Source organism: Stegostoma tigrinum, chromosome 24 (genome assembly GCF_030684315.1).
Source record: "Stegostoma tigrinum isolate sSteTig4 chromosome 24, sSteTig4.hap1, whole genome shotgun sequence".
NCBI classification, from domain to species: Eukaryota; Metazoa; Chordata; class Chondrichthyes; order Orectolobiformes; family Stegostomatidae; genus Stegostoma; species Stegostoma tigrinum.
In genome coordinates this window covers 28816918-28877865 of record NC_081377.1, presented here as the reverse complement: position 1 = coordinate 28877865, position 60948 = coordinate 28816918, and the positions used below count along the sequence as shown (strand labels likewise).

The window sequence follows — 60948 nt, the reverse complement described above, 5'->3', positions numbered from 1 at the left end:
CCATTTATTGATGGAGATGAGGAAGAATTTCTTCCTCGAGGGCCGTCAGTATTTGGAATTTCTCTCTGAGTGAGCACTGTGGCCAGATCATTGAATATATTTAATGCTGAGTTAGGTTGTTGTTTGTCAAGACAGTCAAAGGATGTGGGAGCAGGTAGGAAAGTTGAGCCAAAGCCACATCAGATCAGTCATGATCTCATTCACTAGCAAAGCAGGGTCATGGGCTGAATGGCCTTGCCCTGCTCCTGTTTCTCCATTTGATTGTTTAACACTGTGCTTCACGACAGGACCATTTGCTGTCCAGCTGGGGATTTGTTGTTCAGCTAAGAACGCCACATAAACACATTTGTGGCCGCTGTCTTCCCGTTATATTCCTAAATTCTGCAATCTTAAAATTATAAGTTCAGGCTTTTTTTGGCACATCGGTTGCGTACATAGCACTGAGGCAGGAGACCCGGGGTTCAAGTCCCACCTGCTCCAGGCATGAAACATCTCTGGACAGGTTAGTTTGGAAAGTATGGAAATTCAGTCTGAATTGAAAACGATCTCGAATGGTGTCTGCCCCCAAACCAGGAAGCAAAAAAACCCAGCAGTTTTTAAAAGAGCTGCTCACTTTACGACCTTGTCCCTGGTTCAGCCCTCAAAGTTATTCTGGGTAAAGCCTGTTATGTTTTACAGCGATGAGACACGCCTCTTTCTATCCGACAGCTCACCATTAGTCCGGGTCACTTCTTTTCTAAAATTGTTTTGTTTTCGATTTTTCGAATGTAGTTATTTAGTGTAACCGTGCGTTTTGCGGATCTATGCAGGGGATAGCACCATGGGAAGAGAGGAGAACCTCACCAGAATTGCAAAGAAGCTGGATAAAATGGTATCGAGGAAGAGTATGGTAAGGTTAATCAGCTCGAAGAGAAGGGCGACAGTGTGCAAATAATTCAGAAGCTGCTCAACTCCAGGCCGGGAGAGTTGGTTTCTCAAGTTTGAAAACAGATTTGCACTTTCATTAAAATCTCCGCCACTTTTCAGTGACCGAGGGCAGTTTTGTCGACGTGCCTAAGCGGGTGGAAGTCTGCACAACTTATATACAGGGGTTAGCTCGATTTGTCAAGCAGGTGATCTGGTTATAACGGCAGTCTCCCATGTTACTGGGATCTTCCTGTGCCTTCTGGCCTGTTAATGCCCCGCGCACCCCATCCCCCCATTTCCCTTTAAAATAAAAACGCCACATGCCACCCTTGGACTTTCTTTTTAAAGAAACGTAAACGAAACTGAGTTTCCACGGTTCGCCAAATGTGCAAACGCCGCCTTGTGACCTAGCCAGGGATATTTTTAAATGTGAATGTCCTTTCCTCACCTTTCTTCCTTCCCCACCCAAATCTCCGTCCTCTCCACCTGCCCTCTTCCTCGCTCCCATTCACCCGACACCCCTCCCCTCCTTTCCAAACCCCCTCAGATTGTTATGATGTGGGCTGTACAAAGTGGAATTAGATGTGCATGTTAAAGAAGCAGTATTAACAGAGTTGGCCATGGGACTGGATAGCCCTTCCTGAAGCCCGTCGTAGACATAATGGGCTGAATAACCCACTTGGGTGCAGTATGACTTTGGAATCCAAGCAGGTTTGCACTGTGGTGGGAGATGTAAGGCTTGTAAAGTAATGGGTTTGAATGTGGAACCCAAAAATACACACTTTTAAGAGTTCAGTGCACCCTTTGGATCTTAGAATCCCTACAGTGTGGAAAGAGGCCTTTCCGCCCATCAAGTCCACACTGAACCTCAGAGCAGCCCACCCAGACCCATCCCCCTGTAACCCGCCTAAGCCACACATCCCTGAACACTATGGCCAGTTTACCTAACCTCCACATCTTTGGACTGGGGAGAAAACTTGAGCAGGAAACCCACACAGATGCAGAGAGAATGTGCAACTCCATACATACAGTCATCTAAGGCTGGAAATGAACCTGGGTCCCTGGCGCTGTGAGGCAGCAGTGCTAACCGCTGAGCCACCGTGCCATGGATAGGGGTAGGGATTTTATTTTACTGGGGTGTGGGAGGTTGAGGGGTGACCTTTACAGAGGTTTATAAAATCTTGAGGGGTATAGATAAAATGATTAGCAGGTGCCTTTTCCCTAGGGTGAGGGATTTCAAGACTAGTGGGTATATTTTTAACCTGAGAGACTCAAAATTAAAAAAAAAGACAGGGGCCATTTTTTTACAGAGTGGTTTGTGTGCAGAATGAACTTCCAGAGGAAGTGGTGGATGTGGGTACGGTTACATTGTTTAAAATACATTTAGACAAGCACATGAATAAGAAAGGATATTAACCAAGCGCAGGCAGGTAGGATTAGTTTAGTTTGCGATTATGGACGACATGGACTGGTTGGACCAAAGGGTCTGTTTCTGTGCTGTAAGACTCTATAACTCTCCATTGTGTGCTTTATAATATTCTGTAGATGTTCAAAATTGACAGCCAATGAACAGTTGTATTCATTAAAAAAAAATCACAGGCTGCCAGAATTTTATAATAAAAAAAACTCTCTGATTTTATTTAAATCTGAATAGGATGGTGCTCTGGATCTGCTCCAGGAACTGCGAGACGTGAAAATGACTCTGAAGTTGTTGCAGGTAACTTAATGATACAAAAAACTGCCAAATGACTGTTCCCTGAGTTTCTATGGGAGGAGCCCTAGGGTGACTGCAGTAATCACCTAAATCCATTCCTGCCTCAACTCCTCTGCGGTTGAAACACTCCTATCGTGCATTGCAACTTCCACAACTATTTCACTCCTTACTTGGCTGACCTCCCGTTGTATCTTCTGTAATCTTGATCTCACTGGTTTTTAAAAAAATCTGTTGTCCAGATGTTGACTTATACCAAGTCCTCCTCACTCACCATCACTCTGCTCACTGACCTATATTGGCAAAATCTCAATTTTAAAATTCTCATACTTGTTTTATAATGCCCCTCGCCCTCTCCTACCACCCCCTGAATGGACTTGCTGCCTCTCTATCTCTGTCACCTGGATTCTCTCTCTGAATCTTGCTGCATCTCTCTTTCTGTTTCCATTTTAATTTGTGCCTTAAAGGTTTTTGTCTGTCTGTTCTAATCATCTTCAGGGATTTGGTGTTCAGTTCTTCTGATAATGCACCTGTAATGTGCCCTGGGGTGTTTTTATTACTTAAAAATGCAAGTTGCTGTTTAAAGATATCACTTCTTTCCTGGATGTAGCTGTGTCTTTCCTTATTGCTCAGTAACTAAAGACTGTTCAGTTGGAATTGAAGTCATGTGGACACCAGGATGTTTCCAAATATTAATCCTGGGATCGCAGTAGGAGGTACTATGTTCATCTTGGTGCCCTGGGCTGTGGCGAGGAAGTAGAAGTACCGATCTTGGTGTTGAATCTGACCCAGTGCTGCGGGATGTGTGGCCTTCAGAGGCAGACAAGATCAGAGCACGTCCTGAGAGTATGATGGATGGCAGAGAGCTTTCCCCTTCTCATTCCCACAATCAGTGCACCAGGGCAAGACATTGCTATGATCCAGTTCTCCAGCTCTTCGCCACCATCACATTCAATCATATAGGCTGACAGAAACAGGCTATTTGGCTCAACTAGTTTCTGTTGTTGCTCAGATTCTGCAGGAGTTTTGCTCTGTTCCATCTATCTCACCTCAGTCTTCCAGCATGTTTTTGCATCCCCACTTTCTCTACTGTACTCGTTGAGTTTACTTTTTGAGGGGAAAATAGATATCAGATAATGTGGAAAAAAAAAGCTTTGACACATTATTGCCAGCCACGTGGATTTGAACTTGGCTTCAAAGTCTGGTAATGTGAAACATAAGGTTGTGGCAAAAGTAGACTCAATGCTGCATTCTGCAGCATCCAGTTGCTTTAATGATGAAGACAAACTGTACATGGCTAAGAGTTGGATTCCTGGCTAAATTTCTAATGGGAAAATATTCAAATTCATTCTTCAAACAGTCGTTTGATATTATAGAACTTGAGTATTGTTTATAAAAAAAGACATATATTTTATCTTGCACTCAATTTTTCTTGTGAATTGTCTTGATGAGTTGCTTTTCCAGCAATGTTCAAATTGTATATAATGCTCTCCATATTGACAGGAGGACCCTCCATGTTGTGTCATGGTTAAGTAGTTGTTTTAAATTCATATAAACATATAATCATAAAAGTTTACAGCAAGGAAGAAGGCGATTCAGCTCGCTGTGTTCACGCCAGCTGACAAGAAACCATCCAGTTTGTAATTACAGTTAATTATACAAAAATCCTGGGTGTACTAAATAAAAACACAACAGGCATTACTATAGCAGACTAAATCCAGTTCTAGCTATACCTGCAACTGACTTTCCCTTCCTGGCTCCCCCTTACAAAAATCTCGTTTATTACACATAAACTGATCTTTTGTTGCTTAGGTTAAATTTATCAATCACACTTGATTTGTTATTGGAATTTTGGTTGAGATCAGTGAATCTTCTTGACTTTGGGAAGTATGGAATGTGTGGGAGACAAATATGGATGTAGAGTATACAATAATGCTAAATAAAATGAAGTGTGTGAAGATGGAAACAGTTAAGCAGTTGATTCTTGGGCAGGCTCCCATTCCATATTGCTAACATGTGTCAACTCCCCACTTGGAAGCTGCAGAACTTTCAATTCTAGCAAAACCTGATCTGATAAACATATTTTTATTTTGCTGACTGTAATATTTCTGAAGAGCAATAAATTTAGATATTAATCCTTAATTAAACACAGAAATTCACAACTTAACATAGTGAGAAATCTCTTCAACAGCCAGCAATAACTGTTGTGGGAATTGGTAACACTCACAAAAGGTGCAGGAGAAGCTGCACTTGTAAGGTTGAGGGTCAAGTTAGTTAATCATGGTGCAGTGCAGTGTAATTTTTAACCAGAGTTACCTTTTGTTGACCTGAGTTCAGGCAGAATGCAAATAAAGTGTAAACTTTTCCAGTCTTGGTTCTTAACAAAGGCATTTCTGACTCTGCCACTTTCCTCCTACCAATACCTATTCTTAAAAAAAAATTAAATTGTAAAGTATGAAGTATTGATACAGGGACTGAAATGAATTGGCAGAGATTTGTATTGAGAACAGAATGCTGCCGGCCAAAAGCTTTATAAACGGCTCAGTAACGCCTAAAACCATAGATGAAAGAAATGCTTCTGCAACTGAATGAAAGTGATTCTCTGTAAAAATCTACATTACATTCTCAGCACCGGAGACATGTACCAGTGATAGGTGAGGTGCACCTGGAATGTGATGACCTAGTGGTGTTATTGTTGAACTGTTAAGCCAGAGACCCAAGTAATGTTCTAGGGAGCCGGTTTCAAATCCCGCCAGTACAGATGAATTTGAATTTAATAAAAATCCGGAATTAAGAGTCTGATGATGATCATCAATCAATTGTCGGACAAACCTGTCTGATGTCCTTCAGGAAAGGAAGCTACCATCCATATCTGGTCTGGCCTACATGTGACTCCATACCCACAGCAATGTGTTTGACTCTTAATTAGGGTTGGGCGATAAATGCTGGCCTGGCCAGTGATGCTCCAAACCCCCCCAAAAAAAACTGAAAGGAAAGCCCCTGGAACTTTGCAGACATCTGAATTCATGTTCTTCTGGGTTGGTAATAGATATGGCTGACAGGTTGATACAACAACAATTCCAAATAATGTCCTTGAGGCTGTTGTCAATGCTCCAGGATGACCCTGGAATCTTCAGGAATTGAAAGATTAATCTTCTTGACACTGCTGAAAGTGAATCCAAGGTTATAAGGTTGTTTATAAGGTTGTTTAATAAAAAAAACTTGTTTTTGATATGTGATTTAATACTTTTTAATTTATTGGATGTATTTTGGTGATAAGGAAGGCTGATGAAGCTGACAGGCTATTGGTGACGAAAGTTGATAACCCTATCTCATACGTGTAATTGCTGTTTGGATAGCAAAGTGCATTTAGTTAGTTTGCTGAATGCAGTTTTACAAACTTTTGTTTTAATTCAACATACCGCCTTTGCACCTTCCACAATGTCAATGAAATTCCTGTGTGTTAGGTGAGGACTGCTCGAGTTCTACCAATTGAGTTAGACTTCCCTCTTTTTATTATTTGCCAGAATACAAGAGTTGGGATGTCTGTAAATGCAATCCGTAAACACAGCACAGATGAACAAGTCATTGCATTAGCTAAAATCCTCATCAAAAACTGGAAAAAGCTTCTTGGTAAGTGCAGAAACTCATCTCCTAAAGATGTATTTTATCTACAAAGAAAACAAATGGGAGTGTCCTTTATCCATTGCCTAGATTCGTACAACTAGTCACAGTAATATGTTACTGACGGAGGATTCAGGTTAGAACACTAAAATCAAGAAGTAATGCACATCAGTCTTGTGTTTAATTGCTAAATGTGTGTGGATTTAATGAGGCCCTGAAAAGGTGGCTTCTGAAGACCATGGCTCACTGCCTTTGAATGAGGACTCCGTGCCACAAGTCTCATTCCAGTGCAGAAAATCTGCACTGACACTGCAGCATGCTGCACAGCTTGGGATCCTTTCTTATGGAGAAGCCAATAAACTAAGACCCTGTTGGCCCCCTCAGTTGATTAAAAAAAAGCTCATGAGAAGGAGGTCAGCGTTTATTGCCTATGCTGAATTGATGCAGAATAGTGCTGAGCTGCCTTCTTGAATTGCTGCAGTTCCTGAGCTGTAGGGAGACCCATATGGCTGTTAGGAAGGGAGTCCCAGGAATTTTGACCCAGCAGCGGTGAACGAACATTGAGATAGTTATAAGTCAGGATGGTGTGGGGAGGTGGTGTTGGTGGTTTCAGGGGGTGGTGGTGGTGATGGAGGAGGAGGAGGAGGGTATGGGGTGTTGGGGGCCAGGGTGTGATAGAATCTTGCAGTTGGTGGTTTTCCCATGTGTTTGCTGTCCATATTTTTCTAGAGATCATGGGTTTGGGGTACACAATGGTATGAGATGGTACACACTACTATCATTGTGCATCTGTGGTGAAGGGAGTGAATGTGATGGGTGTGAATGGGGTGTCAGTCAAGTTGCTTGCTTTGCCATGGATATTGCTGAATTTCTTGGGTATTGTTGGAGCAACACCCATCCAGGCAACTGGAGGGTATTCCAACAGCGATCCATTGCGTTGTATAACATGGACAGGCTTTAGCATGACAGAAGATTGATTACTCGCTGTAGATTTCATAGGCTTTCACCTACTTTCATCGCACAGTGTTAATGTGGCTGTTCCAGTTTAGTTTCTGGTCACCGATCACCCCTGGGATATTGATAATGATGGAATTCTGTAATATTAATACCATTAAATTTACACTGAAATGTTCAGATTCTCTCTTGTTAGTGGTAGTCATGCCTCTCACTTGTGTGGTGTGAATCTTACTTGCCATTTGTCAGCCCCAGCCTGGATATTTGTTTGTATTAAAGATCCTATGGCACCATTTTGAAGAAGAGTGGAGGAATTGCCCTCCCTGTGCTGGCCAAAATTTGTCCCTCAACTTCACTAAAATAATTCATCTGCTCAAATGGTTGCTGTGTTATCCACAGCAGACTTCAGATGGATAATTTCAGGATGTCCCAAAGTTGTTTACGGGCAATGAATTAGTTTTTACTGTTGTATTATGAGGAAGGAGGTTTCCAGTTTTGCATTGGGCTCGGCCCTATAAACTACAGTGTGACAGTGAACAAAGTTTTTTTTTTAACTAGTGCTGATTGAATGCATTCAATGAGGAATGTTCAATTACTTAATGAAAAATTTAGCCAAAGTGTGATATCTTGAGTTCACTTGAACGTTGAAGATTCCATTGCGTTATTCAAAGAAATGTAAACGTTTTTTTCAACTGAGCTGGCCAGTGTTCTTCCTTGTCTCACTATTCATTTCATTGTTCTTTGCGATTACATTACTATGTGAAAAATTGAATGGGTGTAAAAACAATTAATGCAGATCAGAGTCACTCATTGTATACAATCAGGTACTATATAAGTTAAGGTTTGAAGAAGGATCGTTTGACTTGAAATGTTAATTTTGATTTCTCTCCATAGATGCTGCCAGACCTGTGGAGTTTCTCCAGCAATTTCTGTTTTTGTTTCAGATCTCCAGCATCTGCAATTTTTCGTTTCACTTTATTGTGTAAACTTAATGAATTTATTTTCTTGGGACAAGATCCTGCATCCACATTTATCACTGTGAAAGCGTTAAATTATTAAAAAAAGTTGTATAGGCTGAGATTCTGTTCCAGTTGGCTGTGAGCACTGTTGGCAAGGCCAATATTTATTGTCCATCTCTAATTGATATTGAGAAGGTGATAGTGAGTATAGGACATTGAGTGACCTAATTGTCGTGCTGAAATGACTGAAAGAATTTAAATTGTGAAGAGCTATTCCTCTGATTTGGGGAGGCGGTGGTAATTGGAAGAGACTAGATCAATGGGGAGAAACCTTGAAATTAGAGCTAGGCTTCATATCCGAGAGCAAATCTTCAAAGATCAAATAATAAAAGTCTAACAAACAACACTTCTCCAGCTCCCAACACCCTAAGAGGCTGTGGGTGATTAAACAAAAATTTCAAAATTGAGATTAATGGAGTTTCTGGAATTATCGAACTTTGAAAAAAATTGTTAGTGGTATTGGGGTATAAATTAGCCATTGTCTAATTGAAAAAGGACATTCATGTTCATGGATGGCCTGTTCCTGTTAATTTTGCGTGTCCTAAATAATTTTGCATTCATACTCCTCTCTGAAAATAACTTCATAAAATTTATAGCTCTTTAATTGTCCATCTATTTTCCCTAAGTGTTACTCTGACACTGGTTTCGTTCACATTTTATCTAATAACACCGCAGTATTAGCTGTCGCAATGCAGCTGCAGGCTGTGACCGTCAGGTGGCTTTTGAATGCTTTTCTGAAGCCTCTCCTTAAAGATTATGTTGCTATATCTTACGTTTAAAAGAAATTTATATTCACCAGTTGATTACAAGGAACACTTCTGTTATGCCTTAACTTTGTTCCTACAACTGGTCTTAGTGATTACAATAAACCAAAGAGGAATCAAATTGGATCTTGATATATTTTCCCTTTCAGCCTCAGAGATTCCAGCCTCAATCAAGACTGAGAAAGCAGCAGGAAAAGAGGGTGAGAAGAAAGACCAGGCACCAGCAGTGTCCCCAGCACCCCAAAACCATCCCAAAGATAAATACGTGGAGAGGTAATGAAACAGATCATCATTCTGCACTGCATTATGATGATCCCGTTGAAGTAACAGTGACAGATGCATCAGGTAACCAGAGATCATAAATTTAATGTAATTAGCAAAAGATTTAGAATGGAATTGAGAATTATTTTTCACGAAAAGATTGTTATAATCTGCAACATAAAAACTGTAAGTAGCAGATTCTCTAGGAACTTTCAAATAGCAAATGGACATGTACTTGCTATGATATAATTCAAAGAGTTGAATGTTCTAAACATTCTTTTGTATATCTAGGGAAATTGTTTACTTCTGCTGGAGTACTTAAAAGACTTTCCTAATGCTATATCCTTGTGATATACTGTGGGTTGCAGCATATAAGTCAACATTGAAAGCCATCAAAAATCCTTCCAAAAGCAAGGGTCGACATTTTGCAAGGTATAACGTTGAACTGCTGGTGTGGGTTGGAGGGTCGCCATTTTGAAATGTGAAAAAACCCAATGGTCATTCATATTAATGTGGCATGGCTTATTGCATGAATTAGTTCTAAAAAGACACCCTTAACCATAGTCAGAACATTTTCAACCCATCAAATCCATTGCCTTCAGCACCTGACAAAAGAGATCCTCAAAATTTATTCTGAGTCACTTTGTTTAAAAAATGCAGAATAATTAATCTGTGCATTAATTGTCTTTGCCACATTATAACAACGGCTACAATTCAAAGGTACTTCATTGGCTGTAAAGACCATTGCAATATCTTGAAAACATGAATGGATTTGTTAATCCTTTTCTTCTTTAACCACTTGTGCTAGATGATGTAATGACCATTAAAGCTATCCAGTCCTGTCTGCTTTCCCACGCTGTTGTTTGAGTAGGTTCATTGGCTGTTACTTCATAATTTAAATGCTGTCAGATTATCTCGAGTTTCTCTCATAGGAATGAGAGTTTACTTTGATGAAGAACATTGTTGGGGATAAATAGACTGACTTTTTTCTCTGAAATGTTGGATGGATTGGTGCAAATTGATTATAGCATATATCTGGGTGTCCTCCAGCAATGACAAAACATGAGGTAGCCATCACGCACTAACTACAAAGGAAGTATACTAACAGTCTTTCTTCCTGTAGATCAGTTAGCTCATTTGGATGGATGGCTGGTGATTGATGTGCAGTGATGCCAACATTATAGGTTCAGTTCCTGTACCGATGAATGTCACCATGATGGCTTTACCTTATCAACATTGCCTGAGATACAGTGACGCTCAGGCTAAATTCATCACCCACTGTCTGGGTCTTCCACTTTTTCACTTTCCAAGGATGATCTCACGATGGAACACACTGCCAAAGGAAATAGTCACAGTCTATCAATGAAAACCTTCAAGACCCACCTTTAGATTAATTCTATTTCAGAGTTTTCAGGACAGCCATCTCAAGCGGGTTCGTGCCTGCTTTAGCTAGCACTACATCAAAGATGCTGGGAGAATATGAATATTAGTCTTTGATACCAGTGCAGGAGAAAAGGAATGCAACATTTCACACCAATAGGTTTGATTAATTCTAATTTGATTTCTAGGAAAGATTTATTCAGCTCGAAGTCCTCACTGATAACTTCTCCCATGTCCAGGAAGAACTCGACAGATGGACAACAGGACCATCACAGGTGAAATAATGTTTGTTAACCATTTACAGCCCTGCAGGTGAGCTATCCCATTCAGGTACAATTGGAATCCTAGGCCTACTGGTGAGATAGTTAATCTCATTCACTGCCTTTTTGTTTAATGTATCAAACACACAGGAACAGATGGTTCCAATGGTCCCGGGCTGAGCGACAGCTTGCATTTGAAAACAAAGGTTATTTCCTGTGATGTGAGCACTGGTCATAAAGCCAGTACATTGTTACCCATCCTTACTTGCCCCTGAATGAAGTTGTTTGCTAGTCAGAAGCTGCTACTTAGAACAATGAACAAAGAAAATTACAGCACAGAAACAGGCCCTTTGACCCTCCAAGCCTGCGCCAATCCAGATCCTCTATCTAAACCTGTCACCTATTTTCCAAGGATCTGTATCCCTCTCCTCCCTGCCCATTCATGTATCTGTCTAGATACATCTTAAATGACGCTATCGTGCTTGCCTCTACCACCTCCGCTGGCAACGTGTTCCAGGTATCCACCACCCACTGCATAAAGAACTTTCCATGCATATCTCCCTTAAACTTTTCTCCTCTCACCTTGAAATCGTGACCCTGAGTAATTGAGTCCCCCACTCTGGGGAAAAAGCTTCTTGCTATCCACCCTGTCTATACCTCTCCTGATTTTGTAGACCTCAATCGGGTCTCTCCTCAACCTCTGTCTTTCAAAAGTAAATAAACCTAATCTACTCAAACTCTCTTCACAGCTAGCGCCCTCCATACCAGTTAACATCCTGGTGAACCTCTTATGCACCCTCTCCAAAGCATCTACATCCTTTTGGTAATCTGGCGACCAGAATTGTAGGCAGTGTTCCAAATGTGGTCAAACCAAAGTCCTATACAACTGTAACAAGACCTGCCAAATCTTGTACTCAGTGCTCCGTCAGATGAATGAAAGCATGCTGTATGCCTTCTTGACCACTCCATCGACCGGTGTTGCCACCTTCAGGGTACAATTGACCTGAACACCCAGATCTCTCTGTCATTTAACTCTGGTGCCTGGCTGAGGAAGATTTTTTTTTCATAATTGACACAAACTAGTAAGTTGCACTAGAACTGTACAATCAATGTCAGGTATGCATGAAGAAGACACTTTGGCTTCTTTTAGCTTGCTTCTCCAAACACAAATCTTTCCAGCACCTTCCAACAGTATCAGCTATTCCCAAAATGCACGTGGAGCAGTTGGATAGACTGCACAGTTTTCACATTCTAAAGAAAGTCTTTCATTTTGAATATGTTCTAGGCCGCTATGTGCGTGCTCATACCATTAGGAGGCAGTGTGACAAAATGTCATGCTTAATTCCCGAACATAAGGAGTGACTTTTTTTTTGAAGAATGAAGGGTTCTAGGTGGACAATGCAGTTTACAATGTTTGAAAGTTGTTTGCTGCTAAACTATGAGAGTGGAAGTCATCCGTTTCCTGCTAATTAACATGGATTTTCAGAGCATTACTGGAGAAATGAAATTAGTTATACTGCTCAGAGATAATGGGAACTGCAGATGCTGGAGATTCCAAGATAATAAAATGTGAGGCTGGATGAACACAGCAGGCCAAGCAGCATCTCAGGAGCACAAAAGCTGACGTTTCGGGCCTAGACCCTTCATCAGAGAGGGGGATGGGGGGAGGGAACTGGAATAAATAGGGAGAGAGGGGGAGGCGGACCGAAGATGGAGAGTAAAGAAGATTGGTGGAGAGAGTGTAGGTGGGGAGGTAGGGAGGCGATAGGTCAGTCCAGGGAAGACGGACAGGTCAAGGAGGTGGGATGAGGTTAGTAGGTAGCGGGGGGTGCGGCTTGGGGTGGGAGGAAGGGATGGGTGAGAGGAAGAACCGGTTAGGGAGACAGAGACAGGTTGGACTGGTTTTGGGATGCAGTGGGTGGGGGGGAAGAGCTGGGCTGGTTGTGTGGTGCAGTGGGGGGAGGGGATGAACTGGGCTGGTTTAGGGATGCAGTAGGGGAAGGGGAGATTTTGAAACTGGTGAAGTCCACATTGATACCATATGGCTGCAGGGTTCCCAGGCGGAATATGAGTTGCTGTTCCTGCAACCTTCGGGTGGCATCATTGTGGCAGTGCAGGAGGCCCATGATGGACATGTCATCAAGAGAGTGGGAGGGGGAGTGGAAATGGTTTGCGACTGGGAGGTGCAGTTGTTTGTTGCGAACTGAGCGGAGGTGTTCTGCAAAGCGGTCCCCAAGCCTCCGCTTGGTTTTCCCAATGTAGAGGAAGCCGCACCGGGTACAGTGGATGCAGTATACCACATTGGCAGATGTGCAGGTGAACCTCTGCTTGATGTGGAATGTCATCTTGGGGCCTGGGATGGGGGTGAGGGAGGAGGTGTGGGGACAAGTGTAGCATTTCCTGCGGTTGCAGGGGAAGGTGCCGGGTGTGGTGGGGTTGGAGGGCAGTGTGGAGCGAACAAGGGAGTCACGGAGAGAGTGGTCTCTCCGGAAAGCAGACAGGGGAGGGGATGGAAAAATGTCTTGGGTGGTGGGGTCGGATTGTAAATGGCGGAAGTGTCGGAGGATAATGCGTTGTATCCGGAGGTTGGTAGGGTGGTGTGTGAGAACGAGGGGGATCCTCTTGGGGCGGTTGTGGCGGGGGCGGGGTGTGAGGGATGTGTCGCGGGAAATGCGGGAGACGCGGTCAAGGGCGTTCTCGATCACCGTGGGGGGAAAGTTGCGGTCCTTAAAGAACTTGGACATCTGGGATGTGCGGGAGTGGAATGTCTTATCGTGGGAGCAGATGCGGCGGAGGCGGAGGAATTGGGAATAGGGGATGGAATTTTTGCAGGAGGGTGGGTGGGAGGAGGTGTATTCTAGGTAGCTGTGGGAGTCGGTGGGCTTGAAATGGACATCAGCTACAAGCTGGTTGCCTGAGATGGAGACTGAGAGGTCCAGGAAGGTGAGGGATGTGCTGGAGATGGCCCAGGTGAACTGAAGGTTGGGGTGGAAGGTGTTGGTGAAGTGGATGAACTGTTCGAGCTCCTCTGGGGAGCAAGAGGCGGCGCCGATACAGTCATCAATGTAACGGAGGAAGAGGTGGGGTTTGGGGCCTGTGTAGGTGCGGAAGAGGGACTGTTCTACGTAACCTACAAAGAGGCAGGCATAGCTGGGGCCCATGCGGGTGCCCATGGCCACCCCCTTAGTCTGTATGAAGTGGGAGGAGTCAAAAGAGAAGTTGTTGAGTGTGAGGACGAGTTCAGCTAGGCGGATGAGAGTGTCGGTGGAGGGGGACTGGTCGGGCCTGCGGGACAGGAAGAAGCGAAGGGCCTTGAGGCCATCTCCATGCGGAATGCAGGTGTACAGGGACTGGACGTCCATGGTGAATATGAGGTGTTGGGGGCCAGGGAATTGGAAGTCCTGGAGGAGGTGGAGGGCGTGGGTGGTGTCACGGACGTAGGTGGGGAGTTCCTGGACCAAAGGGGAGAAAATGGAGTCCAGATAGGTGGAGATGAGTTCGGTGGGGCAGGAGCAGGCTGAGACGATGGGTCGACCAGGGCAGGCAGGTTTGTGGATTTTGGGAAGGAGATAGAAACGGGCCGTGCGGGGTTGGGGAACAATGAGGTTGGAGGCTGTGGGTGGGAGGTCCCCTGAGGTGATGAGGTCGTGAATGGTGTTGGAGATGATGGTTTGGTGCTCGGGTGTGGGGTCATGATCGAGGAGGCGGTAGGAGGTGGTGTCGGAGAGTTGGCGTCTGGCCTCGGCGATGTAGAGGTCAGTGCGCCATACTACCACTGCGCCACCCTTGTCTGTGGGTTTGATGGTGAGGTTGGGGTTGGAGCGGAGGGCTGCCCGTTCTGCGGGGGAGAGGTTGGAGTGGGTGAGAGGGGTGGAGAGGTTGAGGCGGTTAATGTCTCGACGGCAGTTGGAGATGAAGAGGTCGAGGGAGGGTAGGAGGCCTGGGGGTGGTGTCCAGGAGGAGGACTTGTGTTGGAAGCGGGTGAAGGGGTCAGTGGAAGGAGGGTTGGGTTCCCGGTTGAAGAAGTAGGCATGCAGGCGAAGACGGCGGAAAAACTGCTCTATGTCCGACCGTGACTGGTATTCGTTGATGTGTGGTTGTAGGGGGACAAAGGTGAGCCCCTTGCTAAGGACTGACCGTTCGTCCTCAGTCAGTGGGAGGTCTGGGGGGATGGTGAAGATGCGGCAGGGCTCAGTGTGGCTGTTATACTACAGTGTTATACTGCTGTTCTGTAAACTATTAACGATGCACAAATGATTGTGTAAATGCTGCTTTATTTGTTTTCCTTGAGGGATTTTGAAATGGCTCTTGCTATTTTGCAGGGGTGATTTCTTGAGCTCTGTGTCACCAATGACTCTTTCACCTATGTCCAGGAAAAACTCCACAGATTCTGAGGAAAGGTAGTGTAATGCCTGTTTTGCTATAAAAGGAAGTTTTATTTTTTAAAAAAAGATCTTTAGAAGAAGTATCTGGTAAATTTCTATTTTCTTTGTGAAAGAGGAGCAGAAAGATGCATATTTTTGCCAAGATGCCCTGCAAATTGAATAGCATTCATCAGGGTGGCAATGATTTATTCTTCTATAATTCAGGGAAAGCAAAATTGTTAAAGGCTTTTCGTTGCATGATGAGGGTATGCTTTTAAACTATTGAAGACTGCTATGTCTTCAAAATGCATACACTGAAGTTATAGGCAATTAAAAAGTTTTATACTCAACCATATTGCTGAGCTGTGGTCTTTTCCATGATGTATTCTTCTTTCAGGTGATATTGACAGTATGTTTCTTGACTTTATTCAAGGATTGTGGCAATTCAACACAGATTTGTTGCTGACACATCTCATGGTAACTAGCTGTGCTTCTCCCAGCAGTTCTGTCTGTATATATAAATAGAAAACCACATGGTTAACATCTGTGGGGAAAAAGATTTATTCATTAGTGTAATGACTTGTTTCCAAGATTTGGTGCAGTGCGCATCCAAGTAGCCCTGCCCAATCTATTATGATAGCACTAACTTGTGTTGGGGTAGGGTTCTACAAACAATTGCAGCCCCTCTGAATATTCTGGGTCCAAGAACCTGGACAGGTTTGAGGGAGACATTTCTGCCTGACCTTGTCATCATTTGAACTGTCAGTGGCACTTTGAACTCTTGATTCCTAGCCAAATGCCTCTGAGAAACAAAATGGAGATGGCTATTTATATAGCACCTTATAAGATAACTCAGACACCTCAAAGCCACCTCATTCAACTTGGATTCATACAGAAACTTTACTTGTTGTAACCTATTCCAAAGCCCTTTCTTAAAACTGTAAATGGTGAGAAGGAAGTGATAGCTTTTTAAAAAAAAGCATTTATTTGTGGGATGTGGGTGTCACTGACTGGGCCAGCATTTATTGCCCATTGTTGGTGGACCTTGGAAAAATAGTGGTGAGCTGCCGCCTTGAGTCACTGCTGTCCATTTAGTGTGGATACACCCATAATACAATTAGGGAGTTCATAGAATCATACAGTACGTAAGAGACCTTTCAGGCTATTGCATCTGTATTGCCAAGATACTCTACTACCTACACTAGTCTCATTTTCCCGCACTTAAACCACAACTTTCAGTTCCAGGATTTTGATCCATTGAAGTAATGACAATATATTTCCAAGTCAGGATGGTGATTGGTTTAGACAGGAAACATGCAGCTGGTACCTGCCCTGTATATCTATTGCCCTTAACCTTACAGATGGGTAGTGGTCATGGGCTTGGAAGGTGCCGTATGCACAATAAAAAGGGACTCCCAGGTCCCCGTAGTTTAGGCCTGACATTTCACGTTAAAATATTGTATTAGACTCAAATGGATTCCCTTTGGAAGCACCTTCCAAATATCCGACCCCTACCACCTCAGATGACAAGGACAGTAAATGCATGGGAACACCGTTACTTTTATGTTCTCCTCCAACCCACAGGCCACCCTGATTTGGAACTATTTTGCTGTTCCTTCACTGCCAATGAGTCAAATTTATGAAACTCGCTTCTTAACACTGCGTGAGCTCCTATACATTGCAGTCAAAAAGACAGCTCACTATCACCTTTTCAAGGGCAATTATGGATGAACAACAAACAGGGGTTCAGCTGTGATGCCCTTATCCCATTAAAGAATAAGGTCTCCCAACAAGGAGATCACTGGCGTAGATCACTGAAGCCTGTTCTGCTTTTGTAATTAGATCTGGTCAATCAAACCATTATAATAACTAGTTTTGCAATTTTGGCAGTGGTTGATTCAAAGGCGCTAGACGATGAGTATAAAACGGAAAAGATAAATCCCACGTGATGGTTAAAGTCATAGAATCCCCTACAGTATGGAAACAGGCCCTTCAACCCAACAAGTCCATACCGACCCACAGAGTGTCCCACCATGACCCATACCCCTTTAACCCACCTAATCTGCACATCCCTGACACTATGGGCAGTTTAGCATGGCCAATCCACCCTAGTCTGCACATCTTTGGACTATGGGAGGAAACCAGAGCACCCGGAGGAAGCCCACACAGACACAGGGAGAATGTACAAACTCCACACAGACAGTTGCCCAAGGGTGGAATCTGACCCAGGTCCCTGGTTCTGTGAGGCAGCAGTGCTAACCACTGAGCCCCCGTGCTGCACACCTGTGATAATTATTCGGATAAAATTAGCACTTTGCCAAGTTTAAAGGTTTCCTTTGTCACTCTTCAAGTTCATTGAGTTCACTGTAGCTTTAAAGAACACTGATGTCCTTCTTCACAGGTCATGCGAATCTTTTGCCGGTGAACGTAAGGCAAGGAGGGTTACATGGTTACAAGTGGTGAACGTCATACAATGATAACATCTTCTGCCTGAGCGTGAAAGGCTAACGCTGAAAATGATCAATTCACCATTTATTTCAATCACAGGAGAGATTCATGCAGCACATCCCCACCAATCAGCTTGAAGTTGTCAAGGAACATTTAACAGATAAAAAGGCTGAAAGATAACTGATTCTATCTCCTTATCGGTCTAGAAATACGGAGCAAGATCAGTATAGTCTAGCCTTCACTTGCCTTTAATGAACTTCACCCTCTCTTGAAGAAGTTGACCCTTCCTGACGCTGTTATTTTATGGCACTTCATGCGAGAGACTGCTGTTTGTGACTTGAGGAGGCAATGTCAGACATTTAAATGGTTATGGAAAGCATTGACTGAGATCAAGCCTTCCAGATCTGTTTTTCATTTCTTGTTTGCACCACAGTATGCAACTAGGTCAATGAATTATAATCAAGAGTGGGATCACTGACTGATCCTTGTCCCCCTTCCCCTTTGGTGGGTGTTGCTTCCCTGGAGCATAATGACCTATCCCAGTCTGGATCAGTGACTACACAACAGAGTTACCTGGCTAGAGGGGCAGTACTATCAGACATAATATTATTCCAGTCACTCTAAGGGTCAAGAACCCATTCATTTTCTTGATATCAGTTGAGAAATCAGAAGTTTAGACATTCCCTGATGTACTGTGTTCCGTAATGGCCTCTTCTTGCTTGGCAGGGAGCCTAGAATCAACAAAGCTTACCAGTACCACTTTGTACTGAGAGCAGTTAGTCTCAAGGTAGAGCCACAAGGTCACAAACCAACTCCAATATTGCTTTACACAGACTTTAACAGTACTGCACCAGAACGTACGACTGTACAAAGAACAAAATACATTTCAGTACCGGTCCTTGATTGTTCCATATTACCGCTTACTGCCAGTTTTGAACATGCGAACAACAGGCATACCTTGAATATTTATAGACATTTGTAGGATATTGCAAGAAATGTTGTTTATTTAAATATGCCCAAGTGAATGGTAAGTATTGTATCTTGGTAAATACATAATTTAAATTGCCAACCATCTCTAAATCTCAAAGAGAAATATGTATTTGTTTTAATCCCTTCTTGGGACCATGAATATTTACAGCAAAGAAAGATGCATTTTGTCGATGTTGTCTCCATTCCAAAGCAAACCAGCCAACTGCAGTCCTTCAGTGGAGTGAGGCAGATTGTCCTCATTCTGTTTGGAGCAGAGAAGGTTAAGGATCGATTTTATACACAGGGTTCAGAGCACAAAGAATTTTGAAAAAGTGACTGTCTCCATTGGCAGGTTTATTAACTAGAGGGCTCTGATATGAAGTGGAGGAGTCAGCGACAAGATGAGTTTTGTTTAATTTAGTGAGTTCTTATGATCTGGGAAGTATTGCTTATGAAGGGACTCCAGGCAGATTCAATGATAACTGATGGTTATGTGCCTTCCTCCCACTCTAGCTGAGAAGCTGTCTGTGTCCATATGCAGCAAGGCCTATGCAACATGCAGGCTTGGACCAAACAAGTGTCAACCAATGATCACGTTCACTGAAGTGGCACTGCCATCACTGAACCCCCTCTACCATCTGCACCTTGCAGGTTACCACTGCCCAGATACTGAACATCACAACATTGGAAATGGGAACAATAACAGGCCATTCAGCTGTTTATGCCTGCTCTCCCATTCTGTATGATCCTGGATGACCAGCCAACTTATCATCCTGTTTCCAATTTCTCCTCGTGCCTTTTGATCCTTTTAGCCCTAAGAACTGAACCAACTTTATAAAAACTCTGGTTAAAAGTGCAGCTAATAACCTAGAAATGTTACAGCATGTAACTCCCCTCCTGACTATCCAAAGTTTGGCCACTATGTGTAAAGGGAGTGTGATGGAATACCATCAACTTGCTGGCTGTGTACTTCTCTGATAACACTCAAGAAGCACAAAACAGCTCACTTGTTCAGTATCTCATCCACCACTTTAAACATTCACAACCGCCAGCATGGATGCGTAGTGGCTACAGCGTGTACCATCGAGAAGAGGCACAATAACAATGCACTGAAGCTCCTCTGATGTTCGAAACCTCCAGCACCTGGAAGGGGAAGGAAAGCCAATGAATTGAAACACTTTCAGTTGCTATTTTCTCTTTGAGCTACTTACCATTCTGACTTGGAATAATATCACTGTGGCTTCATTGTTATGATCTCAAAATCCTGGGACTCATTCCTTAACAGCATTGATGGTAGTAGCTTCATAACATGGACAGCAATGGTTCAAGGCAATGGCCACCCATTGCCAGCTTCTGCAGAGCAATTGGGGATGGTGAATAAATGCTGATCTAGCTGCAATGTCCATATCTCATTGATGCACTAAACAAATCTCTGTACGCAGTATCTTCCTCTGAATGAAATACATCCTCAGTTTTTCTTGCAATGATACAATGGTTATTGCCTCAAACACTTCCTCTGGACAACAACACTCCAAACGAAGAAATATCTCGCAAGTCTGCTCACTCTTGCTGACGGTTGTTAATCGAGAACTCCTAATCAATGAGACCCTATCAGTGACAAAATTGTTTCCTCCTCCTTGTCCAATATTTACGATATTAAAAAAAATCATGTTTTCACTGGCTCCTACTTTGGTGGAAGTTTCCTCTAGTAATATGTCATCTGTGATTTCTTGTGATGAACACTAGCCTAATATTAATCAGTCAGTAAACCCTTCATTCTCTGTTGTAGGAAGGATTCGTACAACAGCAAATCGTCAACAGCAGCCTCACCAGCTCGAAGAACTTCCGTGGATAATTTGAAAGAAGAAAGGTTAGCTATCTGTGCTATGATTTCTTTAAAATTCAAAATCCAGCTGCGGTTAGACTAGAGGATAGCAGGAAGGAAATAAAACATAAAGCAAATCTGAATGTAACAGTTCAATGATTTAAAAACTTCGATTTGGACAGCCTCAAAAAGGAATGACCAAGAAAAGAAAAGATTTTAATTCCTGGGAGAGAATGATTTGAGAGTAAGAGACTGTGTAATGGATCTTAATTAAGTTATGATCAGACTTGATGATTTCAGTCATTTCTCCATGTAACAATACAAAGGTATAATCTTGCTATCCATTTCCCCCCAGTTGTGGGCCCTTTGCTAATTCCCGGTTGCTGCCTTGTGTTCCCGTTCTGGACCAGGCTGAAACTCACCTTCGTTCATTTCTGATCTTTCAATGCTGACTCACTGCATTATGTCTCCAAGAAACTTGGGATAGAACTTTTGTATTTTCCCGGGATTGGGCATCTGGATGAGTGGGAGTGGATGGAAGGCGGGGTGTGTAAAACGGGGTCCTATGGAGTGAGGCAATGTCGCGCCCACATCTACCTTTTATCAGCAGTGAGAAAGGCATCAGACAATCTCCTTACCCTGAGTTAAGGCCCTTAAGTCGTAGCTGGGAAACCTTTTGCAAGCTAGGGATGGGAGTCCATCCTGTTGAGGACGTTGTGCCTCAAGTTGGCTGCCATGATACTCCTGCCTCCTCCATCTCCCCACCCATTTCCAATTCAATCCCCTACTAAAAGTGGCACTCACAGTGAGACTCTCCTTGTACAAACTCAGCTTCAAGATTTGGCTGCATGACTCCTCAGCAAAGGGACTGCATGCTCTTCTGGAATTGGGCACCGCTCCCAGTGGTGCTACTGTGATTAATCCGCCTCTGGCATTTGATGAGCCAGCAGACTTCTGAGTTGGGATTGCCTCCCAGACAGGGGGAGCAGACTTCTTGCTCTGAGCTAATTAATAGCCCAATGGCTATAGAATTTGTTTGGAATAACCCATCCAAGTGGCTGGGCCCATGCTTTTAAATCAGGGCTATTCAGCCCAAAGGCCCTGTACATTCATTTTGATCATGATCATTCTGTAGGTAAGTTTCATTTGACCCTGGGCCCCTTCAACCTTAGTCTATTGTTAAACAAGATTTCCGTCAATTTCAGTTTTGAAATCTTCATTTGACCCCAGATCAACGGCCTTTTGGGGAAGAAAGTTTCCAGATCCTCATTACTGTTTGTATGAGGATGTGCTTCTTGACATGCCATAAGTACATGTGTAAAAGTCACATTTTTTAGACTGTTTTATAAGGTTAAATTTATGGAGTTATCTGTTGTATGCACACTAGTTTTGAGGGGCTGAAATTCATGCTACTGTCCAAAATACCATATCATGAGCAGAAGTCTTTCTTCTGCCAATTTATGATTACAAATTGGTGAAATTGTAATATCCTGTAGTTCAGCAGGCAGTCTAAGTTCTCTGCAGAAGTACTGAGTCATGACTTCTCATGAGCAGTGTGCACTGTCCAGCACTTGCCTTAAAATTTGAAATTCCATCCTTCTTGGATTCATTTTGTGCGTGGATTTGGATGGCTTCATTACTAACACATTTTCCATTTTTGATGATTTTCAAGCACCCACTCAACAACTTTTTTACTCCAGTTGTGGCCAGTTCTAACTCTGTTCGCACACTTACTTGTTTTGGAATTTTCTGAATTGGTTTGATGGCTTTCTACGAAACACACAAATTTCTTGCTGCTACACAATTATTTGTCTTCTCTGCAACTTCAGTAACTTTCATGTTAAATGCTGCTGCACAATATTTGTGTTTTCTGGAGAGCATTTTTACATAAGATGAAGGAATTTCAAAACCTCAACTAGGTACATGACCATATTCCATGAACGCTACAGGGGAACTGAGCTCAGCTGAGCTGCAAACAAAGGGAGGTTGTCACCTGTGATCTGATGTGTCTTAAACTCTTACACCAAATTGTTGTGAATCGTACATCAAAACACATAGTAGCATGGAAAAATTCCTCAATGTAACATTTATGTACAGGATAATACCTTGACTCACAAATGTTGATCCGTTATCTGTGAAGAACTAGGGTTGACTTTTACACAAAATATTTGGAAAACTGCAGATATTTTGGCCAAAAATAGGGTGTCAATCTTTACATGAGATCAACTTTTACTCGAGGATGTACAATAATTCCTGAACAGCTTGGCCGTAACTTTATGTTTTTTGTGTAATATAGGTGTTACTGGGTAGGATTTATTATGCATCCTTAATGACTCTTAAAGCTTTATGACCTCGTTGTCCTAGACTTGCTCAATAAAATTGTTTAAATCTTTTTAACAAAAAATCTTTTAATCATCTTAAACAGTGATGATAATGCCAGTAAATGTTAAGGAACAATGTTGGATTCTCTCCTGTTAGAGATGGTCATCACTTGGTACTTGTGTGGCGTCCCTTGCCACTTGTCAGCTCAAACCTGGATATTGCCCAGGTCTTAATGCATTTGGCCATGGACTGCTTCATTTTCTGAGTTGTTTCAAAATGGTAGGTTAAATCAAATTGATGGAGAGTGCAGGTGGACTTTCTGATTTACCAAGCAGCTTGCTCTTTTGGGCCTCCCCCCAGGTACCCTGTTATCACCAAAATAAAGACATATTGTGATTCTTTGGGATTTACTGTAATCTGCTTCATCTTTCAGAGGTTTTGCTGTTTTGATTTTTTTTTCTACCTATTTTAACAGTGGAGGTAGCAGCAAAGCAAAGATGGAATCACCTTCCACACCTACCAGCCCTACCTTCTGCACACCAACTATCCTCCCTCCTTTCTTGTCAACTGGAGAGTCCATCCGTGACAAATGTGTAGAGATGCTAATTGCAGCTTTGAAGACTGATGGTGAGATGCTTTTTCCATGTGTTAAATTGTGTGCTTTTTTGAAAACATGTGCTGGTCAGTGCCAGCAGTGTATAGAGTGGGTAATGACTGTAAAAGGCTCATGGACATCTTGACCAAGTTTGTGTTGAACAGGAGAACAAAGCAGAACAAGTCACTTCGAAATTTCTTGAACATGGTTAATTTAAAATTATACATTTTCTTCATTTATTGACATTCAAGGGGTTTCTTAATTAAAGAATAAAAGAAGGAATTTATTTCAGACATCTTATGACGCTTTTGGGGCAGGAAGGACTTGAACCCAGACCTTTTGACCCAGAGGTGGGACACTACGACTGAACCACCAGATCCCCTTAACTTTTAAACAGCTTCCATTCCCAGAAGACTTCTTAAAATGATTTTACAGACAGTTTAAAGTGTTGCACAGGTAGCCTCATATTATCAGCAGCATGAGAATGCTTAGATAATCCAGATAATGATGTTAATTGAAGGATAAATTTTGATTAGGATACCAAGGCAGAACCTGCACCTAAATGGTGCTTTTACATGAGAAGTTTCATAAGGCTATGACTAAGTGTCTGATCTGAACAATACCTTCTCCAGCAGTGCAGCCCTCCTTCTGCACTGCTCAGGCAGTACCAGTCTAGGTTTTGCACTCAAGCCTCTAGTGTGAGACTTGACTCTTGCTCAGAGGTGCTAGCAAAATAATTCACAGCTGCCTTCTAACGGGATGTTAAAAGGTTTTTTTTTCTCATTTAATACTTCAGTCAGTTGGGTCAACCTTGGTGGTAACTTGTTTGGAACCTGGGTGTGTTGAAATGGAGCGATAATTGAAAAGAGTTGGATGAGATTATCAATACTGCTGGTGGAGTAGACCGGCAATGGCAATAGCACTGTTAGGTTGAGGTAATATCTTATGAGGTTAGACTCCTTGCCTTGCATATGTTAACTCTCAATCAAATTAGCATAACACATCCTGTTGTCGTGTGCTCTCACCCCACTCTGTAGTTAAATATTATCTACAGCTCAATTGACTCAACACCATCTGTAATATGTGCAGTATATGCTAGATTTTGAGAATGAATTGTGGGGGAGCTTCCAAAATCCCTGCCATACTTAACAGGGTGGGAATTCCTGGATGTGCATCTTGCCCATAGGTGCTCCCTGTGAGTTTCATTCCAAGCTATGCATTATATGTGTTTTTCTACTCCAAATAATTAGAATAATTTACTGGTTCTTTCCACAGATGATTACAAAGACTATGGTGTGAACTGTGACAAGATGGGTGCTGAAATTGAAGATTATATCCTTTTGAATTAACCAGTATGGAAAATAAGGTGTGAAAGTGTCAGGAAATCAGAAAAAGCAGAGAGTGAAAGGAAAAAAAAATGTACACAGTTCCTTTCATAACTTCACAACATCTCAAAGCCCTTTATTGACAGTGAAGCGTATTTGGAGCATTGTCTCAGTTGTCATGTAGAACATTCTGTGCACAGCAATTCCAGAATGGTACCCTTTTATGCTTGCCTGAGAGGGTTAAATATAACATTTCAAATGTGGTCCAACCCCGACAATTACGCTGCTGCCTCAGTACAGCACTAGGATTATTAGTCTGGATATTTTTGCTTAAGTCCTAGAGAGTTTGGAGTTGAATCCATAACTATCTGACTAAGAGGTGAGGCTGTACAGCCCTGAGTTGGGGAACGTAATAGTGTTGTGGTAACATAGGTGGATTTGTTATCACGAGGCACAACTCATATACTGAGGACATGGATTGAAATTCTGCCACTGCAGCTAGTGAAATTTTAATTGAACCAATAAAATCTGATTAATAAAGGTGATTCCAGCAACTGCAACCATGACAATTGTCTTTCAAAATGCATCTAGTTCGCAAATATCCTTGTAGGAGAAGAAATCTGCCATCCTTATCTGGTCTGACCTACATGTGACTCTGTGCCCTGGGCATTGTGGTTGCCTCTTAACTGTTCTCTGTAATCAGTTCAAGTAGGAATGGGCAACAAATGTTGTTCACAAAAACGAAACCCAGATCCCATGAAGAAATTAGTCAACCATTCAGTGTAGCTTGCCAGAAGTGTTTCCTTTAAAGGAGCAGCCCAATTTAATCTCGTTCCTCTGCCCTCCCACCAATACTATGTAGATCTCTCCCTCTGAAGAACTTAAGTTCCCTTTTGAATGTTGCTGTTAAATTTCCTTCCACCAGCCTTTCGAGCAGTGTGTCCCACTTCTAACGCTAGAAGTTTTTTGTTTATTTTCTCTTGTTCCCTCTGCTTTTTTCACCCTTATGTTTTTTCTGAACCATTTCACATATCTACCAGGAGTTCCAGAAAACAGACATGAAATACAAAAACCGTGTTCGAAGCAGAATAAGTAACCTGAAGGACCCAAAGAACCCTAACTTGAGAAGGAACGTGTTGGCTGGTGCGATCGACTTGCTCCACCTGGCAAGGATGACTGCAGAGGTGAGATGGCTTCAAGGTGCATGATAACACCTGCAAGGGAAGAGATGAAAAGAGAGACTAGTGTCTTACGGAACTGGCCCAGTTGCAGTGCCACCTCCAGCCAACTTGCACTCACTTTATATGCTCATTGACCAGGACCTGGACACTTGGGTAAGGCACTAAAGTGCTTCGGCTGCACATGGTACTGCTTCACAGTGGGAACACCAATATTCTAGAAGAGGGGAGGAGAGCTGACAAAGGGAAACTCATTAAGACTTGCTCAATGTTATTTTATTGTACAGTTTATCGTATGACTAACACACCCTAAGTAGGAGCAAATTACTGCAGAAGCTGGAATCTGAACTAAAAACAAAAATGCTGGAGATCACAGAGGGTCAAGCAGCATCCAAGAAGAGAAAGCAAGCAAACATCTCAAGTCTAGATGACTAGAGCTGATGAAGAGCCATATAGACTCAAACGTTAGCTTGCTTTCTCTCCATGGATGCCACCTGACTCACTGTAACCCCCAGCATGTTTTGTTTTCAGTTTACCACGCTGTAAAATGGTTCTACTTGTATGAACAAATTTTTGATCAAATAAGGAGTGCACTTTATTATGGCTTTCTTAGAGGAAGACAACACTTTGTATTTTTCTATGAAAATTGAATGTTTTGTGATGTCTTTAGAGTTGAATCTGACCTTTTGTTGACTTTGACTCAAGATTAAGGTCTTAGGTTTCAATTTAATTGGGCTGTTGTTTACAGGAAGCAGCTGAGGTGAAGACCCAAGCTAATTTGTCTTTTTCTAACATGGGTTATTCATGGAATTTTGACATTCCATTAACTAAGCTGTCATTCGTGAGACTATCATTCTCTCTTGTCTTGACAGGAGATGGCCAGTGATGAGTTGAAGGAGCTTCGCAATGTGATAACCAGAGAAGCTATCAGGGAACATCAAATGGCAAAGACGGGTGGAACTCATTCTACTCTTTTTCAATGTGGAAAATGCAAGAAGAAAAATTGTACCTATAATCAGGTAGATGGATATTGTTGCAAGAAGGCTAGTACAAAAAATCTGAACATTCTACATGTATGAAACATCTTATTCAGATTTCCTCATGCAACACTACAAGTAACCCTTGATAATATGTTACTACCTCTTACTGATTAATGTTTCATAGACTGAAGAGGCTACATGTTAAGGGTCTAGACCCGAAACATCAGCTTTCCTGCTCCTATGATACTGCTTGGTCTGCTGTGTTCGTCCAGCTCTACACCTTGTTATCTCTAGGCTACATGTTATATTTTGATCCATAGAACGCTAATTTAGAGTCAGTTGTGGAGATCGACACACTAATCCATGCTTCTGAACCCCTGATCATTAAGTTGAACCCGTTTGTTGTCATACACAGACCAAAGCTAAACGGTTTTTTAAAAATTAACTCCACAGGTTCAGACCCGCAGTGCCGATGAACCGATGACCACCTTCGTCCTGTGCAATGAATGCGGAAACCGCTGGAAGGTTTGTCTCATTACTTTGTCATTTTTTTACATTTTGTTTTATTCCTTCCTTCTCTCTTTGACAACCTGCAACCTCTATTCTCCCCTCTTCCATAGACGTAGATAAAGTGGACTTTGGTCCTATTTTCCAGTTGTGTTGGGTGAGCTAACAGAGTGGGTTTGGGTTTACTACTGAACTCTTACAGGTCTGATTCTTAAAATCCACAGACATGCACTTTCCAGCAGAAGTCACTGGATAAGAATTTTGGGCAATAGCTTCCCACTCTACCTGGTGGTTGCTGGACACTCCCTCCTCTCTCTTCTTTCTATTATTTTAGTTTGCTTCTCTAGAACGCTGCCTTAAACTGTGTTATAATCTCAGGAATGCTGACAACATTATGTTACCCCAATTGACTGACCATTTTAGTGTGAATGGGCAAATACTTCCATCATGTACATTCCACAGGACAGAACTAAATCTGTTTTCGTCCAGTATCACTTCTAGTGCAGGCTTCCTAGTAAATAGACCTCTCTCACTACTTTTACCTCCATTCCCTGGCATAGGGCACTGATGCCAGTTATAGAGATATACAGCATGCAAACAGACCCTCAGTCCAACACATCCATGCTGACCAGATGTCCTGTATAAATCTGGTCCCATTTGCCAGCATTTGGCCCATATAGCTCTAAATCCTTCATATTCGTATATCCATCCAGATACTTCTAAATGTTATAATCATTCTAGCCTCCACCAATTCTTCTGGCAGCTCATTCCATACATGCATCACTCTCTGCAAGAAAATATTGCCCCTTAGGTAATCAAGAGACAGAGCTCAATAAAAAGAAACATATAATCAAAAAGAACCCACTCTACTCACTATTGTAGATTTACAAAAAAAAAACAGCCACTTAGCTGCTCCCCAGCTATGATCTCCCTACAGAGGTTTCTCCAAGGTCAGCTGTGAATTTTGCTGTTTGTTTATTTTTCTTAGAAGAACTCCAATGTCCAGATGTACTTGAAACCAAATAGTGGAAACAGTAGCTGTGAAGGTTCACTACTGGGTCAGACAACAGTGTAGGTTTATGTGTGGATTTCTCTCTCACCTTGTGGTGACTGCCTTTGTCTCCCTTTCTCCTTTTTTAAAGTGCCATTGTTATGATTTTTTTCCCCCAACGTTCCAAAACAATGCATATAAAACAGTAATTACACCTTCTAGAATTTGAGGAAATCAGCTCTAAAACTGAAAGTACCTCAAAAAAGGAGCACTTTATGTACAGCCGCAAATTTTTCCTGTCCTCCATCTTGGATTACCCACTTGGGAAAAACAAACCTTACCATCACCTCCTGTCTTTTGCCTTCAGGCCAATCTTGAATCCATATGGCTAGATCTCCATGGATTCCATGTGATCTAAACTTCCCAACAGGTTACTGTGTGGAAACTTGTTGAATGCCTTCCTGAAGCCCATTATAGACAATGTCCACTGCTCTGCCTTCATCAATTGTCTTTGTTGCTTCTTCAAAAAGTCCAATGAAGTTATTGAGACACAATTTCCTACACACACAGCCATATGGACTGTCCCTAATCAGTCCTTACCACCTTTCCAAATACATGTAAATCCTGTCCCTCAGAAACTCCTCCAATGACTTGCCCACCACTCATGTCAGGCTTGCCAGTCTATAGTTCCTTGGCTTTTATTACCACCTTTCTTAAATAGTGGCACCACATTAGCCACCCCCCACTCCTCTGGCACCTTATCCATGGCTATCGATAATACAAAAATCTCAGCAAGGGACCCAGCAATCACTTCCCTAACTTCCCACAAACTCCAGGGATACACCTGATCAGATCCTATGTATTTATCCACCTTGAAGCATTTTAAGATATCCAGCATCTCCTCCTCTGTAATTGGACACTTTTCAAGATATGACCATTTATTTCCCCAACTTCCCTAGCTTCCATATCCTTCTCTACAGTAAATACTGATGGGGAAACTTTTTTTAGTATCTCCCCCATCTTCTGTCTTTCCAGGTGCTAATTTACTACCTTCCCAGCTGGGGTCAGTAAACACTGGCCATCAAATGTTACAGACTGGGGACATCTGGACTATTCCCAATAATGTGTAGAGATAATAGACTGGAACATGTCCCTTGGCCTTTACTACAGACTGATAATGTTAATTAAAACACTTCAGCTTGGCTTTGCTTTGGTAGGTTGATGTCATAGACTTGATATGTCATTGTGTCATTCCATTAGCAAAGAACCAGTGTTGTTTAATGGGAGTGCATTAATAATAATCTCAAGTTTTTTTTACTTCTCCTCTTGTTTCAGTTCTGCTGATGAACAGGATTCAAATATTTTCACTACATTTTGAATTACTCTCTTCTGTGAGCAGAGGAAAAAGGTGTAATTCAGTAAGGACGGAGACTCACGCTGTGCTTCTTTATCCTTTACATCAGACGATAAAAGAGTAATTTGATCCTCAACATTAACGGTCAAGAACTGAATGACTTCTGTAGCTTTTGCATGTTGTATTTTTTCTGCTCTGTAAATTGCATCGAAAGGAAACTCCAATTTCTGTATTTGGGTGATCACTGTGAATTTATTCAAATCATTTGCAAACCAAATTTTGTGGCATTCTTCAAATTTCTAAACACAGGTTTTAAGATTTATTCTGTTGTCGCAGGAATATTGTGGTGTCCTAAGGGTTAATTTTGCTGTGGGAACCAGGATTTAATTGACAGGCCATTTCTCACTTAATTTTGTTTTTAAAGATTGTGAAATCAAAATCTATTTTTTGCATTGAGCTGAAGTGGTTTGTTTTTGATTAAGAACAGTTTGGAACCAACTCTCCTGAGAATAATGAGCAATAAGAAATTAATTCCACACTTGCAGGAGAGTACCATCTCAATCTGAAACAAAACAGAAGTTGGTGCATAAGTTCAGCAGGTCTGGCAGCATCTGTGAAGAGAAATCAGAGTTAACGTTTTGGGTCGAGTGACCCTTCTTCAGAACAGACCGGAAACGTTAACTCTGATTTCTCTTCACAGATGCTGCCACATCTGAGTTTTTCTGGCAACTTGTGTCTTTGTTTCTGATTTACAGCATCAGCAGTTCTTTCAGTTTTTGCATCAACCTGAAACACTGCTACTGTGCCTTTAAAAGGCTCTTTTTAAGGCTGTTCTTTGATTTGCCTATTGATTTGTTTTGCTCTTATTCAGAAATGTGCTACCCCTCACCTTGTCTTCAAATATACCACCACCATCCCTTTCCAAATGGTTCCTTCCTCTCCAAAAGGTGCTGGCCTTTTCCAGAGAACCGCTTCTTGAGCTATGGTTACTCGTTATTATCTCACTGAAGCAGCCACTCTCGGGGTGGCATACCCACAGGGCTGTTTGGGTTTCACAGCCTGATTCTTGCCTGATGACTGCATGTACAGACAGTTGGAGCCAATGAAAACCTGTGACTATGTAGCCAGGCTGTGAATTGCTATGAGCTGTAGCCAACTCTGGTTAGAGATATGAACTGTCTGTCCACTGCGCTCCAAACCCTCGCTGTTGGGAATCTCAACTTTTCTGATCCCACTGGGTTCTGTTGTCCACAGCCAAATACTGTGCAAAGTATTCTCTTGGTTACTGAATTGGATGATTCTTCACTGTCAGGCAAATATTCTTTCCCCTCCCATTCCCTAATATTTTTATAACTAGGAACAAAAATGTTAATGAAGAATGTTTAAAACGTACAGTGTCATCGCTATGATGTTTTTTCCTTACATTGCTTGCAACGTTTTTCTGGGTCGTGATCTTTAATGCTCAAGGCCTCCAGGATTATCTTCCAAGATGGTCAACCCTGCTCCTCATATCTAAAAGAATATCCATGGGTGGTAATTAATGCTCCCATCTGTAGCACGTTTGGTGCAGAGGTATTTAATCAGGCAGGAGATTGGTTGGGAGGAGCCTTACACCTACTACCTTCACTTTGAGTAAGCCTGTGGTAGGAATGCCTGGGGACAGCCTGCCTCCCCAGCCACCAGTCAAGGTCCTTAAGTGGGTAATTGATACAATTGTAATGATACTGCTGGTATTAGCCAAATAAAGGTTGCTTCCAGGCTCCCAAGGTGGGATCCTTCATTCAAAGCTACTCTATTGCTGATCAGGTGGCACCGCTGAGAGCCTGTCCTCTCCCTTTTCTCCTCCCAGCAGTCTCCACCCCAACCACTCCCCTGTGATCAGTGGTGTCACAAGGTCCCAGGTGGGTGTCATACTGGCAGTAGCCATTACCCTCTGGGTGGCACTGTGAATCGATAGATCTGTCAGTCCCTGATTGGCTGGCAACTCTCGGTGGGCCCTAGGGTTCTTGGTCCCAGGAGAAGGCCAATTGTTGTTTATGTACCTGAGTCTCACATGATGTAATGGCCTTCCTGATAAAGAGACAATGTGGGTTGCTTGCTGGCATTGTTTGGTCAAGTTGTCTATCTCCATTTCCCCCCCATTAAATATTGACATATGAACCTGTGTTTTAGCTTGTATGAAGTATGTCCTGTTGATATTTGAATTGAAATGTTGTGCTTTGCATTTTTTTTAAGGTGCTCTTTAAGGCTGGCTTGCTGCTGTGTTGAAAATGGAATTTTCAGATACTTCTTAAGTTGTTACTTTTTTTCCCCTGCTTCAGACCAGTTTCTGACATTAGAATGCAATGAACTCGAGTAGCTAGTATTTGCAGTCGACTTTCTTTAGAAACATCAGTGTCAATGAACAATTAAATTAAACCTTTTCCATTTTAAAAAGTAGTACTTCTAGTTTCTTTTATATCCAGAGTTAAATTCCAAGGGTATGGGTCTGAGGGCCCAGTCATCCAAAATTGGATTCACAGGATTGTAGAAACTTCATGGCATAGATATAGGTCCTTTAGTACAGTTGGAATTTTTACGCTTCACACAAACTTCTTCGAACTCTACTTAATGGATCAGTGTATTTTGTGTTCCTGTATTTGTTGTGTATTTATTTAGCTGTCTCTTACCTGCATCTGTAGCATTTATCTCAACTGCTGTCTGTGGTAGTGAGTTCAACATTCTTAAGGCTCACTTTCAACAAAGCTGAATGAGATTTGCTGCTTGAGTTGTGCAGATAGCCGGAGAAGGAGAAACCAAATTTTGTTCTGATATTGATTCCCAAGATGAGAAAGTTATTCGATCTAGTGCACTTTTTTTTAGCTGCCTGACATCCTTCCTTAATGAAGGAGATCAGACTGTCTAAAGTTAACTACAAATGGAGCCATTGCCCTTTTGGACTATGTGCAGACTTTATTTGGTGGTAAATACCTTCTAAATGATTCTCACTGTTTTGCTCATTGCTTTACCCATACTCATTTAAGAAGCTACCGAATATTACAAAAAAAAGTTTTGTTCTAAAGAATGGTCACTAGACCTGACCTTGAAACATGAACTCTGCATTCTCACCACATTGATGCTGCCAGACCCACTGAGTTTTCCCAGCAGCTTCTGTTTTTGTTTCTGATTTCCAGCATCCATCGTTCTTTAGTTTGATGATTGAATCTTACGAGAAAGGGACTTTCAGGTCTTTGCAATTGGATGAATTCACAGCAATAAATTGCATTTAAATATTTAATCTAGTAAAATGTTCCAAAGCAGGAGTGATAGCTAATAAAATTTGATATTGAGTCATATAAGGAGATATTAGGACAAATGACTTCAAAGGTTTGACAATGGAAAGGCATGATCACAACTAATGCACTGATTAAAATCAGGAATGCATGAGAGACCAAGATTTGAGGACTACAGAGAAGTTGAAATGCTATAGGATAGAAGAGTTCACAGTGATAAGCAGTAGTGAAGCCATGGAGGGATTTGAAAACATGAGATGTTGGTTGTAGTTGGCACCAAAAGAACAAATCTCAGTTCAGAGTTTGGAAGGATTATTTTCCCTTCTTTATTTCCCAATATGGGAATTTAAATATTGGCTAAAGGCAATACAAATCGGCTTTGGTTTAAACATCTCAATCACCATACCAACCTTTGAACAATGCAATGCTGTCCTGAGCAGCACTGGATTGTCAGCCCAGATACGTTGCAGGGTGAGGTGGACCTATGACCTGAAGGTTAATGTTGAGCAAAGCTGACCTATTTCAAACCAACTGATGTAGGTTAATATTGAATGCAAGCCAAGTGGCAGAATTAGAAAAATTTGATCATTTTATAATGGCTGAGAGTTAGGCCCATGGTGTAGTTACGCTTAGAGTTCATTGGGCACAGCTCATGCTGAAATACTCTATTCTAAATGCATGCACAAAGCTTATCCTTCAAATTATACAATGCTAGTTTCCTCAAAGTGAATACAGAACAGCCTGATATACAGCCTGACTTACGTTGAGGCCTTTGTGACCTCAGGCTGTCTCTCAAGATTTTCTAGCCAATGAGATGTTCTTGAAGTACAGTCAGTGTTGTATTGTGAGAAATGTAGCAGCGAATATGAAACAGCAAATTTGTACAGAAGATTTGTTTTTGAAATTTGACTGGGGTTAAGTATTGGCCAGGACACCAGGAACGAATTCCTGGCTCCTCTTCAGAGTAGCACTTCTGAGAGGATTTGATGTAGCCTTGATTTAACACCTTTTGCAATACCACTTCTGTACTGTGCTAGGAAACTTCACGGTTGAATCAAATGTTCACTCTCTTGACTAGGACTCTAATTATACCCAGTCATATTAATTAAGTTAATATTTAATGTGGAGGTGGTGGCAGAGTAGTAATATCATAGGATTAGTGACTCAGAGGCCTAGACGAGGGACACAAGTTCAAATCCCACTGAGGCAGCTGCTGTGAATTTAAATCAATTAAAAACAATCTGGAATTGAAAGCTAGTCTCAGTCATGGTAACCTTGAAACCATTGTCAACTTCATTGAGCCAGATGAGTTTTATTATGCTGTTTAGGGAAGGAAATCTCCTATCCTCACCTGATGTAGCCTACATATGACAATAGATCCACAGAATTGACTCTACCCAATATCTCAAAATTGCCTCAACAACAAAGCAAGTTGACAGGATGAATTAAAATCGCCAATTTTCTCCAAAACAACTTTTACAATGACTCATCCTTCACAACTTCAACAAAATGGGTTGTTGAGATTTAGCCACCAGAAATATGAAACTTTCCACATGTTAGCATTTATTAATAATGTCTTAACATAAAGACCAATGAGATGTAAAGTAAAGCTGAGGAAAGGAGAAAACTGAAATCAAAGAATGCATAGCACAACAAGTGAACTGGGCTGTGAAAAAGATGGATTATCCTGTAGGATCATACCTTTCACGAAGACTGAATCTTGCTTATCTCAGATTAGATTTACATATTGTGGAATTTCCAAAGCCCAGTTGAAATCTTAATAGAATCAATGAGTTGGTGAAGTCTTCCAATCTTTTTATGACCTGGTATTTGTAGACCTATAAGTTATAAATGGTTTTGGACACTTCATGGGATACAGCACTTTGTTTGTCTACATTATATCAGTAAGGCAAGTGGTGGTCATTTTGGTGAGAAGTTGATGGTCCCATTTTGCTTCAAGAAGTGTGATAAGGATTGCCGTAGGAGGCCTGAGAGTTTGATTCTTCATTGACCTTCACATCACCTCTGTTTTTGGTCTTGTGCACAATGCTTGAACGATTGTCACAGTTTAGAGTCCAGAGCATTGCCTGAGGCAGTCGCATTTTGTAAAAGTGATTTGTACATTGGTGAATTCAAGAACCTGGGGTAGGAGTCCCTGTGCATCAGTGCATATATCTGCATTTGTGCTTCGTCAAACATATCTGCTGTTGGCATCACCATGTTTTTGTTGACTGTTTCGCGTACATTCGCATCGATGCTGACCTAGGAAAATAAACTCAGTTTGACTATTTAAAGAAAGACATTTGTCATCGGAGACACGTATGAAGTGGGAATTTTGCCATAATACATTACTTTTAAAGTAGGCAAGATGCTATCATAGATCCCTTTTGAATTTGGGATCATACATTACAAATCTATCCAGCTGACCACACACAATCCAATTCAGAGTTACTTAGCTTCTAAAGCTATTGAAGCATGGAAAAACAGAAAGAAAAAAACTTGCATTTTTATTGATTCTGGGACAGCAAACAGAGAATGGCTGCAAGTGGCTGTTTGACCAATTAATGGGAGGTATGCGGTGGTGTTACTTAAGGATCAGTACTCAATCATTGCACTTTTGATATACGTTAATAACTTGAATTTCAGGATACAGAGCACAATTTAAAAAGTTTTGAGATGGTGGCAAGTTCGAAAGTATAATGAACATTAGGGACAATAATGGATTTCAAAAGGACATAAGCTGTATGGATGATATATTTCAGTGGGAAAAATATGTAAAGACATGCATGCCAAATGGTATAGTTTGAAAGTTGCGTGAGAACAGAGACAGCTGGGGATATTTACTGCTTGTGTTAAACGCCTAGGCATTTGGGTGAGGTTCCTAGTGGCAAAAGCATCAATGCAATTATGCCCACAAAAGTTAACGTCTTTAGTACAGAATTGGAGCAATGTTAGGGAAAAAAGCATAATGGAGGAAGAAAAAGAGATGTGACTATATTTCAGTTATGAATCTGAGGGTAGCACTCTTACGAAGTCAGAAAAATATGGGCTTCCCCAATCCCACTTCAGAGACTTCAGAACATAATCACATTTCAAATGCTGGATTGAGGGAGGTTGGCATAATTGGAGTTGCCACCTTTCAGCTGAGATGTAAAACAAGGACCTATATTTCATTATCAGTTTGATGTAAATGATCACCGCATTATTCTGAAGACTGAGTGAAGTCTCCCTCATGCATTGGTAAACATTTGTCCCTCCACAAATATTGTTCAAAGGACTGTCTGCTTATTTATCATATTGCTGTGGGAACTTGTACACAAATTGTCTGCCCTGTTTCCCATAGTTACTGAATTTCAATAGCTGTAGGGCACTTTGGGATGCATTGAGGTCATTAAAAATAAATGCATATCTTTCTTCTATGTGCATTTTCTTTATTCATATGGTCCAGCACATTCATGCATCACTCACCTCCTTTGGAGACAGAATTGAGATATAGTCCAGGTATATTGATTTTGCCATTTCTGTAATAGTCGCTTTGTCATCTTCCTGCTTAAGTTTCTCACAAGCAAGCCAGAAGAGAATGTTTTCATCGCTGTGTTCACTCTGTAAGAATTCCGTTAAAATTTTCCTTCCGGTTGGATTCTTCAAGAGCTGTTCAAATGACTGAGACCAAGCAGTGACCTCTTCCAGGCTCAGAATCTCACTGTGAATCAAAAGGGGAGATGCCAGTTATTAAGAATGTATTGGTTACAGGGGAAAGTGATGGAAATTGGGACTGATTCTCTCTGGTAAAGAAACTTCCTAGTCTTGTGAAATAAAAGCAGTAACATGATTCAGAAATAATACTCATGGTGGTGAAGAATTTATTTATTGTGAAAGTTAAGAATACGAAGGGATATGAAACAGAATACATCAAATGGCCTTTGATTACGACCCTCTGAAATGTTAACCTTTGCTTCCTTTCACCACAGAAGCCTAGTAAAACTAAGCTCCCCTGCAAAAGAGTAGTTGTTATGAAATAAATTATTCAAAGAAGGCATTGAGGCCGACAACATAATTAAATCATAGACGCAATTTGAAAGAAGTAAATGATGTTTAAAGTGAGGATATTTTTTGAAAATTAATCAGCAAAATCTGTTTCTAGTGGTTAGTGACTGAAAGGCAAAATGTATTACTGAATGGTTCCTTGGATAATGACAAGGTGGTGGAAGCAGGCTTCATGTCTGAGAGGGAAATGGATAAGTGTTTGGAAAGAATGTAAAGAGTATGAGGAAAGGGCAGGGGAGAGAGGCTAAGGTCTTTTGGAGATCCAGCACAGCCATAATGAGATACATGGCCGCCATTTATGTTCCAAAATTCCACGATTTCAGAGGGTTGGGTGACCATGGCATACATTTTGAGGTAAATCTTTAGAAAAATCACATTACACCATGCAGACTAATGACCTTTTTATCTGTTATAAATCGTCATATAACTATCACTCCTTTCATCTTGAATTTGCATACAATGTATGGCACAAAAGCATGCCATTTAGTCCTACAAGTCCATGTGGTGTTACTGCTTCACTTGAACCTCCTCCTATCTTTCCTCACCTAAAGCTACCATGGTAGCCATTCCTTCCCTTCTCTCTAATATGTCTGTCTAGTTTCCCCTTAAATGCACTTATACTATTCTTAAAAATATTTTATATTACAGAGCTTGATATTGCTGACAAAAGACATACTTTGAAGTTTTTTTCAGCAGTTCGATACAATTCTTCTACACCATGTGGTAGCGAGTTACATCTTCTCCCAACATGGTTTTAAAATGAAGTTTCTTCTGAATTCCATTCTAGATTACTTACTAGCTATCTTGTATCGACAGCTTCTGGTTATTCAGTTCTCCACAAGTGGAAAAAGTATGTATGTTGCCAAGACTTTTCATAATTTTAAACATCTCTATGAGGTCGCTACTTACCTTTTTGAAGGGAGAAGAGACCCAGTCTGACAATCCTTTTCCCCTGTGAATACCCATCCATTTCTGGTATGATCTTTGGAGGTATTGTCCTCCATAAATGATGTTATCAAAAGCTGAATTCTAGAATTTTTTTCAACAAAATTTCATGACACAGAAACAGGCTGTTGGGTGCAACTGATTTTTATTGGTGTTTATGTTCCACATGAGCCCTCCTTACAGTATAATTATCTATTCCTTTCTATCTCATGCATTTATCTGGCACCGCTTTAAAGTTTTACTCATTGCTTACTTCAACTACTCCTTATTTTTGTGAGTTCCACTTTCTCAATTTACTCGGAATTCCATACAGCTTTTATTTTTGTAATTATCTTATATTTGTGCACATTTTGGTCTTCTACACATTTATCCCATGGACTAATTCATAGATTGAAGACCTCTATAAAGTTACCCCTCAGCCTTTGCTTTTCAAATAACAAAGAACTCCAATTCATTTTGTCTTTCCTGATAATTTATATCTACTTCAGCCACTTTTAAGTCAAATCACGTGCAGGCTTATCAATTATGACAGCTGTTAAACGTCACCTTTATTTGAAAATGAAGTTAGAGTTTGATATTTTCAAGAGGTCTGCAGGGCCAATAAATAGCTATTAGCACCACCAATGTCCTCTAGAAATCTCTGACCTCTGTATTGTCACAGTGTGATGGTGGGGAGCGCTGTAACTAAGCCTCAATCTGGTTCCAGTTTTATCAAGCATTCCCAATAGTTGGAGCTTTGGAATCTTCTGTTAGAGTACAGATGGTTGGGTGATTCACACCTTTGTGATGTACTTTCCTTTCTTCCACCACATTCTTCAGCCATGGGGATCCTTCTTCATGTTGTTATATTTCCCATGCTTTTTCCAACTCCCACCTCTGCCACTGGGTTCTAAACATTGAAAGTTCCTCTAGGCACATCTTGTGTTGCTATATTTGACCCATAACCAATGCCTTTTACTTTGCATTATCATCACCTTTATACTGGAGTATGAGTCAGCCATTCAGCCTCTTGAGACTGTTGTATCTTTCATCATTTGGTCACTCACACCCTCTAGCCCACCACAGATTCTCCCACTTTTTCTTTTGTTTCCCTACTGCCAATTTAATTTTCCTTGCCTGTAAATGTGCATTAAAGCTATTTTTCTTTATCTTTATTCGTGGGATGTGGATGTCACTGGCTAGGCCAGTATTTATTCCTCGTTGCTAATTACCCAGCGAATCTTATAATTTTAACAGATGCACCGTAGAATGCATCCAATCTGGATACATCACAGTGTGGCATGTCAACTACCCTTCCCAAGACCCAAATATACTACAGAGAGTTGTGAACACAGCTCAGTTCATCACACAAACCTCACTATGGCTACATTTAGGTTCAAGGTAAAATTGACATCTGGTCTACTGCCTGACTGGAAAATCAATTTGTTAACTCTGTTTCTGTCTCCACAGGTACTGCCTAACTTGTTAGGTGGCCCCAGAATTTTCTGCTTTAATTTCTTATTCCCAGCCCCTGCAGTATTTACAGAGTACATTGGGACTGATGAAGTGTGTTGAGCAGGAGATGGAGAAGACTCATGTGGATCATAAATAACAGCATAGACTAGTTAGACCCAATGAACTGTTTCTGTGCTGTATATTTGATGTCATTTCTTCCTTTGTTCCTCTGGTGTTAATTCCTTGTAACCAATTTACCAATCAGTGGAGACAATCTTTTATTAGCTGTCTTCTTATAAATCATCAAAAATATTCCTTAACTTACACCCACCCTCCTGTATATATCAGGTATGTTTCTGACAATTACATCAATAATGTTGGCTAAAGACCAGTTTGTATTTTACTCAATAAAAACAGAAGGTGCTGGAGAAACTCAGCAGGTGTGGCAACATCTGTGGAGAGAGAAACAAAGTTGATGTTTCATATCTGGTGTGATTCAAAAGATTATGTTCAAATTGAAAAGAGACCACCACTTCAGGGGTGACTTGTTCACCTTTCTTCGTGGGTCTGAAGACTTTCCATCTGGGAAATTATAGATGGTGTTTTGCTGCAATCATGTCTGTCCTCGTTTCCGACTGTTAGGCTGAAAAGTAATGAGAAATGTTATTCTGTTGAGCATAATGGCAACCTGATGCATGGCCACAATTTTCACCCTCACCTCTGTCCAAGTTGTATCTGTATTCAACAACTACTTGCAGTTATATAGTGCCTTCAAACTAGTGAAACATCGCTCAAGGGTTTGTGCAGGAACAGGGGCAGGTAGAAATTGGTGCTTAGATTATGTGTTTGTTCTCACCAGCAGGATTTAGAAGCTGTCTTCCACATAAGGGTAGGTGATCAAAAGAAAAGTTGGTCAAAAATGTAGGTTTTAAGGAGCATCCCAAAGAAGGAGGAGGCAGAGGGGTTTACAGACAGAATTGCACAGCTTAAAGTCTAGCTTGTTAATATGAAGATATTATGTGCTTGTTAATGATGGAATAATTAAAATTTGGTCAAGCTGTAGGAATAGAGAGATCTTTTGAATGATAGCCTTGTTTATTTTGGGCTCTTTCTTCTGCCATATTCAATTAGCTTTGATCTTCAAAACAGCTGATGAAGGGGGACACCACTTTCCAGATAAAGTACCTTAAAGAACTGATTTAAAATATCTCCACTTTCCTCTGTCCCTGACTTATGCAAGGCTGAATCTTATCAGATTTTGGTTGCCACTTTTATCGAGTTTCATGGAGGGCTTCTTGTGAGGCCTAATGAGGTTCTCATGCTTTCATCCCATGCTTACCTCGTTATCTCGGTACCACACAGCTATGGCACCTCACTCATTTGATGCCTGATTCTTCGACTTTCCATAGGCAGAAGTATCCTTCACTGCCAGGATATCCAAGGATCCCCGGTGCTGACACTACATTTGAAAGATCATTGTATACCTGATCATGCACTGACAGTCTGGAGCTGCCCTGCACAGTTTGAGATCTTTGACCAGATGTAGCAGACAAGGGGAAATTGACATGCTGCTTTGTGGACAGAGACCTGATGTTCCTGGTGAATGCTTGGTGCAGAGGAGAGCTGTCGTCTTCCCCTAGGGTCAGCAAGAGAGACCCACAACCAGACTCTATTTGCCCACTATGAGGTTGCCATCTGGGTCTGTGCAGTTTCAAACATCTTGAAGAACACACAGAGTAGTCTGTCACTCTCACTGTTGGATGTAACAACTTCCCTCGCTTGCTCTCATCCACCCAGTTCTCCCAGACTGCTAACTGCATGGTTTCTGCATTGCCTACTCACTCGCTTGGGACACTTCAACAACTTTCCCCACCTGGATCAGGACCAACAATCAGAACAGCTCCTTCCATCTCATTCAATTCCTCCCATCGCAAATTTCAGACAAATTAGGGTGGAAAGAACCGAAATTCCTCTCCTCACCCCTCATGAGGATTGGATCTTTACTATGACCACTCTGGGTAACTGACTGACCATGCCCAAGCCTCTGGTCTGATGTTGGAGGCTGCCTTTCACCAACTGTACCAGGATCCCCTCTTTTGACATGACAGAATTATTCACTATAGACTTTGAGACATGGCCATTGGGTTGAAGCATATGCAGTATGTTTGCTTTGAACTTAGCTGGTACATGATGCAAATATGAGAATAACTTAGCATGGTACTGTACAGCAACAAATCTACTCCTCATGGTCATGACTGCTACCAAATATAAAAAAGAAGCTTGCCTCTGCATCAGCACTGAAAGGAAAGGCAGAAGTATTGTCAGCCCCCTTAGCTCTGGCTGAGAGGGCAAAGCACAAAACTGCACACAAGCCAGGGATTCTGTGAGCATCGAAGTAGGCACAGAGTGAATGGTAGTGCCAAGAGAGTGAGTATGCAACCCTGAGATGCTTCCAGTTACAAACCAGGAGATGGTTGCCTGTCCCTGCACGGAAAATATCGTTGCAGCAGCATTCCAATGAAAGGTGCCAATGTGATCCAAAGGGCAGTGTTGAAATGCAGAAGTGTACTGTACGTGGATCGGAGAGGTGCCCTGATGACACAGCAAGGCTGGTGATACATGCTGACTGCTAATGTCTGTGGATTGGGGTGGCTACTGCCCAGAGATGTTGGTGCTGGGTGTCCAAAATCAAGATCCAGAGGACCAAATATTAAGCTGGAATTGCCAGGTATCTGCTCTGACTTCCATGTTGGGAATTCTTGGCACCTAGTTTCTAGTTTGTAATGGAGAACAGAAAACTGCACAATATCAAGGCAAATTTAGGTAGTTATGTTAGTGATAATGAACAATAATTCAAGCAAAAAGGTATCTCACTGCTTACCAGTGAGAAACATATTTGGCCGACCAACACTTGTTATAAATTGGGACATTTTGCTCCCAACAATGGCAATGTCCTTAGTGGACATCTCGTCTGATGTTCCCAACTTCCTTGCCATGGCCCATTCTGTTCAGGGGCTGGGAAGACCCACCTGTAGACATAAAAATTTCCTTGTGCAGTATTTTCTAAAAGTGTGTTTGCAAACTGTAACTAGGTGCATTATCAACTAAGCACAACAATTTCTTTAACATAATTAATCACAGTGGGTATGATTCCAGCATCATACAGATATCATTTCCATTGAGCCTCTGTTACCCTGAATCAATGGAATTGTCATCTGTGAGTGTAGTTAGTTATTGTCATTCAGCTGCCTCTCTGTAATGGGGAATCACATTTAAACTCACTCCTATGTGGAACTGATATTGACACGCTTATAGCTTCCAAGAGGGCTTACTAGCCAATTACATGAACAGGAGTTGATTTCCTCCCATCCCAGGAGTGCTGATGACAGGTAACCTAACTGCTACCTTGGCTACATTCAATACCTCAGTGCAGACCAGCAATCAAATCTGGGACCTTCTATTGCAAATGGTTTGATATGTTTGTTCACTAGGCCATGCGGGATCCACCCAAAGGAAGAAAACTTACATTTATATAGAACCTTTCATAACCGCATGAACCACTCAAACTGCTTCATAGGCAATAAAGCATGTTTGTGAAATGTAGTCGCTGCTGTCATTTAGGGAGTGCAGCACACTATTTGCACATATTAGACTCCCAGAAAGCAAGAGAGACATCAGATAATCTGCCTTAGGTGTAGATTGAGGGATAATTATTGAGGATGCTGGGGACACATCCTATGCCCATCTTCTAAATAAGACATGAGATCTTTTTCATCCACCTGAGAGGGCAGATGGGTATAGTGCTTGGTGAAATGGTTTTCCTCTGACACTACAGCACTTCCTCCAGTATTGTCAGAGGGAGTGCCAGCTGAGAATTTGTGCTTAGGTCACTGGAGTGGGATCTATTGACTTTTTAACCATCTGGCGCATGTAGTTCACCTCCTGAGCAATTGCAATAATGTCTTTGTGTTACAATTTCAGATCTGTACCAGGAACAGCAACAGCACCAGCAGAAACAGCAAGTGTTAGGACGTCTCCTGCATAAGCGTGCTGAGCTGGAATCATTGCTCGCCTGCGATATCAGCCTTCTCAGCCGTGTTCGGTGGGAAGCCATTGCCTGGAAAAGACAGGACAAAAGAGATGTTGAGATAACAAGGTGTAGAGCTGGATGAACACAGCAGGCCAAGAAGCGTCAGAGGAGGAAGAAAGCTGACGTTTCGGGTCTGGACCCTTCCTGCCTTGTGGGGCAGTGACTGCAGCAGTAAAACTAACTTTAGTACCAAAGTGGTGATAATAACTCAACTATCTCAGGTCTACTGTGCATCAGATATATAAACAATTCTGATGAAATCTCATTGACTTGAAGATTTGTCTCTGTTTTCCTTGCCACAGATGTTGACTTGCTGAGTGTTTCCATTTTCTTCACATTGATCAATTCTACTGTTTTCTTCATGAATTTGTGTAAGGACTGATATTGTTTCTTTTCAGTCCCAGCCCTGATTGAAGCTATTGGCCCTTCCTACAATAGGATTAAATGGGAACTGTTTTTCTTAAACCATTCATGGGATGTGAGCATTTCTAGTTCGGCCAGCATTGACTGCCCATCCATAATTGTCTAGAGGATAATAAAGAGTCGATCACTTTGATGTGGGCTTAGAGTCACATGTAGATCAGATAAAGACAGCAGCTTTCCCCTCCTGAAGGATATAAATAAACATGGTCGGTTTTTACAGCAATCCACAATGGTTGTTATTAGATTAGATTTTCATTTCACAGTCTGCCATGAAGGCCTTTGAGCCCCTGAACCACAACATTAGCCTAAGTTTCTGGATTACAATTCCAATAACATTACCACTATACCCCTGCCTCACCTTGAATACTTCTCCCAATGACTACCTTGCATGCACAGCAAGTGTTGGAAGCCTATTCAACTGCAACAAATAGTGGGGAGGGTCATCACAGCAGAGATTTGGGGAACATTCACTATTACACATTTTCTAGTGGGAAGGAATGAACAGAATTTCAGAACTAACCTCACTGTTTCTGTGGTTAATTCAATTATCAAATAACTTAGGATCCTCTTGTGTTTCATCACATGCTAGGATGAGTATTTCTTCACTGGATCGTTGTCAGACATTATTAGTAATGACGCTGAGGGAGGAAATCGGCTTTCTTTAACTGATCTGGCCTACGTGTGACTCCAGATGCAAAACAATGTGTTTGGCTCTTAAATATCCTCTGAGACGGTCTAGCAAACCACTCCATTGCGGGTGTAAATACACCACATGGACTGCAGCAGATCAAGTAGCTAGCGTACCTTATCTTCTCATGGACAATTAGTGATGGGTATTAAATACTGGTCTTGCCTGCAATGCTCACACCTGAAGAATGAATAACCAATAAAGCAAAACAGAGGTGTTGTCAATGTGTTGGACTGATATGGCATTGTCCTACTTGATGAGTGTGTTCAGGGCTTGACATTTGACTTACACTTAGCACACTTAAAGACAGAGGAAAGCCCAGAGCAACTTCACATCGATACTAAACTAATAATCAAATGCGCTATTGGTGGTCTTTTTTTTCTAGGAATATGGAGTCCTGCATCAGAGGACCTTTAAAAAAAAAATCAGTCTGTACATACACATATCATCACAAGGGTTTCAAAAGGGCAGGCAGAGAAGCTTCTATTTACAACGAGTCAGTGATCTGAACACACAGATTTAATAGGAAAAAGAACCTGAGGCTGGATGGGAGAAATGTTTTTATGCCACAAGATACTATGATCTATAATCACTGCCTGAAAGTGTGGATAGGGGTTGATTCAATAATAACTTTTCAAAGTAAGTTGCGTAAGTATTTGACAGTAACATTTCATGGTTATGGACAAAGAAAAGGGGTGTGAGACAAATTGGGTAGCTCTTTTAGAGCAACAACAAGGTGCAAGATGGCTTCCTTCCCTGTCTTATGATCCTAGTCCTGAAAAAAGAATACAATAAAGGCTTCTAATATTTTAAAAATGCGTTTTCAGAACTTAGGCATATTGCCCACCCCAACCAGAAGGTGGTGATGAGACTTTTTCCTGCAGTTCAGATGGTGCAGGTTCACCTCACAGTCCTGTGAAGGAGGGATTCCGTGACAGTGAAGGAACAGCAATGTATTTTCATGGCAGGACAATATGACTTGGAGAGGACCTTGGAGATGATGCTGTTCTCATGTGCCTGTAGACGTTACCTTTTGGGTGTTGGAGATCACAGGTTTGGGTGACAAGTTACTACAGGAAATCTAGTGTATTGAGATTAAAAAAAGAAACACACAGCACTAAGCAGGCAATGCAATGTTTTGTTAAATTAAACATTGAAAGCAATCAAATTGGTTTGAGAGAGATACTTTACAGTGAATACAACAACTTTATGGTTTTAAGCTTCCACAGTATTGGTGCCTTCAGCTATCTAAATGCTACTTTCTGGAAAACAATCTCTAAACAGCAGCAAAACTTATTAGCACCTCCACTGCAGTAAAACATTTCAAGGAGCAGACAAAATTCAGCTTTGGGTTATATAAGGAGACCTTGTGCAAAGTTTGGTCAAAGAGGTTATTTTCAAGCACCTTAAGGAAAGAATGAGAGAGATATTGAGAGAAATAAAGAGGTTTTAGAAGAGAGTTGCAGATCTTAGGGTTCATGTGGCTGAAGACACAGTCACCAAAGGTAGGGTGCTGAAGTCAGGGTTGTGTAGGAGGCCAGCATTAGAGGGCAGCAGAAAGTCTGGAGGCCTTGTTTAGCTGAAGGACGGAAGGAAACACTCAAATGACAGACATATAAAGCAGCAAATTCCCTTTTCTCAGAGCTAGCAGTTGTCTGAAGCTCCTTCTGTATGTGCACCGGATAAGGGGCTACATAGCATCAGTGGCTTGATGTCTGAATACATTGTTAGAGAGTAAGATGTTAGAGCCTGCATGACAAGGAAAACTTCTCACCAATTTCAAGCTGAAACACTCCTTTAGTCGGAATCCATATTCAGGTCTGAGGCTATTTGGTTTTAGAAAAGTAGTCGATTTGTTCACATATTAATGTCTACAGCAGTCTTGAACGAGATGTCTGAAATGTCAGGTAGCTCACAGTTTTCACTTTTCCTTGCTACGTCCAGCTTGACGTTTTGTGGAACTGTTCGTTACATATTCATAAATGTTTACCCAACAGGAAATATTACAGTGCAGTATTGTTTAACCAGCTACTGGGAAGATATTGCACAAGCCATGCACAAAATTTGCAATGACTTTCCCATGAGAAACCTTACTTCATTGGGCACTGGAAACAATTTTTGACAAGTTCTGAACGTTTGTTTAAAATCTGCTATTTATTTTCCAAATTTGTGGAGAATTACAGGAATAGCAAGAACAACAACTTGCATTTGCATAGCCCCTTCAATTAAGCAAGAGTCAAGTACACACATTTTGAGACAGGTGACTGAAGTTTACTGAAAACCTACAGTGTAAAGGTGTGTCATATAGGAGGAAAGAGGGATGGAAAGGTGAAGTGGTTAGGGAAACAATTTCAGGTCGGGCCCAGATGGTTGAACGCATGCCTGCCAGATATATATCAATGTAAAACAAAGATGCATATGGGGCCAGAAGTGAATGACTCAGCAATCTCAATGGACTGCTGGCCTGGAGATTCTAGATAGAGGGAAGGAGCAAGTCTATGGAAGGTTTGAAATTTAAGATTGTAATTTTTAAAATCTAGCTTTCTGTTGGACCACAACCCAGTGTAGTTCAACAAGCAATGAAGGCTGGGTGAATAAGAATTCGTTCACGTGAGGATATGGACAACTGAGTTTTCCGTGAGCTTAGGTAAATAAGAATAGCAGGCAAAAGGCCAATGGGGGGATACATCAGAATTGTTCAGTTGTGTTAAAAAGGTACAGATGAAGCTTTTAACAGCTGAGGTAGGAATACGGACAAATATGCGGTCATGGACGGGGTAATTAGACAAGGTATTTTCCCTGGGGTGGCGAAGTCCAAGGCAAGACAGCATTGGTTTAAAGTGAGGGGGGAAAGATTTAAAAGGAACCTGAGGGGCAAACTTTTTCATGCAGAGGGTGGTGCCTGTGTGGAATGAGCTGCCAGGGCAAGTGTTGGAGGCTGATCCAAGTACAATATTTAAAAGGCATCTGGAAGGGTAAAATGAATAGGAAGAGTTTAGAGGGATATAGGTCAAATGCTAGCAAATGGGACTAGATTTACATTAGATATCTGGTAAGCATGGACGAGTTGGACCAAAGGATCTGTTTCCTTGCTTTGCATCTCAACAACACCATCACTCTATGCCACGGCATACTCTTGGTTTAAAGTCTAATTGGAAAGACAGCACCTCTATCAGCCCAGTTCTCCTTCAGTATTGCAGTTAGAGAATCAATCTCATTTAGGAACTGTCGCCTGTGAAGTCAAATCGGAGTGCACAATCTTCTGTTCGTAACCAGGAATATCATGGACTTAAATGACATTTAGAGAATATACAACATACTGCAGCCCTGAAACCCTGAAAGTAGAATCAACCCACCATAGAGAGAAAAAAAATCTTGAAATGGACCTAAATAATAGTCAGTGAAATCGTCCTCAGAACAAGTTCCAACGAATTAATTATCACTGGCCCTGTATCCTGCATTGAACAGGTATCGAGACTTTAATATATTATCTGCTGCATATAGTAGTATTTTTTATTTAAAGCAAACTACTTAAATAACTGCACTGCTCAGCTGTTGGAAACGTGCGTGGGTTTGCTGCCTTTTAAAGAACGTTATTCAATTCTGCCGGGCGATCTTCCTCGCATATCAGTGAGAAACACCAAAGCAGACTATTGGAAAGGAAAAGGGAACTGGTCTTCCACACCAATGTTACCATACAAATTCGCCAGAGATTCTGAGGGCAAAAAAATAACATGCCTAGAAATGTCACAATGGATTACAGAGGATGTTCAAACACTGGCTCATTACACAACGATTAGTTGGCATTACTTACAGACGCTAAATCATATTTCGACTTGTTGCAGAACTCGCGGGGATTTTCCCTCCGTCCTATTCGAAATCCATCCTGCTCTTTTTCCTCTTTCAAAATTTTTTGATTGAAGATGTCAGTTTCAGCAGGAGAGACGCATGCGTGGTCATTCCCAGCTCTCCTGAACCAATGCGTATATTTCCCCCACTTTATTTTTATTTTGACCGCCCACTTCCCAGACAATAATCAGAAGGTGTGCGGGCAATGCATTTGGAGAGAGTGATGATTCGGAAATTTTTTTTAAAGACCTGTTGTGAACAGAATCACGTTTGGGTTTTAAAGACGTGCATAGATAGCAATAAATTGTAGCCAGGTGTAACTTTCAAACAAGGGACTGTTCACAACGTTAACTCTTTTTTTCCCTTCACAGATGCTGCCAGACCTGCTGAGCTTCTCCAGCAACTTTGTTTTTGTTCCTGATTTACAGCATCTGCAGTTCTTTCGGTTTTTATTTTGAAGATTCACCTACTGATACTTTAAACCTCACTATATTAACGTTGACCAAGTTGGAATAAAATCGGGAGGATAGATTTCATGAAGTACGCGCCTCGGACTGCTCTGATGGAGGACTTGCTTGGTCTTGTCTTGATTCAACATATATCCATCCTTTGAGCCATAACTTTGGAAAACGCACATCTCTCGAGGCTTCACCCAACTTGAACAAGAACACCCCCCAATCCCAACACCTAACCACAGCCTCGAATTCAACCTTTTCTCCATAAAACCGTCGGCTCTTATAACCCCGTCCGTCTCTTCATCACCTCCCTCAGTTTGACCCAGCGTTGGTGCTGTAACCTTCAGCTCCCTGGGCTGTATGGTCCTCAGTTCCTTCCTTAACTGCCTCTATCTGACCACCCCCTGCACCCACCTGCCCTGTATAAAAACTCAACTAAATAAAAACTGAAAGAACTGGAAATCAGAAACAAAAACAGAAGTTGCTGGGAAAAAACAACTCAGCAGGTCCCGCAGCAAATGTGGAGAGAAATCAAAGTTAATGTTTTGGGTCCAGAGACCCTTCCTCAGAATCGATGGCAGCTAGGAAAAAAGTTATTTTTTTTGCAGAAGATCGGGTGGGGGTATGGGTCAGGAGTAAGGAGTAAAAAGTAGGCATATATAGAGTCTAAAGAGAGAAAAACTGTTGGACAGACAAAGGAGTGGGTAATGATTAGCCTAGGAGAATGAATAGCTCTTAATGAGGATGGTTAGTAACTTACAATGGTTAGAGACAAAACAAACTGCAGATGATGGAATCAAAGGGAGACAAGCAGGAGGCTGGAAGAACACAGCAGGCCAGGCAGCATCTGGAGGAAGGGAGCAGTCAATGTTTTGGGCATTACCCTTCTTCAGGACTATTTGTCAAGCAACTAACAATGGGCTGTGTGTACTAGCAGACCATGTGATAACAAGGCCTGGTGAGTGGGGATTGGGGTAAGGGCATGAGAGAATAAAACATAGCTCTTTGGCTCTGATTTTGCTCCTCCCTTTTAGTTTTTATTGGCTTATTCGACTGGACTGTGGGTTGTGTGGGAACATTTTTGCACGCATAGGTACTATGTAAAGCTAAGTTGTTATTTTTAATTACATTTCATTATATTTCTTTTACTTAACTCTGATAAACTAATCTATGTTAATATTCTCCTTCAGAAAAAGTACTTTTGAAGTGTCATCACTGTTATATTGACCAATGCTGGAGCTAATTAAAACCTAGCAAGGTGGCTACTAATAGCAATGAGATAAATGGTGTGAGTGTGTTCTTTTATTCTGGTGATGTGAGAGGACGTTCTATTCTTTACATTGACACATCACGAAAGCTGCAATTTCTATTTATTGAAAAGTCCTACTCTTAAAGACCATTGTTTGATGAAAGATTATTTGAATTTTTATTTCTCATAACTTTTAAAACTTTGCATGCACAGAAATGTAGCATCATCAGCACAGATTCAGACAGAAGTAATGCTGTTTGACATGACAATGCATTATGTTTTAAACATGTGGAGTTATTCTATATATGAGAGCATGTTGTTTTAATTTGATTTATTGTTGTCACATGTACCTCAGTGCAATGAAAATCCTTGGTCTGCATGCAGTACAGGTCATAATAACATACAAGGACTTGCAGATCACTAGGCGATTGAACAGAGCGAGGCATACAAAATTACAGGAGGTATACAAAAGCAAGATCAATATTAAATTTGAAATTTGAGAGGTACATTCAGCTTCTCCACCTCCTGATCCTTCTTTTAAGACTTTCCTTTAAATTCACTGGATGTGATTAGTCAAAATTCCACAATCAAGTAGTAGAAGGAAAGAAGACTATTTTGTAGAGCCAGAAAGTAATTATTATCCAAAGCATTCGATCAAGTCATACATTTTTTGTCAGATTTAATACATTTAGATACAAGTCATGAAGTTGATGATTGACTGGAAGAGGAGATTTAAGGTAATTGGAGGACACAGATTTAAGACCAAAGGCCCAGAGATTTGTTGCGATTAGAAACACAAAGCTTAAGAAGTTGGTGGAGACAAATTCAACAGCAACGTTGAAAGGTGAATTGAATCATTAATTGAAGGAAACATTTTACAACATGATGGACAAGAGCAGAGAGGTGGGACTAATTCAATAACTCTAATGAAGTGCTGGCATATGCACAATGGATTACATGTCTTCCTTTAGTGCTGCATATTTCTGATTCTATACAAATATACACTTTGAATCTACCTATTTTTGTGCTAACATATTCAATTCATTGCAGTCCTAGTAGGGGAAGATTGTTGTATTCAGATCCCTGAGGCAACCTTGTGATGGTGTGATAGACCAGCAATCACTGAGCGTAAATAGAGTAGTGTGGGCAGAATTAATGCACTGCCCTGCACACTTAAGAACACCACAAGATTGCAACAGTATAGACTGGAAGATTCGTGTGAGGACATGGACATGAGCACAGAAAAAAGATAGGTTAGGCTTCACCTAATGTAACTGTAAATCAGAACCTGGCATATTTATGATTACCTCAAAGAGCTGTATTTGGTATTAATGTCTAATAAGTCATGCTATTTTGAATTCTAACACTCTAGACACTTCTTTACATTGCTTTCTCCCAGTTCAGTCTGTTTCAAATCCAAACTCACAGTGTGCCATCAAACCATGTAATAAAAGATGGTTTACAGGACACACCCTCTAGAAAATTGTGAAGATCAGACCTGGGATTACCTGGGGAAGTGAAGAATTCAAAGAATTATCAGTCCAGTTTTAAGACCAGCTAGCAGCTAGAAAAACAACAGAACTGAACAGCTGTTGTGAAGTAAACATCTCTGAACAAGAAATTCTTCCAGGGATATCGTCAGAACACTTATTTTCAAAAAGCCTATTACAGTCAGTGATAGGGAAAACACACCTTGAAAAAACAGTGAATGCCCATGGCTAATAAGGGTAGCCACTGAAGTTGAGTACTTGCAAGAAAAGACCAATTACCTGATACTAAAGCAGGATCAATCCATTAAGAGAAGGGACCATCTGCAAACCTTGGCTGAGGGGCAGAATCATGGCATTTAGCAGTGAGTGAACATATTTCTGAATGACTTACTTGATGATAAAGTTAATGACAACAAGTTGAGTCTTCACTTGCAGGTTTAAGTAAACCAATAGTAAAAGAACAAAAACAAATTCTAGAATAAAAATGAAATCTATTATTTTGGTGGATTGAAAAACAAATTCAATGCTTTATTCAACAACTAAGCAATTATACCAATTTTATTCATGTAAATGTAAGAAATTGGATAAAGAAGAAAACCACAAACCCATTAATTTAGTGTCAAATTTACAATGAAAATACTCAAATACGGCAAAGTTTGGTGTGAATTTATCCCAGCAGCCATCTTTGACATGGTCAAAAAATATTGAATCTTATTGAGTAAAGCTATTTTGAGAAAATTCTACCCACAGATCTTCGGGAGATCCTTCAGGCATTCTGGAAAGGAATATATTAAATTTATCTCTTAGAATATACCATATTAGTAAATGAAAACTGACCTTTATGTTGAAAACAACATTTAGAACTGTAAAACCTCAACAACTTTCAGATTTAGCACTACAGCAACAATTTTTATAACAACAATGATTCAATATCAACATTATTCAACAAAGAAAACAACAAGGCAACAAAATGCAGTAGAATGAAATCAAAATGCTAACAATATTCTTAAAAATCAAGAAAATAATCAACAATGTCAAGTGTCCATCAATAATCGAACAATGCATCAAGAGTCACTGATATCAGTCTTTCCACCAGACAAATTCAGGATACCAGGATTCATGTGATATATCAGAAAATTGGCAAATGTGGAAAGCACAATTTTAGAGATATCAAACAACTTCAGTATTGGTAACTCAATCAAGTGCAGAACAAACTGGCACACTTCTCTGCTACATGGGAACATTATCCGAAAATGTCTTACAGTGAGAATCAAATTATACTTGACATCACCAAAACAGCTTCTGATCAATATTTCACTTCAAGAACAAATAGGACATTGGTGAGATCATGCTTTAATGGCAGATAACAACTCCCCAGATAGTCCTTACAAAATTTCATTGTTGACCTGAATGTACCATCTGAACCATGTGCTGTGATAATTTAAAGAGAGCTCATTTGTGATAGAAGTGTCATTAGCTTCTAAGACAGATCAACAACTGAAGTTTTTCAGTCAAAAGAGGATCTTTTCTCTCGAACCAGCAGTCTAAACAGTAATGGATAAAGAATCCAGAAGACTTTTCAAGAAGCACTGCATGGCAAAATTTTAATTTAATGTAGCCAATCTACAGAGCATATAGACTATTTAACTCCAAACAAGCCGTCGAACGAGAGGAAAAAAAACTTCTCACCTGAACAATATGCTACATGTGACAGCATCAACATGAAATCCTCAGCCATCTAATACTATAGTATCTTGTCACAGGGTGTGGTTCCAAAGCTCACAATTAGCAAGGACAAAAGTGTCTGGCTTCCACCAAAAATGTACTCATTCCAGTAAATTAGGTAATGATTCAAAGACGTGCTAAAATCTGAAGAACATATCAAACAAAACTGAAATCATTGCCAACTGAACATGTTCATTCATTCCTTGAAACAGAACCTTGAAGGATGTCACCTTTGCCAGCGATCAAACTTCTTCCTATGAAAACATGGATAGGTAATTTATATTTTCCTCAGGCAGTCTAACAATGCCATATGACACTAATGATGGAGCAGAAGATGTATAACCATCTCATAATTCACATACACTCCTGAAGTGTCATCTGCATATGTTTCTTCAGCGAGATCAATTTAATCTCTAATGCGATAGAAGCCAATATTCCATATCTGGCTATAGACTTTCCTGACCTAGCTACTGAAGTAGGTGAACCAATTCAAAGATTTGGGGACGGCTGGACGTAATACAAAAGAAAATGCATTGTAAATGTAAAATTAATAATTCAGGTAATTCATTTTCATAACTGTTAAGCAATGTTAATTACAGAGGAAAATGCTTGGGGAGGATGCTGTGTAAGACATTCAGGACACTGGAGCAACTTTATGACAAAACTGCCCATCGTTGACCATAAATAGAACAGTATGGATGCAGTTCGAACACTGCACACTGGAATACACAGTCTGGAAGAAAACCACCAGATTGTAACAATATAGATTGGAAGATTCATGTGAGCACATGGACATGAACACATAATGAAGATAGAGTAGTGTTACCCTGAAGTAATTATAGGTCAGAATTAGCTATATCTATGATTATCATGCACAGCAGTATTGAACATTAATATATATTAAATAAGATTTCTTCAAAGTTTAAGCATGGAGACAGTTTTTCAATTTGCCTCAAATCCAAATTCCGTGTTGAATCAAACCACATGATGAAAGAAAGATCTTCCACCGATGTTATGCAGGCTAGACTAAGCTGTGTTGAACTATAAGATAAACAAAAGCAGCAAGTAACAACTATTATCAGACAGAGACATTCAAAGGACTTAAAAGAGCAAGGCATTGGAAGAAAACCTGCCTGTATGTTACATTAATTTAGGTGTCAGACTAAACAAGGTCGCTCTTGGCTTCATGTGAAGGTCTAAGTGTGTGATAACAGCAAAAACCCAATTTACACGCCTCCTTCACCATTTTTACTTCTATTGAACTCAATAGGGCTGAGAATTGGAAAGTATAGATTGAGGATTGTTGTTTCGATACCATTTCCATAATGACTGCAATATCCATCATCTATCTGAGCAGCTGTACGCTGCTGTATATATGGTTCCTGAATTTGCCAATTTTGAGAAGTATTTGCCTGCTTCTAAAGAAAAGTGGATTACAATAAATAAGAAGTCAAGGCAGTGATCTAACTGAAGTATTTATCATGATTAAGGGAATACATAAGGTCAATAGAGAGAAAACCATTTTCTCTGGTTGGGAAGGCAAAAACAAGAGACCATATATATAAAATGAGAGCTAGACTGGTCAGGAGGGATGGCAGGAAGCATTTCCTCATATGAAGATTACTGGAAAACTGGAACTCTTTCTGTCTAAAAGCTGTTGATTCCAAGGTCCAATTGGCAATTTTAAAACTGAACTGATATTGATAGATTTCCGTTAGGCAAGTGTACTGAGGACTATGGATCCAAGATGCAAAAATAGGTTTCAAATATGGATCAGTAACGCTGTAACTGAACACAGAACACATTTAAGGGTGAGAATGGCCCCTTCTTGATCCAATGTTCTGCATAAAAATAAACAAAACTGGATACTGTCCAAGGCATCTGTTTGAGGTGATGGACTTATTTTTGAAATCATAATTTGGGGCAGCATCAAAGCGGCACACAATAATAAAGCTAGTAACCTCTTAAAACTTAGAGCCAGTATAATTTTGCTGCCTGCTCACTTGCTGGAAAAATAGCATCGCCTCAACAACAAAAACACCTTGCTATGTATTGTCAGGCAAGCATTGCCTGAAAGAATTTGACACATGTCTTTTTTTAATTCATTTGCAGGATGTGGGAGTCACTGGCAATTATACCCCATCCTGTGTTGCCCTGAAAATGTGATAATATATCTGAGCAATAATTAGGCCACTTCTGCAGGCAGTTAAAAGTACTTTGATGTGGGACTGGAGTGTGACAGGTTAAAATGGGTAAGGAAGACTGGTTTTCTTTATTACATGGCATGAATAAACTAGAAGAGTTTTTATACCAATCATGGTCACTTTCACTGAAACCAGCGTTCTATTTCCAGGTATTTGAAAGCAAATTCAGATTTTCAAACTGCTCTGGTGGAATTTGAGGTCACCATTCTCTAGATTATTAGTCCTGTTCCCTGGAATACCAAACAGGAGAGCTGCACTACAGCTGGACCCTGCTCACAGCTCTGGACGTAGAGTATCAGCAATAACCTCCTAATGAGTCGGATTTCAAGAAGCTTAAGATTGGATTTTGCTCCTGCCATGATGCGTATTCGCAATTGTACTGAGAGAGTTCTCAACAGCAATGGTGCAGCTGGAGGAGGCGGGAATGAGATTTCTGTCTCTCAAGGCAATGTTGTATCCAACTTTGCTGTGTAAATGGCTGTAGACATGGCAACGATGGGTTGAAGAATGAACTAGTCACAGTAGCAGATGACAGAGCTATTTACTGAAGATGTTATTGCTCAGTATTACTTGAAGCTAGGCATCTCATATTACGATTTATCTGTTAGACATTTTCCTTCACCATTAGGCGAGAAAACCAATCTGTGTAGCAAATAGTTGGTGGTGAGAGCTGGCAATGGTGAGGTGAGGTCAAGGGAACATCTGAGATGTTGGAGAACAACAGGACCCAACCGCTTATTTCCTTTAGACAATGAAATTTCAGGACTCCGAAAGAGACAGGGGAATGCTGGAGAAAACGATCAGGTGAGTTGAACTCAAACCCAGTACAGCAAGAAAAATGAAGGGCAGGATTTCTCAAATGTCAGGATTACCTGCCAACAACATGGGGAAATACATACCTGTCAGTATCAATGCATTCAGAGCATTATTTATTTGCTTAGCAACTCAGGAGCTTCATCTGAAATGGTGGCCATGCTGAGGAGAGAAATAGCTTTACAGCTGACACACAGGAATTTGAAGGTAATGAAAAATCATGAAAGCTATGACAGTGGGGGAGTCCCCCAGAGGTGATTTCTGGGACTGTGGAAGCTGCAATCCCTGCCTGTGGTCCCTCATTGAATAAACAACTTGTTTCCTTACCCTTTTTCCTTCTATCACCTCCCCCTTTCTCCAAAAGTACTGCAGGAAAGCGAATGGTCTGGTAAAATGGCCCTTAGTGCAATAATAGAGGAGATGTCTGATTGGGTGACATGTTAATAAGACAAAGTAGACATCATCACAGGAAATGATGTGGTATCACATGATCCTGCTTTCTCATGTGGTCTCGTGGCAAGTTGAAACCATGGTAAAACTTTTTGAAATAAAACAGATGTTTTCCTTGCCTTGCCAAATTCAGTATATACTCTACCGCAGGAAAATGAGACCAAGGATATTATACATACTGTGATAGTTCTGTTGTGAAAGGCCTTTAGGAGCTTGAAGCAACCTTGCAACTATGGCATGGAGTTGCTCCTCGCTGGGCATAAATAGCACAATGTAGGTGGAGTTAAAGAGAGGAACATGTAGAGTAGATCAGCTAGCAAGAGGTAGAACAGTTTATGGAATAGTTTATCAATAATGTAACAGTAAGATTAAAGCCTGATATATTTCTGATTGTATGAATTGTATTACTTGATCTTAATATGTAATAAACAGTGCAATAAAAAGCCAAAGCCTGATGATAATTCTTGACCTTGTTCTCTCCTCGACCAGTCTATCTTGAAGCCAAACACATGGATAGGGATATAAAACCGCACGATAAAATATTCTCAGATGTCCTCCAATTTCAAGGATTGCAACATCCTCCCTTTGGTGGTCAAAAATGCACTTAACTGAATCTCTTGTGTTTCCTGCACCTCTGCCCTCACATCCTCTCCCCCCAACAAAAACAAAGACAGAGTCCCCCTGGTTCTCACAAATCACCCCACCAACCTCCGCGTCCAACATATGATTTTTTGCCACTTCCACCACCTACAATCCGGCCCCACAACCAAAGATATATTTCCCTCCCCAACCCTGTCTGCCTTTAGTAGGGACTGCTCTCTCCATGACTCTATATTCTCAACTAACCCCACCACCTTTCCCCGCAGCCAAGGAAATGCTACACCTGTCCCTACACCTCCCCACTTATCTCCATCCAAGGCACCAAACAAACCTTCTACGTTAGACAGAGGTTTACCTGCACATCTGTCAATGTGGCCTATTGCATCTGCTGCTCCTGATGTGGCCTCATCTACATAAGTGAGACTAAGCGGAGGTTCGGAGATCGCTTTAGAGAGCACCTGCACGCTGTTTGTGACAAACGATAACATCTTCCAGCCGTGAGCCATTTCAACTCCCCCTCCCACTCCCTGGGTGACATGTCCATCCTGGGCTTCCTGCAGTGTCACAATGATACAACCCACAAACTGGAGGAGCAGCACCCAATATTCCGCCTCGGGAGCCTACGGCCTAATGGCCTAAACATGGATTTTACCAATTTCAAAATCTCCATACTGCCAGCCTCATCCCATGACCAGCCCTCCCTCTCATCCCCGCCTCCTTGACCTGACACAACCTGTCCATCTTCTCTCCCACCTATCTGCCACTTCCATCCCACTGACCAATCCCATCACTGCCTACCTGCACTCACCTAGCACCATCCCACCTACCTTCTCCAGCCCCAACCCTTGTCTCTCCATTTATGTCTGAGCTCCCTTCAATCTCCACATTTCTAAAGAAGGGCCCTGACCCAAAACATCAACTTTCCTGCTCCTCTGAGGCTGCCTGGCCTGCTGTGTTCCTTCAGCTTCACACTGAATTATCTTATCTTCCTTGGCTGGAAGTGTGCCCAAGCCAAACGCAGCAATGATAAATTCGTCAATTGTTGGACATTGCCAGCTAGGCAATCTGGCACAATCCCATCTTGATTTCACCATGACACCACACCAACACAATGACCCCATCTTATGTGGGCTGACAAATGTCTCCCAAATTTGGAGTCAGAGTTGTGAGCGCGTGGAATAGTTTGCCAGTGGTAGGCGTGGAAGTGGAGTCATTAGTGACATTTAAGCGACTGCTGGACATGCACATGGACAGCAGTGAATTGAGGGGAATGTAGGTTAGGTTATTTTATTTTTGGATTAGGATTATTCCACGGCACAACATCGTGGGCCGAAGGGCCTGTACTGTGCTGTACTTTTCTATGTTCTATGTTCTAAATAAAAGGGAAGAAAGATTTGACTGAGAGAACATAAAGGCAGAAAACATACATTTTTAAAATTTAAATGTTGATAAACCTCAAACAAATTTTTAATACTTTGTTATTGTGCAGATGATAGTATTACTGGTAAAATCATAACAAGAATGAAATCTGGCTTGATGGATCTGCTTTTTATTCATTTCAGTCAATGTGTTGGTCATTCACTGAAACATTATTACATGAGGCTGTAGGGTTTTGTTTTTAAAAAACAGAGCAAAAGATTACGATATAAAAATGAGAGAAATACAATATAAATATAGAAGACATTTTTAAAGATCTCAACAATCTCCTGTTTTCTATTAATATCCATTACAGAGACTTGGAATGAATATGCACAAAATTGGTGGCTTAGACTTTCTCAGCTTCCCATGCCCATCTAAAGGAGAAACTATATTTGCTCCCTGCCCCAGTTAGGTCTCTTCTAAAACTGCTGTAAAAGCTTTCAAACTCTGTATTTTCTGAGCTAAAATCAATCATTGATTTCCCTAATCAAAATAAATGTATGTCCTTGAATGTTTAACCTATCTGTTGTGAATCATCACAGCAAAAAAAATCCACTAATAATCAAGGAGGTCACATGCTTGATTAGGTCACTGTCCTGGAGGGACTGTCTGACCCAGAATCATAGAATCTCTACAGTGGAAGCAGGCCATTTTGTCCATCAACTCCATACTGGCCCTTTTAAGAACAGCTCATGCAGACAAAGGTCCTATCCTGTCCCTGTCACCCTGCATTTCCAAAGACCTAGTTTCATTAAAAAAACCTTCAGGAAAGTAACCACCCCTATGCCACTATTTTGAGACCCAAACTCTAAAAAATATACTCACATATAAAGCTTTCATTTCAACTTGAAGGAATCAAACTCTGCCCTTTCAATTGTTTTCTTTCTGAGCCTTGTGAATATCATTACAGGAACAAAATTTCATGATTAAAAGGGTCTATGAAAGCTGGGATCATTGTGGTGAGCTGGGGTCATGGCGAAATCAAGGGGAGTTATGCTGGACTGGCTAGCCTACCATGTCCCACAATTGGGGGATTTTACTCCTACTGGGATTGGCTTTAGACACACTTCCAGCCACAAGGAGGATAGAATTTTTTTCTTGTATGGTTACATATTTGCATTGATTGTTTCAAGACAGACTGGTTGAAGAGATAGCACGGTCAAGCATTATCTTCAGGCTATGGTTTCTTTATAGCACTGTTTATCACATATTAAGACCAAGTATCAGAATATATGGTAATTAGAGATGTGCCAGGCTCTAATCTTACTGTTACATTTTAGAAAGACTAAGCAGCAGGCTTATGAAAGTTATGGGGATGTTGAGGATGAACCCAAGGCCCTCTAACGAAATTTGGTGAACCAGCCAGTAATTCGATGCAATACATGACTCCTCATCAAAATTAACTGGATTTATTACATATTAATAACAATGTGTATACTTAACTCAGCAAATTCTGTGCCATTAATGATATGGAAATTTGCCATGACTTTTCTGATGTCACGAGCTGCAGCACTTTTTATTTCAACACCACTGTCCCATCCCCTCTTTTAGATTAGTATATAGAACATAGAACTGTACGGCACAGGAACAGGCCCTTCAGCCCACGATGTTGACGCTGGGTGAAACTAATCCCTTATGCCTGCCATTGGTCTACATCCCTCCATTCCTTGCATATTCATGTACCTATTTAAAAGTCCCTTAGGTACCCCTAAAATATCTGTTTCCACCACCATCCCTGGCAGTATGTTCCACACTCCTCACACTCTCTGTGTCAAAAACTTGCCCCTCATGTCTCCTTTGAATTTTCCCCCTCTCACCCTAAGTGCATGCCCCTTAGTATTAGACATTTCACCTCTGGGAAAACTCTTCCATTCCACTCTATGCATCTTATAATTTTAAACACTTCTATCAAGTCTCCTCTTAGCCTGTGCCACTTGAGAGAATACAGCCCAAGTATTTCTAGCCTCTCCTGATAGCTCATATCGTCTCATCCAGGAAGCATTCTGGTAAGGGATTTCCAAAGAAGAGCTTTCCTGTTGCTCTGATGCTGCTTGGCCT

The 60948-nt window shown here is 41.2% G+C and overlaps 2 protein-coding genes across 5 annotated transcripts; one reads left to right on the top strand and one right to left on the bottom strand.

Annotated features, from left to right (window-relative positions):
* The first annotated feature begins 653 nt into the window (after positions 1–653).
* Positions 654–32173, top strand: tcea3 (transcription elongation factor A (SII), 3). Of its 2 annotated transcripts, XM_059654322.1 has the most exons (13): positions 654–889; positions 2561–2623; positions 6145–6250; positions 9128–9251; positions 10808–10894; positions 15202–15279; positions 20450–20530; positions 23283–23434; positions 24678–24739; positions 25762–25911; positions 26778–26924; positions 27339–27410; positions 29719–32173. In XM_059654322.1, exons 1-13 carry the CDS (start codon positions 821–823, stop codon positions 29725–29727), a joined length of 1200 nt encoding a protein of 399 aa, XP_059510305.1. In that variant the 5' UTR covers positions 654–820; the 3' UTR covers positions 29728–32173. The 2 variants fall into 2 exon arrangements, with proteins under 2 accessions (XP_059510305.1, XP_059510306.1); XM_059654323.1 differs by lacking the exon at positions 15202–15279.
* A 1014-nt stretch (positions 32174–33187) lies between these two features.
* On the bottom strand, positions 33188–48532 carry LOC125464989 (regulator of G-protein signaling 17-like). Of its 3 annotated transcripts, none has more exons than XM_048558000.1 (5): positions 48451–48532; positions 43425–43552; positions 39989–40078; positions 36478–36712; positions 33188–35271 (listed from the first exon to the last, which is right to left on the bottom strand). In XM_048558000.1, exons 2-5 carry the CDS (start codon positions 43547–43549, stop codon positions 35071–35073), a joined length of 651 nt encoding a protein of 216 aa, XP_048413957.1. In that variant the 5' UTR covers positions 43550–43552; positions 48451–48532; the 3' UTR covers positions 33188–35070. The 3 variants fall into 3 exon arrangements, with proteins under 3 accessions (XP_048413957.1, XP_059510303.1, XP_059510304.1); XM_059654320.1 differs by lacking the exon at positions 48451–48532 and adding an exon at positions 46411–46598; XM_059654321.1 differs by lacking the exon at positions 48451–48532 and adding an exon at positions 46411–46598 and having other exon boundaries at positions 43443–43552.
* Positions 48533–60948: the final 12416 nt, after the last annotated feature.

Coding starts and splice junctions, on each gene's coding strand:
- tcea3 (XM_059654322.1), top strand. CDS start 821: ATGGGAAGAGAGGAGAACCTCACCAGAATTGCAAAGAAGCTGGATAAA. Junction 23,435..24,677: donor TGCAGCTTTGAAGACTGATG/GTGAGATGCTTT, acceptor TTCTTTCCACAG/ATGATTACAAAGACTATGGT. Junction 26,925..27,338: donor AAAATTGTACCTATAATCAG/GTAGATGGATAT, acceptor TTAACTCCACAG/GTTCAGACCCGCAGTGCCGA.
- LOC125464989 (XM_048558000.1), bottom strand. CDS start 43,549: ATGGCTTCCCACCGAACACGGCTGAGAAGGCTGATATCGCAGGCGAGC. Junction 40,079..43,424: donor TGGTGCTGTTGCTGTTCCTG/GTACAGATCTGA, acceptor ATTACTTTTCAG/CCTAACAGTCGGAAACGAGG. Junction 35,272..36,477: donor CAATTCTGTCTCCAAAGGAG/GTGAGTGATGCA, acceptor TTATTTTCCTAG/GTCAGCATCGATGCGAATGT.